This window comes from Carassius auratus, linkage group LG28B (genome assembly GCF_003368295.1).
Source record: "Carassius auratus strain Wakin linkage group LG28B, ASM336829v1, whole genome shotgun sequence".
Classification (NCBI taxonomy): domain Eukaryota; kingdom Metazoa; phylum Chordata; class Actinopteri; order Cypriniformes; family Cyprinidae; genus Carassius; species Carassius auratus.
This window is the reverse complement of record NC_039293.1, coordinates 8175372-8247004: the sequence shown is the minus strand read 5'-3', so window position 1 is coordinate 8247004 and position 71633 is coordinate 8175372. Positions and strand designations below refer to the sequence as shown.

The following is a 71633-nucleotide window of genomic DNA, read 5'->3' as shown; positions in this document are numbered from 1 at the left end:
AGGAGCGGGTAGTTATAGCAATGTGGTCTGTGAAGCTTAACTGATGATCCATCACAACTCCTAGGTTTCTGGCTGTCCTCGAAGGAGTTATGGTTGACGAGCCCAGCTGTATAGAGAAGTTGTGACGAAGCAATGGGTTAGCTGGAATCACCAGGAGTTCTGTCTTCATAAGGTTAAGCTGAAGGTCATTCATCCAGCTAGAAATGTCACTCAGACAGGCTGAAATGCGAGCAGCTACTGTTCGGTCATCTGGTTGGAATGAGAAGTAGAGTTGGGTGTCATCAGCGTAGGAGTGATAAAAAAGCCATGCTTCTGAATGACAGATCCTAATGACGTCATGTAGATGGAGAAGAGAAGTGGTCCAAGTACTGAGCCTTGAGGAACCCCAGTAGCAAGTTGTTGTGACTTAGAAACTTCACCCCTCCAAGACACACTGAAGGATCTGTCAGAGAGGTAGGACTTAACCCACAGGAGAGCAGTTCCAGAGATGCCCATCTTTCTGAGGGTGGACAGGAGAATCTGGTGATTAACAGTGTCAAAAGCAGCAGACAGGTCCAGTAAGATGAGTACTGAGGATTTTGAAGCTGCTCTTGCTAGTCGCAGGGCTTCAGTAACCGAGAGCAGAGCAGTCTCAGTTGAGTGGCCACTTTTGAAGCCAGATTGGTTGCTGTCCAGGAGGTTGTTCTGTACAAGGAACATAGAAAGCTGGTTGAACACAGCTCGCTCAAGTGTCTTTGCAATGAATAGAAGAAGGGATACCAGTCTGGTCTGGAGATGGTGGAGCTGCTCAGCGGTTGACACGCACGGCGGAGCTCTGTTTGTTTGGTTAAAGTTGGTTAAAGTTTGTTTGTTAGTTACTATCCGTCGTTTCTGTTTGTTAATTACGTGCCAGTGTCTAGTCCACATGTTTTGTTTGTCTCGAATATAAACGTCAGCAATCGGACGCAAACAATGGATTGTAACATGTTTTACCTGGAACTCTATCTGGCGATCACCGTACTCTCTCTACTCCTGACAAACGCAGAGCCATCCAGGATAACCTACGGCAGACATCAACTACTTCAGCTGGGCCTAACAACACAGCTGCAGTGGACACCTCCAACAGACTTTCCTTTGGAATGCCTACGTCCAACTGAACAGCGACTTGTCAGGATCAAGAGAAAGCGTGGTTCGAGAGGAGGAATTAAACGCCGAGTTCGGGCAAGGGGATTTAAACCACCACTACCAACAATAGTCCTCTCTAATGTGAGATCGCTAAGGAACAAGATAGATGAACTTCATGCATCTACGCAATACCTGTATGAATACAGAGATAGTTGTCTGCTATGCTTCAGTGAGACTTGGTTAAACCGAACAGTGACCGATGACAGCCTTTCCCTGCCTGGCTTTGGCACACCGTTAAGACTTGACAGAGAACGACAAGCCACCGGGAAATCGATTGGTGGAGGACTTTGCATGTACATTAACACCAAGTGGTGTAAACATCATATAATCAGACACACCTTCAATTCCCCACACCTAGAACTCCTGTCGGTTTCCCTTAGACCCACATATCTACCACGAGAGTTTGGGCAACTATTCGTGTGTCTAGTGTATATTCCTCCAGACGCAAACTACAAAGAGGCAGCAGATGAGATTTATCGCCACATACAAGAGCTTGAGGCGGTGTCCCCAGACACCCCCAAACTTATTCTGGGTGACTTTAATGGCTGCTCCTTGTCATCAGCACTACCCCACTATCATCAATAGGTGAAGTGTGCCACGCGTGGATCAAAAACAATTGATCTATGTTATGGCAACATAAAAAATGCATACAAAGCCATCAACAAACCACCAATAGGCGGGTCAGATCACAACACTGTCTTTTTACTGCCCTCGTACCGTCAAAAATTGAAAAGGGAAAAACCAAAATCTACATCAGTGAGGGTGTGGGAGGATGACAGTATGACAGCGCTGCAGGGCTGTTTTGACTGCACGGAGTGGAGTGTCTTTGATTGTGCGGACCTCAACGACCATGCGGATGTCATCACGTCTTATATTAACTTCTGCGTGGATAATGTGATCCCGACAAAACGTGTGAAACAGTTTGCTAATTCTAAACCTTGGATTACGACTGACATTAAGAAACTGTTGGCGGATAAAGAAAGAGCATTTAAAGCAAATGACAGACGTGGGGGGAAGCTGATTCAGCGGGAAATACAGACCAAAATCAAACAGGGCAAGAGACAATATAAAGACAAAGTTGAACAACAACTCAAGGCAAACAACTCGCGTTTGGCGTGGAGGGGTATTAAAACTATTATCGGCCAAAATCAACACTCTAACACCCCGGTACATACAGTCGAGCAGGCGAATGCTCTGAATGATCACTTTGCGAGATGGGAGAGTGACGAGCCAGTCAGTCCAATCAGCCTTAGTGGAAGTGCTCCAAGCGCACCAATCACGGTAAGCTGTGAGGAAGTGGGGCGGATCTTCTCCCATATAAGGACACGGAAAGCTGCCGGCCCTGACAGGCTGGAAGGCATCATCCTAAAGAGCTGCAAAGAACAACTGAGCCCGGTGTTCAGAGGACTGTTTCAGAAATCAATTGACACGCACACAATACCAGTGATATGGAAAACAGGGGAAATAGTACCACTTCCTAAGAAACCCAAACCAGCTGGACTAAATGATTTTAGACCAGTGACACTCACTTCTGTTGCCATGAAGTGCTTAGAGCGGATCATTTTAACACGTCTTAAAATACAAACTCATGAACACATGGACACATTACAGTTTGCGTACAGAGAGAGGAGGGGAGTGGAAGATGCTGTCACAACCCTCCTGAATGGAATTTATATACATCTGGAAACACCTGCCTCTCATGTACGCATTCTGTTTGCAGACTTCTCTTCAGCTTTCAACACCATTCAGTCACACATGTTGATAGAGAAGCTGACCCAAATGGGTGTAAACCTCATTTTGGTGCAGTGGATTCAGGATTTTTTAACAGGGAGACAACAGTATGTGAGGGCGGGTTACAGTCATTCTAGAACCATCATTACAAACACGGGTGTGCCACAAGGATGTGTTTTATCACCATTGTTATTTATTTTATACACTAATGATTGTGTTAGCCACCACTCCAACTGTTCACTAATTAAGTTTGCAGATGATGCTGCACTAGTTGGTTTTCTAACAGACAGTGATCAAGACTACAGGTCTGAGGTTGACCATTTCCATGATTGGTGCAATCAAAATTCACTTATTTTAAACGTGTCTAAAACAAAAGAAATGGTGATTGACTTTAGGAAAAGGCCCCTCCATTGCAACCTATCACTATTCATGGGACAGTCATTGAGACAGTGGAGGAGTATAAGTATCAAGGCACTATTATTGATCACAAACTCACCTGGTCTTCTAACACATTGGCACGATACTCAAAAGCACAGCAAAGGCTTCATTTTTTAAGGAAATTGCGTAGTTTTAATGCAGACACCACAACTCTGACATTGTTTTATTTAACTTTTATTCAGAGTGTGGTGACTTTCGCCATCCAGTGCTGGGGGGGTGCTCTTTCTGTCCAAAACAGAAACATGCTGGACAGGGTGACTAAGATGGGCAGGAAAATCACTGGATCCGAAATAAAAAACATAACTACCCTCACCGAACAGTATACCCTCAATCTGGCCCTGAGGATACTGGATGATCAATCCCACCCACTTTTTTCAGAGTTTTCCCCCCTGCCCTCTGGACGTAGATTCAGAATGCCCCGGACTAAAACTAAACGTGCCATTTTATCTTTTGTGCCAAGGAGCATACAGTTACTGAACAAATCAAGCTCAGGCACATAGATATATTTTAAAAGTGCACCTTTTACCATTTATTATTTCCTTAATTGTATGCATTTTTAGCTACTGGACTGATGCGCTGTCATTACTGTGTTGATCTTGTTGTTGTTGATGTCAATGTTCTGTATTCTTTACGTCCTCAATGTGGTTGGATGTTTGTTGTGTCCTTTCTTTTACTATTTATCTATTGTTATTTATTGTTGTTTGTGCTTAAATGTTCAATGTGGCTCCACTGAGTGCAAGACAAATTCCCCTCGGGGCAATAAAGGTTCATTCATTCATTCAGTTTTCTAGAAGCACTGGATTTAGAGATGGTTTCTTGAGCTTTGGGCTTAACCGAGCCTGCTTGAATGCTGTGGGAAATGTTCCAGAGTGAAGAGAGGAGTTGATAATGTGAGTAAGTGAAGGTATGACTGAAGAAGAGATTGCTTGAAGGAGGTGAGTGGGGATCAGATCAAGTGGAAAAGTAGTAGGATGATTGGACAGGAGAAGTTTGGAAACGTCTATCTCTGAGAGTGGGGAGAAGGAGGAGAAAGAGTGTGTGTCGGTCATTGTGAAGTTATCCTCAGTCTGCTTTGTGGAGAATTGGTCACTGATGGATCTTGTCTTATTTGTGAAGGAAACTGCAAAGCCGGACACTGTAGTGCATCCAGAGTGTCCGAGTGTCAAAACAGCTGTTAATTTTGTTGTGGTAGTAGGATGTTTTAGCAGTGAAGAGTTTTGCAGAGAAGGAAGAGAGGAGAGACTGATACACACTGAGGTCGGTAGAGTTATGCACATACACATACACACACACACACACACATACACATATATACAGATCTGCATTCAGCCCCCCACCCCCATCCCTCGCCTTCGCCGCTTTGTTCTGCCAGTCTGGCAAGCGGGTCTGTGACCAGCGCTGTAATGGCTGTTGGACTGGATGACCCAATTTCTGTCCCCAGTTGCAAAGTCATGTGTTTATGGTGTATTGATTATGTGCTTTTGTTGCTGAGGTGTTTTTCCTGTTCTCACACTGTGCTCTCAAAAGGAGCATAGTCTGGGTGTTGTTGTTTTTTCTCCTCTCTTTCCTAATGTTATGCTGTATCTCTTTCCCCTGTACTCCTGTATTTCGTTGCCTTGTACCCACATGTGCAATGACAATAAAGTTGAATCTGAATCTTTATAGAAGTGTCAGGAAGCATTTAACAATGCAAAAATGTTGTTGGCACGAGCTATGCCCCTAAATTTTAAGCATCCTTTTAGTGTTGCAGTGGATGCCAGTGAGAGTGGGGCTGGTGCTGTGTTAATGCAGGTGAGTTTGGACGTATAGAACATCCAGTATGTTACTTCATTAAAGGTGCCTTAGAATGCATTGATACAATATTTTTAATTATTGTCTGAGATCTACATAGAAGGTATGTGGTTTTACTTCACTTCATCTACAGCGATATTATTGACTTGATTGCAAATAAATGCACAGACACTATTTAACTGAACAGAGATGACATCACTTAATGCAATGATGAACTGCCTTTAACTATCATTTTGCATTATTGAGACACTGTTTTCCAAATGAATGTTGTTCAGTGCTTTGACACAATGCATTTTGTTTAAAGCACTATATAAATAAAGGTGATTGATTGATTGATTTAGGTAATGGTATATATTTCAATGTCTCTCACAGTAATATCACTGGGTAATTGTCCACCAGCCCTGTAGTCATAAATATAGATCACAACAATTTAGTGTTCATTAATAAAATGCAACAAAGCTAAATAATAATAATAATAATAATAATAATGGGAGTTTGATTCTACAACAGTACCTACAAGACATAAGACATATCAGTGGACGCATTGTCCCACGTCTAGTCTTTTAGGGGGTGCTCTTGTTTTATTTTCTTGTTTCCTAGGGCCCAAGATGAAGGAAAAAAATTGATTCATCACAGTAGGTCTTTTGGTTTGTTTATGTGTGTGCTGGAGGATTTCCAAACTGTAAACCTCTTTCTAGGGAGGGAGGTGTTATGACCCCCTGTGCTGTCCTTGGGATTTTCTTTGTCAGTGCATGGGCAGGGATTGGACTGAGGGGCACTTAGGTAACTGGGCACACCTGGGGAATGGGTGGCTGTATACCAGCTCTCTCTTCTATATAAAGAACTGGGCCCGATTCCCCAAAACGTTCTTATCGCTAAGTAGTTCTTAACCTATTCCTTAACCTCTCTCTTAACCTTATGGCACAATTTCCGACACGTTCTTATGCTAAGTATATCTTCTGTAAGTCATACTTTCGTAAGGTTGGTCTGGACCATTCGTAAGCTCTCTCTTAGCGTTGTTTGAGCTCAAGACGCTACTGTACAGCAGTCTTTAGAAACCAGCGCAGCTCAGTACAAGTCAAACTATGGTATGTTGACAATCTTGTGGCTCAACAATGATTTTATGTAATTAAAGCGAATTGGCAATCAATTTTTTGATAATTAAAATCTGGCAAATAATTTGGCTCTAAATGGCTAAGATCTATAAATGGGTAATCATGGTTGTGTCCAGTAAGCGACCATAGCAGCGATCCAATGTGTCCTTATATTGAATCAAAGATGGAGCCGGACGCGGAGCCATTTAGTCCATGTCAATTTTCTTATTCGGCAAAACTTAAGCCCTTCTGACATTTTGCCTGACGTGGCTATATTAAAAAAAATTCGCCTCCCAAGACAGCTCATTATGGAGCTGCCGGACCTTCTCAGACCTGCGCAAACCCAGCACTACGTTTTTTTTTGTTGTTGTTTTTTTTTTTTTGCTACAGAGAGATTCATTGAGGTCGTGGGAGAGGGCTATGGCCTAATCAAGACCTCTATGTGGAGGTGCGTTCACACCGTCACCAACGCCCTTCTGCGCCATGCCGGGGATTGCATCCTGGTGCAACACTAATGGCACACTAATCCCTATCGCCAGTCCATCAATGATTGATCAGGCGTAGGCTACTCATCGCGAATGGGAGACGCAGCCATAAACGTGCAGATGGACCACAGGGGTGTGATCTCCGACCTGGTGGCAATGTCCAGCAAACTTCAGCAACTTCCTCTGACGAGCGGCTTGGTGCCCTTTTTTTACATTGCTTCCCCATTATATACTGTATCTAACTCTCTCTCTCTCTGTTCATTGTAGATAGGTTGCTTTTTATTAAAAACATAAACCAATTGCAATCAATACCGCATTAAACAGAAGTAACTGCAGCTGCTTGCCAATCAATTCTGATTGTAAAGTATCTTACCATTAATATAAAAGTGTATTATATAATTTTTATAAGTCGTTAAACCCATGTCAAGAAGCGGCACAAGTGGCACAATGGGATGGGAGGGAGGATGATTAGCGAGGGATCCCCGGTTCGTCTAACCATCACAACATATGGTATGAACATATTACTGACCATTTGATAATTAAATTTATAGTCTATATTCTACTGATAACTTAAAATATGTTAAAATAAATGTTACTGTGATAATTTGAGCAATGTTTCATTTGCATAGAACGTGTTGTCTTTCTTAACGCTGTATTGCACCTTTGCGTGAAGTGGAAAATCGATTCATGAGCAATCGATACCAAATAATTCAGCACCCTGACTTTGGACAGCGCTCTTGTAACGTCAGATGTAAGAGGCAGCGTGCTAAGAAGCTTCCTGAGGGACACTTCGGGGAACACACTTAGGAACATAAACAACTTTGGTAAGGAATATCTTTCGAGGTCATCTTAGCACGCTAAGAGTGAGCGTTATCGGGAAACCGGGCCCTGGGCTGTTGGTCTTAAAAGAAGGTCACATGCTTTAGTTTCTCTCACACTTGGGTTTTCTTTTACCCTTTTAATATTAATATTTCATTGCATTTAGACACATATTTACATTTCTTTTTCCAAAGAACATTGTTTATTTTTTATTGCTTAATTTCTTTTCCCAATAAATTATAAATTATTTAAAACCTATTTCGTTGTCTATCTCCCTCTTTATGCTGTGGTTTTGGAACGAGCTCGACCCTAACACTCTGGATTCTGTTTCCTCACCTTGATGTGTTCAGCTGTTTTCTCAAACTCTCCTTTTGTTTTTTCATTGCGTTGAAGTTTCTCCTTTAATGACTTCAATGCTGTGTTGAGCTCCTCCTAGAATTAAACGAAATAAAAATCCATAACAAAAAAGATTACAGTGAAAAAACAAAAAACGGTAAAATGATATTATCATATAATGCAGTGCAAAAGTATTTGCCCCCATCCTGATTTCTTCTGTTTTTGTGAACATCTCATACTGAATTAATTTAGAAATTAAAACCTGTCATAAAAAAGGCAACCTGAGTGAACACAAAGCACAGTTTGTAACTGACAAAGATATTTATCAAAGCAAAAAAAGTTATTCCAATACCAACTTGGCTTTTGTGAAAAAGTATTTGCCCCCGTGGTTATATATTCCTCAAATCTATAAAACTTTATTGTTAATTGGAGTTCAGCTGAACTAAACACAACCAGATCTGATCAATCAAATCAACACTTAAACATGACTTTTATAACATGTAATTGGCTAAAAGCCACTTTTCTCACCTTATATGATGAAACCACTTCATCGATGGGTCTGAATTTATGATTGTCATGTTTTTGTGAATTAATACACACGACACACACCGGCTGTTTGTCCTCCAGACAGAAGAGTTTGAGTTTCTCACTGTGTAAACTGCAGATCTCCCCAGATCCTGATGAACGAACCTCATTTCTCTCCTTCAGGAACGACTCACACAAGTTTTTTAACACAAGATTACATGGAGGATCAACTTTTGAGGATCTTCTTCTGCAGACGGGACACTCCTGAGTTTTCTTAATTCTCCAGAACTGTTGAAGACACTCTTTACAGACACTGTGACTACATGATAAAACAACAGGATTCTTGAAGATTTCCTGACATACAGGACAAGAAATATCATCTTCAGATAGAGAAGCCATTTTCACTCTTAGAGCTCCAGTGATCTACACTTTACTTTCACTTTCTGAACGACAGTTTGAAAAATAAATCCCCCTGAGAATCACAAATATCTAATATCTATTCAGAACAAAACTTCACAAAGATCCTTCTGTAAAGTGTTTCTCTTGGTTCTTCACTGATGGCTGGTTCTTTATTGTTTTTGTCAGTAGAGAAGAGAGTCAGTGTGAGAGAAGCAGAAATAACACGTCAGTCTCTTCCTGGTAAGAGCTGTGAGAGGGAGGAGCTTATGATCACATGACTGTGTTTAAACAAGTCTGACAGGAACATCAGGATTTCTTCAGGTAAAATCTTAACAAATTGTATTCAAAATGAACTTGAACTGAAATGGTAAAATAAACTGCTATAAACTCTTGGATAAAAGAACAATGAAAATACACAAATATTTACAATTACTTTTGAAGGCTCAGGAAACCTTTGCAGGTGTTTTGAGTTGATAAGATGATTGGCATGTCACCATATTCAAATTGTTCAGAATTGGTGTGTTTTTGTTAAATGTGAACCACAATCATCACAATTAAAAAGAAGAAGAAATAAATTACTGAAATAAAATAAATTATAATTACTGAAATAAATGACATTTTCAATAACATTCTAATTTATTGAGATGCACCTGTAAATATTATATACTTGATGAAAGCATATGTGGTGAGAGGAGCCAACATTTGAAGTCTGCTGCAACACAGTTCTGCATTTCAAATGGGGCTAATAAAAAGAATAGATGAAATAACAGAAAGTGTGTTTGGCTCTGTGAGACTGATGGCATGAGAACAAGTTAAAATAATGCTTAAAACTACATCAGAGCCATACAGTCTTTATGTAGCTCGTAAAGTACCAATTCCAATACTTACATAGGTAAAACATGAATAGGACAGAATAGAGCAGCTGGGTTTGATTGAAGAGGTTTCTCCATAGACACTCCACACTGTGGATGGTGCAAATCATCAAAAGAATGGAGACTTAAGAATTTATGTGGACCTTAAACACCTGAACAAAGCCATCGTTCGCGAAAAGTATGTTCTGCCGAAGTTACATCTATGCATTGAGCAGACGCTTTTACCCAAAGTGACTTACAGTGCATTCAGGCCATACTTTTTTTTTAACCAGAATGTGTGTTCCCTGGGAATGGAACCCACAACCTTTTGAGCTGCTAACACAATGCTATACCACTGAGCCACTGGATACGCTTGGATGAAATCACTTCTAAACTTGTGGCGACAACAGTCTTTTCTAGCCTGGATGATACCTGGATGATATCTCAGATCATTATTTAGTTTTGTGCAAACTTCATATAGCCAAAATTGTAAATTCTACTTCTTGTTACAAGTATGGAAGAACCATCACTTCTACCACAAAAGACTGCTTTTTTAAGTTATCTTCCTGATGTATCCAAATTCCTTAGCATATCCAAAACCTCAGAACAACTTGATGATGTAACAGAAACTATGGACTCTCTTTTCTAGCACTTTAAATACAGTTGCTCCTTTACGCTTAAGGAAGGTTAAGGAAAACAGTTTGACACCATGGTATAATGAGCATACTCGCACCCTAAAGAGAGCAGCCCGAAAAATGGAGCGCAGCTGGAGGAAAACAAAACTAGAGGTATTTTGTATTGCTTGGCGGGAAAGTAACATATCCTATAGAAAAGCATTAAAAACTGCTAGATTCGATTACTTTTCTTCTCTTTTAGAAGAAAACAAACATAACCCCAGGTATTTATTCAATACAGTGGCTAAATTAACGAAAAAATAAAGCCTCAACAAGTGTTGACATTTCCCAACACCACAGCAGTAATGACTTTATGAACTACTTTACTTCTAAAATCGATACTATTAGAGATAAAATTGTAACCATTCAGCCGTCAGCTACAGTTTCGCATCAGACAGTGCACTATAGACCCCCTGAGGAACAGTTCCACTCATTCTCTACTATAGGAGAGGAAGAATTGTATAAACTTGTTAAATCATCTAAACCAACAACATGTATGTTAGACCCTATACCATCTAAGCTCTTAAAGGAGGTGCTTCCAGAAGTCATAGATCCTCTTCTGACTATTATAAATTCCTCATTGTCATTAGGATATGTCCCCAAAACCTTCAAACTGGCTCTCGAATCTCCCTTTTCTGTCCAAGATACTAGAAAAGGTGGTATCGTCACAATTATATTCCTTCTTAGAGAAAAATGGTATATGTGAGGATTTCCAGTCAGGATTTAGACCGTATCATAGTACTGAGACTGCTCTTCTTAGAGTTACAAATGATCTGCTCTTATCATCTGATCGTGGGTGTATCTCTCTATTAGTTTTATTGGATCTTAGTGCTGCGTTTGACACAATTGACCACAGCATTCTTTTGCATAGACTTGAACACTTTGTTGGCATCAGTGGAAGTGCATTAGCATGGTTTAAATCGTACTTATAAGACCGCCATCAGTTCGTAGCAGTGAATGAAGATGTATCATATTGATCACAAGTGCAGTATGGAGTACCTCAAGGCTCAGTTCTAGGGCCGCTACTCTTCACGCTTTATATGTTACCCTTGGGAGATATCATCAGGAAACATGGTGTTAGCTTTCACTGTTATGCTGATGATACGCAGCTCTATATTTCCTCGCAGCCCGGTGAAACACACCAATTTGAAAAAACTAATGGAATGCACTGTCGATATAAAAAACTTGATGATGAGTAATTTCTTACTTCTAAATTCTGAAAAAACTGAGGTGTTAATTATAGGACCTAAAAACTCAGCTTGTAATAAACTAGAACACTGTCTAAGACTTGATGGTTGCTCTGTCAATTCTTCGTCATCAGTTAGGAACCTAGGTGTGCTACTTGATCGCAATCTTTCCTTAGAAAGCCACGTTTCTAGCATTTGTAAAACTGCATTTTTCCATCTCAAAAATATATCTAAATTACGGCCTATGCTCTCAATGTCAAATGCAGAAATGCTAATCCATGCATTTATGACCTCAAGGTTAGATTATTGTAATGCTTTATTGGGTGGTTGTTCTGCACGCTTGGTAAACAAACTACAGCTAGTCCAAAATGCAGCAGCAAGAGTTCTTACAGGAACCAGGAAGTATGACCATATTAGCCCGGTCCTGTCATCGCTGCACTGGCTCCCTATCAAACATCGTATAGATTTTAAAATATTGCTTATTACTTATAAAGCCCTGAATGGTTTAGCACCTCAGTATTTGAATGAGCTCCTTTTACATTATGTTCTCAAAACTCAGGCAATTTGATAATACCTAGAATATCAAAATCAACTGCGGGCGGCAGATCCTTTTCCTATTTGGCGCCTAAACTCTGGAATAACCTACCTAACATTGTTCGGGAGGCAGACACACTCTTTCAGTTTAAATCTAGATTAAAGACCCATCTCTTTAACCTGGCTTACTGATAACATACTAATATGCTTTTAATATCCAAATCCGTTAAAGGATTTTTAGGCTGCATTAATTAGGTAAACTGGAAACACTTCACATAACACCCGATGTACTTGCTACATCATTAGAAGAATGGCATCTACGCTAATATTAGTCTGTTTCTCTCTTGTTCCGAGGTCACCGTAGCCACCAGATCCAGTCTGTGTCCAGATCAGAGGGTCACTGCAGTCACCCGGATCCAGTACGTATCCAGACCAGATGGTGGATCAGCACCTAGAAAGGACCTCTACTGCCCTGAAAGACAGCGGAGACCAGGACAACTAGAGCCCAGATACAGATCCCCTGTAAAGACCTTGTCTCAGAGGAGCACCAGGACAAGACCACAGGAAACAGATGATTCTTCTGCACAATCTGACTTTGCTGCAGCCTGGAATTGAACTACTGGTTTCGTCTGGTCAGAGGAGAACTGACCCCAACTGAGCCTGGTTTCTTCCAAGGTTTTTTTCTCCATTCTGTCACCGATGGAGTTTCGGTTCCTTGCCGCTGTCGCCTCTGGCTGTATTTAGGATTGGGTATTTTCTATTTAGGGTTGGGCATTTGGTCATTAGCCGTTTAGGATTTAGGATTGGGCATTTGGTGATTTAGGATTGGGAATTTGTTATTTAGGAATGGGCATTTAATCATTTAGCCATTTAGGATTGAGGATTGGGGATTTAGGATTAGGCAAATTGAATAAATAAGTTGAAGGACAAAGGGCGTACTCTTACATCAAATTTCTTTGAGAAGGGAGTGAAAAATGTCTACATGCATAACAGTAAGCTGAATCTTTGCTAACAGAGTACTCTAACCAAGAATACTTGCTGTACCACTGCGGGTTGAATGCCCTTCTTTTCTTACCTTGTGTGGTCTTGCACAGCAACAGGTTGAGTTGGATCTGCTGCCCTTGATTGGGAGATGTCTGGAAAGAACAAAAGTAATTCAGCAAATCATACAAACATGTGTTTTCTATATATATTTTAACCAGGATAAAACATACAGTACACACCATGAGGTCCAGGGGTTGGGTTTGTAGCTGCACGTGGACAAGATGATGATGATGGACCTAAATTTAAATGTAAAATACATTTTTGCTGTATTAACTAAAACAAGTGCAATTCAATCAGATATAGCTGAAATGTCATACCCTTATAAGGATCTGAAGTGTCTCCAGCTCCCTTGTCTGAATCTGAAATAGCATTTAGAATGATTTCACATGATTTCACTTAGATGCCTAAACATTTTTATTTTGTGTAGGCTAAATAAAAATGCTGTTAATATTTTTTCCCCAAATACATAGCCTATTAAATCAATGATATCATAACATTTAATTCTAGATTTTACATACCCAGGTCATCAGGTGAAGTTGCTAGCTCAGTCGCTTCACCCTGCCTGTCATCATCCTAATCTGACTCGCTAACATTATCTGAACCAGTGCTGGTACTGCTAACGTCAGCTGCTCTGATCAGTTCACTGTCTTCATCAGGTTTGCCTTTCTTTCTAATGAAGAACTGTTGGATATTCTGTTTCCTTTTCATACTGCAACGAAGTCCAATTCCCGTCAGAACAGTCCAACCAACCCCTAGGCTACATAAACACCAATTAAATACTTTTTTTCCCCCATTTACATTATTAGTAATTATTACTTACATTATTATTAGAAATTGAAATGAAACAAATATGAAATGGCACAATGCACAAGAAAGAATGTATTATTTACAATTAATTACACAAAATTAAAGCTTAATCAAAGGCTACATCTGACCTGTGGGCCAAACTATTACTATTTATAAAGTTTAAACGATATAGACTACTCTTTCATGTCATTACTGCATTGGTCGAATTCAGTGCCTGTCACTTTAAGGCCCTGACGGCCGTGAGGTTTGCTTGATTCTCAAGGTTAATAAGCTAAATTGTTGTTGAGCATTGTGCATAAGGATATGTGGATGAAATGAATTATGTTTTCCATGTCATTTGTTAAAATAAATGCTCTAAAGCCTAACAACTCGAACAAAATCTGTCTTGGATTACAGGAGATACTGTAAGTGTCTTGTAATGATAATTTCTATGATTTTGGCGAACACAAATAACTATCTCCAGATGTAAATGGTTGCATATCCTATTACTCAAATTCAACTAAACCCACCAGTAGGCTAGACCTTAATTTCACAGCATAGGTATGTTAGCAACACAGGGCTTGAAAACATTGACTTTATAGCCTATAGAACAAACAAAAACGAAACCCTGCGTGGAATTTATCTGGGAATATAGCCTAAGCCTAATTTACTGAGGGTAGGGGCGAGCTATGGCGTGTTTAATTTGGTTAAAATATAATGTATTCTACGTTTTTTTGCACAAAATTGCGTCTGCTAATCTGCTAATGATAAATCTTTAAATGCTTTTTACAAAAGTAGCCTACAGTTAACAGTTAATGACGTAGCAAATGTCGACTGAGTAGGCGGAATAGGCAGGTAACTTACAGAAGATAAATTAACCTACATGATGTGATTCAACAGACGTGATACTGGGCTGTGTGTGCGAGTAGATATCAAGGCAGATGTTATAGGTAAATATATATCTTTGCGTGCTAGCACAAGTAGTAGTGCTGTAAACTTGGTAAGCTTATATCAAACACTTGCTACTGACATTTCTGAGTTCTGGTATCTGTGACTGTCCAAGCTCCCGCGCTCATTTAAAGGCAGCAAGTTCGTCAACAAAGGTTACGCCTTTGACCACGTTAATGGCCAATCGTAGAGTAGGATTTTGGGGTGGCACCTGGGGTGGCCAATCGAATCTCAGGGGTGGCGTGGGCCAAATACTGGAGGCTGGGTTTGAAATGGCTGGTGCGCAGAGGCACCTTATGAACAGCAGAGGGAGATCCCAGTGCTAAGGAGCACACTGTAACGAAACCAAATGTAGTGAGTGAGCGGCTTGAGTGAGGACTGTGTGATAACTTCAACTTAATGACAGCTTTGTAACATTTGTGTCAACACAAAGTCACCAGTGAAAGGAGTGATATCGGTCTGATGAAGAGAAAGCAGCAGACAGTGCAGCAGATAAGATACTAACATTAACTACTAGTTATATAAGCTGATATTGCTGGCATGCTTTAGTAGGGTATTATTATATTGGCACATGCTGTTTGGTTTTTTTAAACTGCGGTTCCCTCTGCTGTTCATAAGGTGCCTCTGCGCACCAGCCATTTCAAACCCAGCCTCCAGTATTTGGGCCACGCCTCCTAATTTGCATACAATCCTCAATCCTAAATGGCTAAATGATTAAATGCCCATTCCTAAATAACAAATTCCCAATCCTAAATCCTAAATGGCTAAATGACCAAATGCCCAACCCTAAATACAAAATGCCCTATCCTAAATACCAAATTAATTATCGACTTGATTTCAAATTTAGATTTTTAGTTTTGGTTTAAGACTTTTAGTTTCAGACTTTTAGTTTATAATCTGACCCAATAAACCCTCCATAGACTTGACCAGCGGTTTCTGGCAGACCATGAAGCAAGAGGTTCACAACTTTCATAAACCCCTTCAAAAGTCATAAATTTTTGTCACTTGCCATTCGGCATAACTAGTGCTCCAGAGACTTTTCAGAAACACATGATTGAGCTGATTCACAGCGTCGAGGGAGTATGCTGCTACATGAACAACATCTTGGTACACGGTCATACAAGTGAAGAACAGGACCATAGACTTGGATGAAGTTTCTGCATTTTTGGTCAGAAGGAACTGGGTTTTGTGGGACATCGTTTTAGTCAAATTGAGAGGTAACTAGTCTATTTAATACTATTTGATTTATGCTGGGAACTGGGAAACAGTGCTTTAACATGAGCAACATGACACTGCCTCTAGGTTAATTTTGTCATGTGACAACACTATAAAGCCCCTTTTCTCATCAAAAAGTGTTTCCAAGAGATTTTTGTGACATTTGAAGCATCAATATAGAATTTTAGGATTGTCCCCAACTAAGGATTTTCACAGTCGAATCTGAATTTAAGAATCTTGCTGACATTTAACTGAAAGTCGAATCATTTGTTTGGGGCAGGGGCAAAATACATTAACAAGAGTAAAGTCAGACACTCGACTAACATAATTACTAATGTTAACACACAGGGAAAATGTGTAATTAACACCTTTCAGATATAAACAAGGTATATAATGTTTTGTGTTTTGATTAATAGATAGCTAACACTTAACCATGACAAAACTATAACAATTAACACATTTTTCTTATAATAGTGCTCTCAGGGTATTAGCAGTTAATGTTCTGCATTTCTGTTTTGAGCAGCTCATGCTGAAGATGACCAGCAGTGAGTGACGCATTTGATTTTTTGATTTGAGTTTTTAATCAATGGTATTCAACTCATAATTTCATATAGAATACTATTCGTTATTTATACAACATAACATTAATATTAAGTCTTAAAGGCTATTTTCTAAAAGGGCCCGGATGCACATAAAGAGCGGGGCTCTGAATGCGAACTCCTTTTGTGGAAGCGTTCTTCACGAAACAATGTGCAGAAACATGGCTGCTAAACTCAAACCGCATACTGGGGATTTTGAAGCTGCTCTTGCTAGTCGCAGGGCTTCAGTAACCGAGAGCAGAGCAGTCTCAGTTGAGTGGCCACTTTTGAAGCCAGATTGGTTGCTGTCCAGGAGGTTGTTCTTTTCAAGGAACATAGAAAGCTGGTTGAACACAGCTCGCTCAAGTGTCTTTGCAATGAATGGAAGAAGGCATACTGGTCTGTAGTTTTCTAGAAGTGCTGGATTTACCGATGGTTTAAGCAGTGGGCTTACCCGAGCCTGCTTAAATCTTCTAAAATCTCTGAATTTGCTAACCTTACACCATGCAATAGCATGGCGAAGCACCACACCATCTCAACAGAAGAGACCGCGGGACCTGCAGTCTGTTCCACAGCACTTGCCGTTGACAACTCTCTAGTTTGATAAGCTTTTAACATGTTTAGATGACAAACACTGGTTTTTCGTTTTCGATCAGGTGTGCACAACATGTAATCAGTTTCACTCATTCTTTTCCACAACATAAGGACCAAAGAAATGAGCAGAAAAAGATGATCCTGGGACTGGTAACAACACAAGCACTTCATCACCTGGTTGAAATGATCACGCTACCGCTTGCTGATCGTATTTACTCTTCATGTCTTTCTGAGCATTAGCAAGCGAAAAGCTAGTTGCATTCATGACCTCTAGACTGGACTATTGTAATGCACTTCTAGTCCTTACCAGGTCAAGAAAATATGATCATATTACCCCAATTTTACAGTCTCTGCACTGGCTACCTGTTAAGTTCTGTATCAGTTACAAATTATCATTACTTACCTATAAGGCCCTAAATGGTTTAGCTCCAGCGTACCTAACTAGCCTTCTACCACGCTACAACCCATCACGCACCCTAAGGTCACAAAACGCAGGACTTTTGGTCGTTCCTAGGATAGCAAAGTCCACTAAAGGAGGTAGAGCTTTCTCACATTTGGCTCCCAAACTCTGGAATAGCCTTCCTGATAATGTTCGGGGTTCAGAAACCTCTTCAATCACAGACAGTTTTTTCTTTTCTTTTTTTACCTTCGGCTCACTGGTGAAGGATGCTGCTTGGACTTTCCCAAACGTGGAGTCAACCAGTGGGATGTCCACATTTATCCCCATAGTGGTGATGAGTGGAGCAATGTTTGACAAGAACTCGTGTTACACCTCGTCATCTCTGAGCACATCTGGACCTGGCAGATCCTTGTAATGTGTTTTACCTTTAGATCATTTAACTTCACAACTAGGACTTTAATAACCATTTTTATACGCAACAATACTATAATATATACACTATACTACACTATTTACTGTAGTTTATTTTATCTATCTGAATATCCTTAGATTACAGTGTTGTGTATGATGCCATGCTTGAGCCGAATACTTACCTGATCAGCCTGCTCTCTTTCTCATTTACTGTGTTGTATTGATCCTGAATATGAAATGACAGTTTGCTTTAATGTGAAGAGTGTCTTTGAGGACATTTATTTCATAATGTAGGTACAGGGAACAAAATCAGCACTTACATACCACTGGCCCATGAACCATAAAGATAACTGGACCATGCATGGATTATAATAAACTTACAGTAAAGAACAGCCATCAGAGACCGTTTCTGAGGTTTCCATGAAAGCTAGGTGTATGTTCAGCTCAACACAGGGATGTTAAACGAAAAGAAAGAAATAACTTAGTCGTATCATGCTGTACACACACAGCTGTGCCAGCTGCTCTGAGGTTGATGTTAACACACACACTCCCTGATGAATCTTTGAAACCGTTGGAGATTTAAACAAGTAACTGTAATTTAATTACACATTAATTTAGTAACTTTAACAGATTATAGTTACAATTATTTTGGTTAACACTTTATTTTAAGGTGGCCTTATTACGTTACATGCATTTACGAATGTGAATTGTGAGTGACCTTAACCATATAGTATAGATACATGTGGTTCATTAATATTACTCAGTACTTCTCAAGAAGTGCATTAAACATGATATTACATCAGGGTTTCCCAAACTGGGTTTGTGAAGGAACTGCAATCAAAATAAAAAGAGATGATTTATTTGTTTATTTGTAATGTGACCATAACCAACATCAGAGAACCGATGAACATGCAGATGTGATGCAGTATTATTAAATTATGATAAAATCTCAGGGTACTTCAAATCAGCACATATTAGATGAGAGAAACGTGTGTGAGTTTGTGCCTTTTATTGTGTTTGAAAGAAAAGCCTGGTAAAGACACAGAAACACAGAGTTCATCAGTAGTTGAGTCAGTACTGAAACACTTCTTCAGCCTGAACTGATTTAGTAGTGAATCTCCACACAACACCAGACTTTCTGAGCGAATGTGAACACAGGTTATTTTACACAGATCCAACAGATTCTCAATCATTCACTGCCACTGTGTGAAGATCATGTGATCCATGAAACGGTAACTGTAGTCTGATAAATCACAAGTGTTTGATGTTTGTAGTCTGATCATCAGATCACACTTGTGTTTCATGTGTTTCACACAGTGTCAGTAAATGTGCTGATCCTTCTGTCAGAGGTTCCTCTCTAACATCCTCCAGTGTGTCCCACGAATATATGAGTGTGAACATCTCCCTCACACACACACACACACACACACATAAATACTGTACAGAGAGTCAGGGCTATATCTACAGCGAAGCCAGCGTGCAGACACCAGAGTCAGGACACAAGCACAGAGCAGCCAGGATGAGGTGTGTGTGAGTGTGTGTGTGTGTGTGTGTGTGTGTGTGAGGAGGGTGTGCTCTGCTGTTCAACCAGTGTGTGGTCTGCAGCGCTCGAGTCCGACACACGTCACTGTGGAGAAACACACACTCAGTCAGTTCATATCACAACTACTTTAACACAAATCAAGAACTGCACACACTTCATGTGTCTGTGTATAGAGTATTAGACAGTAGGAGAGAAAGGAGACAGCTGTTCATTGATCGGTCGGTGTTCAGTGAAGCACATGTGAGGAGTTAGGGATGAATTAGTGATTGGCTGTGTCTGAGAGAGATACTTGTGTGTGTGTGTGTGTGTGTGTGTGTGTGTGTGAAAGCTGAGACGGAGAGTATGTTTGTGCAGATCTGGTGTGTGCTGCTGCACCTGTCTGAAGGCCAGGCGTCTGAAGATCTTGCGCAGCTGGAAAGCGCTGGGTTTGTCTGTGTCTGTGAGCTGAAGGATCCTGGCGTCTGCGACGGCCGCTCTCAGACTGAGCATCTGCAGCATCTGAGCACCGAGAGCACGGCCGGCCGAGGGACGAGACGACACGCTGATGTAGGACGCGTCCTTCTGCTGCGCCTGGTAGCTCACTACACACACACACACGGACGCACACAGAGACACACACACACACAGAGACACACACACACACACACACACACACACACACACACACAGACGCTTTGTCAAGAGCCTTTCCTTCTGTTTCCAGCGCCCATATATCACACCCTTTCACTTCAGTCAGTAAATACATAAACACAAACAAGCTGTGGAGTTTACTGTCATTCTACATACAGTTACGTAAAAATAATAAAAAATATATATACAATTAAATATTGTAAAAAAAAAGTATTAAATTAGATGTAAATCATTTTAAATTTAATCAATTTGGGGGGAAAAAATATTTTCCGACATTTATACATTTAAAAATAAATCTTTTTTTAGATTTGACTTATTTTAACTTCTTGCTTCTGTAATCAGTCATATTATAGTAGAAAGAAATTATTGAACATCAATTAGAAATACTTTTCAAAATTCAAAAGAAAATAAATCTGTAAAATCAACAGATTTACGATTATGCAATCAATCCTCTTTTATAGTTTAGAGAAAGTAAAGATATATATATATATATTGGGAAAACTTTACAAGCACTCATCACCGATCATGTGACCCGGAGGAGAGCTCTGATTGGCCAGTGTGAGTGTGTGGGTGTGGCTCACCGGCGGCGCTGAGGATGGTGTCTGTGGTGCTGCTGAGCTCCAGGAGGATTGTGGGATACTTCGGGTGGAGCAGGAAGAGCTTGCGGAGCACCGGCTCTGCCACCTGTGGGACACAAACACAGCCAATGAGACGCTGCTCTGAGCACTTGTGTCAGTCATGTGATCTGCAGAGGGGCGTTGCCTTGGAGACGTTCTGCGGCTGCGCCAGCGGATCTCCCGCCCAGAAGAGGAACACCGATTGGCCGGACACCGTCAGGACTGACGAATCCTCCACCGCCAGACGAGGACACACAAACTCCGCCTCCCACAGGCTCCGCCCCCGCGCGCCATCCACAATCTTCACCTGCGGGTCATGATGAATGAGATGATGAGATGATGAGATGCCACACCTGCCCAACCGCATAATGAGATGTAACATGCCACGCCCACCCAACCGCATGACATCATGAGATGCTACATCCACCCAATCACATGAGATGCTAATAAGATACCACGCCCACTGAAACGCATAATGAGATAATAATGAGATGCCGCACCCACCCAAACTGCATAATGAGATAATAATGAGATACCATACCCACCCAAACCGCAAAATAAGATAATAATGAGATGCCGCACCCACCCAACCACATAATGAGATAATAATGAGATGCACACCTTCCTCACACCATTGGCCGACTGATGAATGAGCAGATCAGGAACGCCATCGTCATTAAAGTGGCCCGCTGCGGGACGACTGCAAACACACAAACACAAACTGAGTTTTCAATTCGTTACCTGCTCATGGGATTATTCTTGTTAAATAAATCAATAAATAAAAATAAAAAACTAAAACCATTAAAATAAAAATATGTTTAAAATATAAAATCACTCTTATGTCAGTATTTAAAATATTACTAAAAACATGCAAAGGGATTACTATAATTTTTTAGCAATTAAAATATAATGAAAACAAAATAAAAAAAAATTAACAGCAAAAAAGTAAAAAATATACATAAAAATGCACAACAAAATTACTAAAGTTTCAACTAAAACTAAAATGGAAAGTGGAAAAGATACAAATAAAAACTGAATCAAATAAAAAAACTGGACAAAAAATTGCTAAAGCTATAATATTTATAAAAATATAAAAATAAGCAAATACATACAAAGAATTAAAATCTTTAACTAAAATTTTAATGTAATTAGAAAGGATAAAAAGTAATTCCAGTTTGAGCACCTGCAAGTGTGGAGGTGCTGCTGTGCTGGAGTGTGTGTGTGTGTGTGTGTGTGAGTACACACGTGCGCAAGGAGGCGAGGCCGAGGCTCCAGACGGGCCGAGTGTCGCTGGCTCTCAGCACAGACAGACGTCTGCTGGAGTTACTCAGCACAATCCAGTCACTGCGACTGCAGTTCAGCGCTGACACTCCGTCCAGATTCCTGAGACGCTGACACGAGCCCACCACCAGAGAGAGCAGGAAGTCCACCTGCTCAGAGACACTGACACACAGAGAGTCAGACACACACACACTTCAGTTCACTGCAGTGAATGAACAGGATCATATCGATCACAAGTGCAGTATGGAGTACCTCAAGGCTCAGTACTAGGACCCTTACTTTTCACGCTTTACATGTTAACCTTGGGAGATATCATCAGGAAACAATGTGTTAGCTTTCACTGTTTTCACTGATGATACTCAGCTCTATATTTCAAATTTGCTGAAAAACTACATTTTAATTTTGCACTTAAATATTATAATTATTTAAGTTATGATAGAATTTAAAAGGTATAATTTAAGCTAGGGGGAAAATGTTTATTAAAGCAAAAAGAAAAAAAAAAAAACATGACTACTGATCATATTTACAAGTTGAACGCACATTGAAATTTGACATTCAAAATTTTCCTTAAGCCCATAGATTCCTAATAGAGCCTAAGCCTAATAGATATGCAGCTTCTGTATCAATGGTAACTTTGTTTAAATCAATACAGCATTATTGTTTTATGTAATGTAAAGTTATAGATATTTTAAATATTATTGTACAATTATCAAAGAATATATAATGATTCAGTTTATGTCACCTTCACAAATTGAATAACAAAAATACGATGCACATTCTTAAGTTATCATATTGTAGATGTAGAGTTAAAAAAAGCTGAATTTTATGTAGGAAAGTTAAATTGCCATCATGTTCCAACCAAAGTGACTTGAATGCACCTGACAACGTAATTATGATTTGTCAACTCATAAGTACGAATGTCCCAGGAGGACTTAAACACAGCATATCTGTGAAAAAGTTACTTCAACAAAACGGCATCATGTATGAATAGTTTAATATCTAGTGGGTTCAACTGGACAGGCTACAAACAGGGTTTCTGTAGGATTATTAGGCTTCAATTTTAGTCTTTTTAAGATTTTTTTTTAAGACCTGCACAAATAAAATGAATACCATATGAGCGTGTATTGTTTATTGTTTATTGTTAATTTGGATCCCCATTAGCTTCCACAAAGTGGTTGCTAATCTTCCTGGGGTCCACAGAGTTGCACAATACAAAAAAATCATTCAAACAAATAAAATAATAACAAAAATACAATTGCTAATCCAGTCACATCACAAAACTATACCCATACATATTAATAGTAGCAGCACAAGCAGAAGTACGTCTATACCTTTAACAACATGTTTACACAATTTCTTTTAAACACATGTGTTGAATTACTTTTACGTATATTTATAGGAACAACATTCCAAGCAGCAGAGCCACGATAAAATACAGTCTTTTTCAGCAAATTTGATTGTGGACATGGTAAAAACAGTTGAGACTTACTCACTTGACGTGTTTTATGATCGTGTCTAAAACCAACATATACAAGCTTTTCAAAGAAAAAACATGGTGTGTGATACTTGATTACCTTATAAAAATATACCAACACTCGTAAATGTAATTTGTCCTTCACTAAAAGCCATGATAATTTTCTATGCATATCAGCAACACTGGCCTGAAATTGATAATGGAGCACCAACCTAGCTGCTCTATTCTGAACAATCTGAAGTTTTTTTAAGTGCTTTTCTGATGCACTTGACCATATTATAGGGCAGTACTCAAGATGCGATAAAACTATTGACTGCACCACATCTTTTAAAACCAAAGACGAAATAAATGCAGAACATTTCCTGGCTACTGCTATACCTTTACCCATGCTGCTTACTATATGATCTATATGTTTGGACCAGGACAATGTATTGTCAAGTATCACGCCCAACAAAGTAACATCTGTTACTTGTTCCACTGGCGTCCCATCAATAAATAAATTCAAATCTGCAGCCCTAGAAATATTGTATTTTTGGCTAAAAATTATGCATTTAGTTTTTTCTATATTTAAAATTAATTTGTTAATTTGAACCCATTTAGAAATTGTTAAAAGCTCATCACTCAAATTTTTCTTTAGTTCAGCTGAAGAATGTGCTGCAGAAAACATTGTAGAGTCATCTGCATACATAACTATATTAGCATTATTAACAACATATGGTAAATCATTTATAAAAATAGAAAACAATAAAGGACCTAAGCAACTTCCTTGTGGAACACCACAATAAGTATTTTTAGCATCTGAAAAAGATCCATTATAAAACACTCTCTGTTTTCTATTAGAAAGATAGCTTCCCATCCAATTAAGGGCTGTCAATGAAAAACCATAACATTTTAGTTTAGCCATAAGAATATCATGGTCAATGACATCAAAGGCTGCTGTAAAATCAATTAAAACAGCACCAACCAGTTTCTTATTATCTAGACATGCTAACCATTCATCTGTCATATGTATAAGAGCAGTACTTGTGGAGTGTCCTGGTCGATAGGCATGTTGAGCATTGGCAAGTAATCCATTTGTACTAAAATATTGTAAAATTTGCTTGAAGGTAATCTTCTCTAAAAGCTTACTCAAAATTGGAAGTATGCTAATTGGTCTGCAATTAGAACCTAAAAAGTCTGTTTTTCCCTTTTTAAGTAATGGAATAATTTTAGATTCTTTCCAAAGATTTGGATATTTGCCACCAATCAAACACCTATTATAAATATGACAGATCGGTTGAGAAAGCTGTCTAGCTACCATTTTTAGCAATTTTCCATCTAACTGATCAGCTCCACAAGGTTTATCATCTGGAATTGAAAGCAACATCTCTTCTACAGTAGTTTGATCAACAGACCTAAAATTAAAACTGCATAATTTATTTTTCATTATTTTAGAAATAGGACTACAGGCTGATTGAACATCATTGCCATACATGCTAGATCTTAAATTGTTCACCTTATCGTTAAAAAAGGTGTTAAAATAATTAGCTATCTCTAATGGTTTAGTAATAAACTGACCTTCATTTTCCACACACCCTTGATAATTATTTGTCTTCCTACACATTATTTCATTCAGTGTTTTCCATATTTTCTTGGAATCACCAGCTGCAGACCTAATTTTTTGCTTATAATATTCCCTTTTTTTAATATGATTTAATTTAGAAACCCTATTTCTTAACTTACAATAGAATTTTTTATTGTAGTCACTTCCTAATTTCTGTACTACCTCCTTTGCCTTGTCTCTTTGCAGCATTAAGCACTTCAGCTCATCATCGAGCCAAGGAGCATTTTTAGTTTTTACTGATCTTTTTCTAAGTGGGGCATATTTATCAATTATCTTATTTATTATATCCATAAAAATATTTAAGGCTTTATTAACATCTTTTTCTTGACACACTTCAGTCCACTGCACACTCTGAACTTCATTAATAAACAGATCTTGATTGAATCTTTTATATGACCTAGATAATAAAATCCTGGCTCCTGATTTGGGAATTTTTGTCTTTTTAGTTAATGCGATCAAATTGTGATCACTACAGCCAACTGCCACTGATACTGCCTTTGAACACAATTCCTGGACATTGGTAAATATAAGGTCAATGCAGCTAGAAGTACTAACCTTGTTTGCCTTCATAACAATTCTTGTTGGTTGGATAATCATTTGTGTGAGATTACAAGTATCAGCCATAGATTTTAACTTTTTTGTTAATGAGCAGTTTTTAGCCATCCAATCAATATTAAAATCACCCAATAAAAATATGGCCTTATTTTCATCTGTGACCCTGTTCATACTTTCACATATTCTATCCAAATACTGCACATTAGCACTAGGAGGCCGATAACAACAACCAGCTAAAATTGGTTTACAGTGTGGAACAGAAATCTCTACCCATATGTCTTCAATATAACTGTTCATTAAGTCTTCCCTTAACAACACACCAAAATGTTCTCTAATATAAAAGGCTACTCCACCACCATATTTATCCCGGTCTTTCCTATACAATTTAAAACCATTAATCATAAGCTCAGAATTACTCATAGCCATATCTAAATGTGTTTCTGACAATGCTAAAACTTGAATATTATCTTCAGTGCATATTCTCATCACCTCATGAATTTTGTTCTTGAGGCTACATATATTTAAATGTGCAATAATTAATCCTTTCTTTGACAATTTTGTTAAAAGAGATGCCATAAACTTGTCTTGCTTCCTAACAAAACAGCAAACAAAAATGTAAGATAATAATTACACAATCATTCTAAAAATGCATTGCAATTATGTTTGAGTATTTCCAGTTCTGGACAAGATGACTAACTTGTCATATTTCAGGAAGGCTCTTTCACCTCTGTCCCGGGCAGCTCTTAATTTTGGAAGGAGTTCCCTCCTTCTCAACTGAAGAGCCTCAGAAAAGTCTTCATTTATAAAAATGTTTGTGCCTTTTAACCTCTTGGCTGATGACATGATAGTCTGTTTATCTTTCAAACGTAGAAGTTTAACAACAACTTTTCTGGGCTTACCCCCTTCTTGATACTGTCCGATCCTGTGAGCTCGCTCGATTTCCATTTCGGAGTCATCTAGCCCCAATTTACTTGAAAGGATATCACGAACTTTCACCTCTGATTTCATCCAGCTTTCATCTTTTTCATCAGAGATCCCATCCACAATGATGTTTGTCCTCTTCATCTGATTTTCCACATAATCCAGTTTGACAAAGAATCCGTCTAGTTCCTCCTTTGACTTGACAATATCCTTTTCAAACTGCTTTATTTTTATTTCAACATCCTTATAACCAGTCATCAATCCATCCACTTTATGTTGTGTGAATTCCAAACTAGTTTTTATATCTTGAACATCTCTGATCACTCCATCCAATCTTTTGTTTGTTCCATCTACTACCAACTGAACAAAGCTCTTGAAGTTGTCTTGTTGTTGATGAAGCATCTCTCTGTAAAATTCTCTCTGTTGATCCATTAATTGAGAAAGTACACTCATTGTAACGACTGAATCATCCTCAGAAGGTGCAGTCTTAGATTGTTTGGGAGGCATGATTTCTTACCACGATGTATCCGGAAATAGAGCAGGGAGAGGTTCAAGTGATGTGTTTGTTGAAGGCCCAAGCCTACCGGGCCTACTCCAAAGTTGAAAGTCACACTAACTTGTCTGAGAACTCAATAATGCCCACAATTAATATCAATAAAAATAGATCATACTTCAGTTGATCTTCAAACACTGCAAAATTAAGAATATTATTAGGATTAGTTTGATTCAGATCGGATTAAGATTAGGCCTGTTGCAGCACTGTTGTGAGAGATTTTTAAGGGTGAGGCAGTGTAAGGGGAATGTTTATTGTATCATAATAAACTGTAAATTAACTTTTCACAAAAACAAAGTGATGATAAAATGATAAATGCTACATTTCAACCTTTAAAACATTGTTAAGAAAATGGATGAGTCAGAAATATTAAATGTTATATTAATTTAAACAATTATTATTAATTAATTATTATATCAATTAAATAACAAATTAGGGGTATGCAATATTTATAAAAAACATTTATATCTATTCTGGGATTTTATCGATAAGGATAATTAGATGATATTTAGAGTGTGTTATTGTGCTGGTAACATTAACGGCTGACTCCTGAATTTTTGGATATTCTTCATATTATTTGTTGTGAGTTCACAGCAATAATAGAAATTAATAATTTCCATCAAGTTTTATGGGCTTTTTTACCTTTAAGCTATTTTATTCTAAAGGTATGCATGTTTTGAGTCAAATTCTTGTATTTGTGTTGTTACTAAGCAAATTAAATCAGCACCAACAGAACTGATCTTTGTTCTGCAGAGGAAACACAGCAGCTGCATTAGAAGTGTTCTTTACATCCATCTACACACTGTTTAATGCAGATCAGAGGGACATGAAACACTTTAACCTGCAGTTACAAATGCATGAATAATTGTTTGATATTTTAAACATAAAATATTGAAAACTGAAGTTTGAAATTATAAACAAAAAAAATGAAAAGGTACCTTAAATTCAAACCACCAGTAGGCAGCATTAAGTCACTGTTAATTAGTGAGTCTGAACTGAATCATTTAAACGGTTGATTCATTCGGGAACAAAACTGTCCTGTTGCTCAGAGATGCACAACAGCGCTGGGGCTGTGGTCGAAACTATTCTTACTGGAGAACTAGAGCAAAAACAGGAAATATGGTGTCTAAAATGTAATTATCTTAATATTAACTACTTGTTTATTAAACTGTTGTAGGTGTAGGTATGTTTTGCTTTTCGCGATATACTCATAATATCAAATCGCACATCAATAAACTACAATTACTATAATACTCTTCTTATCGATCAACCAGTTCGCAATTAAAGCTCTGTGTGTTTTGTGTGATTTCCACATTGGTCTGAACTCTGATGAAATGCTATATGAAATGCTCATATAGTGTGTGTGTGTGTGTGTGTGTGTGTGTGTGTGCAGCACACCTGCTGATGTGAATGAGTGAAGACGAGTTGCTCTTCCTCAGACGCTCCCAGCTGGGCTCCTTCTGACGAACTCGAGACGCTGCCGTCTGACCCGTCGCTCTACTGTAGATGAGGGAGAGAGAGACGGCCTCCACCGTTCCTGAACACATTTCATTATTTTATTTGGAATGACTGATTAAAACAACAGCATCCAAATATTCACAAAGAGCCTATTATGTTTCACCTGACAATAAAGACAATGCAAGTTGCAACCACATTCAAAACGTAGGCTATGGATAAAGGTGACATCGTCTTCTCGACACATGCAGACTGCGTATGATTGCTGACACAGAACAATATCTGGCTGTTTGCTTAGAGGTCTTTTTACTAAGTCCGGCAATCTGCAAGCCTCTGACACATAATCTGTGCACATGTCCCAAGCTACCAAAGATAAGAATAATCAGTTTGATGCTGTAACCACACACTGCCAAAGCATTTGTTAATGACTGATACTTTAACATTTTCTCAGAAAAGCACAAGTCCATGTAAAGATCAAAACAGCAGCCCACTTCCAGAATCAGAATGTTCTTAGAAAGTTCATTGATGACTACAATGTCTGGAGTGTTTGGGTTTTCCCTGAGAACACTTCTAAGGGAGCTTATATTATTATCATTCAAGTTTACAAACCAGCTAGTTTTAACAGTTTTGTTTGTATGTATTGGACTTTGTCCAGATACTTTGCGCAGTTCTTGAGCTGTTATGTTTACGATGCGATCGTGACGTGCGATGTAAAGTCCTGTAAACGCGGGGCATCCGTTCAGTATGTGCGCTGTGGATTCCTTTATCTTATCACTGTGTAGTAAACAGAATGGTTCGTGGTGTTTTGGGAACCACAAAGAGAGGTTGTATTTGGTCGGGAGAGTTTGCAGCCGAGCTTTAATAACAAATTTAAGGATATCTTCGTTGATGGCTGATTTTTGTAACGCAGAGTGTGAGACAGTATGATCCGCGCTCTGTCGGCATGCAAGTTTCCCTTGAAGGCGCAGGTTAACCCAGTAATCATGCTTAACCTCGAGTCCAGACCATTGCAGAAAGCGGTCGGTGTATGACAGCATGTTGGTGATGACGTTCTCCTCTCTTGATACTATGAGGACGTCATCGGCAAAAGCCTGAACTGGGTTTGGAGATGTAATACCAGGCGGGACAAGGAGACATAGCTATTTCAGCCAGTGGTTCACAGCACTCCAGGGACATCCCGTCTTAATCCCAACTTCAAGTTTAACAGGTTTCGTAAATTGATGTCCGCAAATCACTTGTAGAAATGAATTGTTATATACATTCCTGACTATATGTATGTACTGTTCTGGCAGTTTTATTTCCTCAAGGGATTGAAGCATTACACTATGTGGTAAAGAGCCAAATGCGTCTCGAAAATCGAGAAATACCGCATAGAAACGGGAGGATTGATGTTTAAACTCATCGATGGCAGTCTTCAAACAGAATACGAGCTCATTCATTCCCTGCCTCTCTATGTATGCTTTCTGTTTTGTTGACAATGTTCCTGATTCCACCAGCCAGGGTAAAATTCGGCATACAACACACTTCATAAATACCTTGTATATAGTGGGGAGCAGTGATATATCTCTCCAGGTGGAGGGATCTTCTGGAATGTTATTCTTTTTGGGGATCCTATATATAATAGCTCCTTCCAAGAGTTAATGTCATTGTTGAAAATTGTTTTGTTGCCTTGAGCACTTCATAAGTCACACCGTCTGCACCACATGCTTTGTTGTTCGGGAGACTCCACAGCACGCTTGAGATCTCCTCTGCGGTGAAGTCCGAAGTAACGGGGGCATATTTCGGGTCCTCCAGGTCGAGAGCGCCGCACCATGGAGGACTGCCCATCTTTTGGTGTAACTGTGCTGGTTGGCATTTCGCAGCATAATACTCATAAACTTTATTTATATCATTTATCGCAGGAGGGGGGTCTGGGTAAGTGCTTTTGTTTAGAATTATATCTATTGCCTTACTCCTACGGTGTTCCCAAAGATAGGCTAGTTCGTTTCCGCTTACCACTCTGGGTTCTCTCATACTGTTGGAGTTTGGATGGTGTCCCGTACGAAGCGCAGCTGCTGATTTATCCATTCAGTGAGCGTCTCTGAGTCGGGCCTCGGTGAGAGTGCTTTACAGAGGGGGAATTTCAGGATTCTTACGGTGTATTTTCGCAAAGGTATTCCTAACGGTCTCCCATCTCTGTGAGTTGCTGTATAAGATCCATTTCTGTAGTATACTCCACATAAGATGGTTATAAGTTTAGTCCAGTAGCGCGGGTTAGTTCCAGTGAATTGTATTGTTTGTCTGTCATTCATTAGTTTAACATCCAGGGTTTTCCTGAACTCTCTCTCCTGTGCCTGAAAGCACATCCACTCTTGGTCAGAAAGTGGGCGATTGTACTGTTCAAAGTTTGCCCAGGTGGCATACAAATGTTTACTTTCAGGACAAACATTTGTCGGGTCATGGATTGGCAATCCGATGTTTTGGATTTTACCGCTTTTTAAAGCAGCTTTATATGTAAACTTCAAGGTTGAAACCAAGCACATTGTAAGTAGTCCTGATAATAACATAACTGGCTCTTTTCTGTGTTTTCGCCGGCAGCTACGACGGGTGTAGATGTTAAATTTTTAGTGCAGCGGAGCCGCGTGTGAACCTGCCACCACCATGACACACACACACACACACACATTTAAATACACACACTGTAACACACACACACACATACACACACACACACGGTAACTCACACACTCACCCAGTCCGAACAGCACGTAGTAGGCTCCCGCTTGCGTCTCGTGCAGCAGCGGACCAATCAGCTTCCCCTGAGCTGTAAGGTTAAAGTTCACCGGCCGGCCAATCAGAGCACCCGAGCGTCCAGAGATCAGGACCAGAGCCAGATCAGACACCTGAGCACAGACGCAGATCATCAGCAAGTGTGTGTGTGTTTACATGTGTGTGTGTGTTTGTGAGAGTGAGTGTGTGCGTGTGTGTGTGTGTGTGTAGGTGTCTGTGTGTATATGTTTATATATGTTTGAATGTGTGTGAATTTAAGGAATTTAAGGTCTCGAGGAAGAGTTGATTACTTGTCCTACGTTCTGAAGCCCTGAAGACAATAACTTCGGTTTTATCTGTATTCAAGAAAATATATTTTTTGGAGAGCCATGATTTGACATCATCAAGACATGTACTCTTTGCAGATAGAGTATCAATGGCAGACTTTGTATTCTTAGCCAAAGGCAAGTAAATTTGCATATCATCATAACAGTGAAAACAAGGAAGGTAAAGAAAGAAGAAAGAAGGACCTAAGACAGAACCCTGAGGAACCCCATAGCTTAAGTTGCCAGAGGACCAGATAACACTTCTGATTTTACAGAGAATCTCCTATTTAAAAAACAAAACATTTAAACCAATTTAAGACACCCCCCACCTCCCCCAGACCAACATAAGATGGCAAACGAGAAATGAGAATCTCATGATTGACCGTATCGAAAGCAGATGACAAGTCCAGCATAACAAGAATTACAGAATTACCAGAATCAGTAGTCATTAAAATATCATTTAATACTCTCATGGGGACAGTAACTGTGCAGTGGAGTGATTTGAACACCAATTTAAATATTTATTGTGTGTGTGTTGCGGTGGTCACCTTGTCCTCCGGCAGTGTTGCGATCAGCAGGTCTGGAAAGGCGTCTCCCTGTAGATCCGGCAGCAGAACAGCGTGAGACTCCACATCTCCTACAGCCGTCGTCCACAACGTCCATCCTGAAACACAGCAGCCGTCAGCACACACACATACACTCGTGCGTTCAGCTGAATGAGTGAACGTGTGTGTGAGAGACCTGTGGAGGCGTTGATGGTGATCATGTGGCCCGAGCTGATTAGGACGCAGGCAGACGAGTGCAGTGGATCTGAACTTCCTGTCTGGAGTCCACACTGAACAGAGATCAACGGCTCTCTGAGCGACTTCCTCCAGAGCAGCTGGCCCCCGACGCCGCTGAGAGCCCACACGCTGTACTCTAAACACACACACACACACACACACACAGATTCAAAACTCTGCTGATGAACTACTGCAGTGCAAGAAGAGGACCAATGCAGTCATTGTTACAATTACCACTGTAGTTATTTTTACAGTTAGTAATAAATATAGTTAATGTTACAGCTATCGTAATTAATTGTTACAGTTACTGTTATTGTCAGTTATAGCCATTGTTAGTTATCTTTCTAGTTATTGTTAGTTATTACTATTGCTACAGATATAGTTATTGTTTCAATTACTGTTATTTAATATTCTAGTTACTGTTACAGTTATCGTTACAGATATAGTTACAGTTACTGGTATTGTTACAGTTATTTATCAACAGCTATTGTAACAGTTATAATTCTTTCTTGTTACAGTTTCTATTATTGTTACATTTGTAGTTACCGTTACGGTTATTCAGTTATTGATACAGTTATCATTATTGATATCATTATATCCATTGTTAGTTATTTTGATTTTTTTATCATTACTGTTACAGTTATTTTCAGTTATTGATACAGTTATAGCTAGTTATTGTTAGTTATCATTTTAGTGATTGTTACAGGTTTTGTTACTTCTCATTCCAGTTCCAGTTCCTTATTTTTTGTGGCAGTTATCTTCAAAGTTATCATTATGGTTCTTGTTACTGTTATCATTATAGTTGTTACAGTTAACACTCCGGTTATTGTTACAGTTGTTGTTATAGTCTTAATTGAACGGGTTGCAGTCGTATTAATTCTTACACTGGATTGAACAGTTTTTGCATGTGCTCACCTTTGCTTTGTGCGTTCATTGGCTGGCTGTCGTTGGAGATGTTCGTAACGGCAATCAAAACGTCATCCAGTCCGTCCCCATCCACATCCCACAATGCAATGGGAGGTGAGGTCACGCCTGCGAGGAAGAGCAGATGTTGGCGCTGCAGGTGTATGTCAGGGGTTATGCGGTGGAGCGTCACTCACCGGCTGTGTCTCCAAGCTCTCTCTCCCACTGCGTCTGGAGCGGCGCCCCCTGTGGGCAGGGGATGAGAAACGCACACAGCAGCACCAGCAGAGCGGCGCAGGACAGCGGCAGCAGGAACGCTGCGGATCTCATCGCCCCTCGCACCCGCGCTGCCTTCTCCTCCGCGGCTCCGCCCTGACTCCGCCCAGCCCCTGCATCATGCCCCGCCCCCTCCCTCAGCTCCTCCTCCTCATCCAACTCCTGCTCGCCCCTCAGATCAGCCACCGCCGGGTTCAGACCGTTACGAGGATAATTCAGAACCAGATCATCGTCTTCCGTCTCATCCTCGCTGTCAGCCTGTGTCAGCGGGTCATACTCGCCCAGATCCGGGCCCTTCTTACCTACACACACACACACACACAAAGACACACACACACGACAGCATCTCATGATCACTGTGCAGGTGAAGTTACTTATTGTTCGTTATCAATACAGTTTATGTTACAGTTTACTAAAGAAGATAATGCAATTCAAAGTGCTTCACAGACTCAATCATTCGAAAGTTTAACCCTTTGATGCACAACGTGGGTCTGAAGTGACCCAACTGAATTTATTTCTTCTATGTATTTGCTAGAAATCATTCAGAATTCCAGGAATTCCTCAATCAACTTGTTTTTGATAATTTGTTCATTTCTTGTGTTATCTCAGTTATGGAGAAGTGTTTTTCTGCTGAATCTCTGAAAGAAATGCCTTTTATAATTTATTGTTAAATAGATCATTGATTTAAACTAATTTTTTATTAAATGAAAACCTTTTTTAAAATCAGACAAATATTGTAATGATCCCACCCCATAGACAATTCATTTGCTCCATCACTAGTGTTTTAGTCCTGTTTTCACCAGTTTGAGGGTGTTTTCGGGGCAGATCCTGGCTCTGCTCGGCATCTCACTAAGTAGGTGAGTCACCTCGCAGACGGACCTGTGCCCTTTCAAAAATCTTTCAAAAATTCTTCTCACGAGTTTGAGTGAGGACACGGGCGTCACCCCGCGTCGTTATTTTCCTTACTCATCAGTTTAAGGCATGAGGAGCTGTATCCCGCGCTCACGCTCCTGTTCCCGCGCGCACTGCTGCTCGACGACGGTGAGGAGCGAGTGATAAACACACAGTGATCCCGGGCCACCAATGACACACACACTCCACCACACACACACACACTTGCTTTACAGACATGAAGGAACCAAAATGATAAAGCAGTTAATATAAATGTAACTGAACAAAATTAAAGCACAAGTAGTGAACCGTTTGCACTTGTTTCTAAGTCTTGCTGCTTTAATGAACCGTACCTGCACATCATTGAGCAGCAGACAGCACACCCCGATGCTTTTCTCATCACTGCTTGGGATTTCAATCACAGACTTAAAGAGTGTGTTTCCAAAAATACACCAACACATTAACTTTCCAACATGAGGTAATAATATTTTGTTTACACCACACAGAGAGCAGCTACAAAGCCCCCCCCCTCCCCCTCCCCCACCCCCACCCCCACCTCGGCGTCTCAGACCACATCACAGTTATGCTAATGCATACAGACCGCTCATTAAAGTCACCAAACCAGTTCAGAAACAGATTAAAGTGTGGCCAGAAGGATCATCAGAGATTCTTCAGGACTTCTTCAACACAACTGACTGGGACATGTTTAAACAGGCTGCCACATGCAATAACACCACTGACCTCCAGGAGTACTCCGAGACTGTCACTGCCTACATCAACAAGTGTATTGATGATGTAATATTATGGGTGTGCGATTAATCGAAATCATCATAAAATCACGATTTGTGCATGCACGATTTCTAAATCACTTTACAGCACGATTTTCGCGGCCCCAACCTCCCGCAGTATGCTATCCGATCCAATCAGAATGCAAAGAGAGAACAGAACAGACCGGGCATATGTCTGACTCCAGATTTAAAACACTCTCTGTGATGCGGCTTTTGTCCGAGCCGATGTTAACGGATCAGAGCGTTCAAAGAAATCACGATAGGTTTTTTTGTCCATATTGCACAGCCCTATGTAGCAGTCACAAAAACCATCACTGTCCAGGCCAACCAGAAGCCGTGGATGTGTTTCTGTTTTCTGTGCGCACAGAGAGCAGTGTTTCAGACAATGTGCGTACACAGAACTGATTCCTCTTTCACGTATCCTTGCTTCTGAATGAACACATACACACAAAATCATCTCTAAATAACGGTCTCTGCAAGTTTTCTCATAAACACAGTCGGTTATGTCTTGAGTACTGCCAAAGTCACGTGATTTCAGTTACGTCACAACTGCTTCAAAACTGATCTCTGACCAGTTTCATAATTTTAATAAGATATTTGTGCAATGTTTTAGCCTAAATTTTTGTTACATTTGTATTTATACACTCAGAAGGCTTAACCAGCTTGTGGTGTTTCAAATTACTGAGTGGTTTTATATAATCAATTCAAAGCATTGATAAGATTCAATCACTAATGTTTTAGTCTGTTTTCACCAGTTTGAGGGTGTTTTCGGGGCAGATCCTGGCTCTGCTCGGCATCTCACTAAGTAGGTGAGTCACCTCGCAGACGGACCTGTGCCCTTTCAAAAATTCTTCTCGCGAGTTTGAGTGAGGACACGGGCGTCACCCCGCGTCGTTATTTTCCTTACTCATCAGTTTAAGGCATGAGGTGGTGTTCCCGCGCTCACGCTCCTGTTCCCGCGCGCACTGCTGCTCGACGACGGTGAGGAGCGAGTGATAAACACACAGTGATCCCGGGCCACCAATGACACACACACTCCACCACACACACACACTTGCTTTACAGACATGAAGGAACCAAAATGATACAGCAGTTAATATAAATTTAACTGAACAAAATTAAAGCACAAGTAGTGAACCGTTTGCACTTGTTTCTAAGACTTGCTGCTTTAATGAACTGTACCTGCACATCATTGAGCAGCAGACAGCACACCCCGATGCTTTTCTCATCACTGCTGGGAATTTCAACCACAGACTTAAAGGGGGGGTGAAATGCTCGTTTTCACTCAATATCCTGTTAATCTTGAGTACCTATAGAGTAGTACTGCACCCTTCATAACTCCAAAAAGTCTTTAGTTTTATTATATTTATAAGAGAAAGATAGTCTGTACCGATTTTTCCCGGAAAAACACGAGCGGCTGGAGGCGTGACGTGTGGGCGGAGCTAAAGAATCACGAGCGTGAGTAAGTTTTTGTGTTGAGAGCGTTTGGAAACTGTGACATTATCGTGAGGAAAAAACCATCATCCAAAACAAACCAAGGCTTACAGTCAGATTCAGCGTAAATTTATGATCCAGAATCAGATCCCGAGGCTGAAACTGAACGAGAGCAGCAGCAGCAACGACTCGCTCCGAGCGGGGCTCGAACCCGGGTCTCCGGCATGGGAGGGGACGCACTAACAAGGAGGCAGAGATATTTGAAGCAGTTTTACTCACCGCCTGCGGTTCCAACACACGATCGTGACCCTTTTTCATTGGGATTGCATCATCCTTAAGAAATAAACGATGTGCAAATCCGTTGTCAAACTGGGCCTTGTTTGTAAAACAAGCATCTTCGAAATGCAGGAAACAAACACAAACACTTGCACAACTCCGTTGATGCTCTGTAAAAATAAACTCCATCCACTGGTCCCTTAATGCTGTTTCTCTTTTGGTAATCTGTGCAGGGTTGTCTTGCCCTGGCAACCAAAAACACACTTCTTTTGTGACATTTGGCGACGCTCTGGCTCTGATCAGTGAAGTCTGTTGTGCTCTCTCTGCTCTGCTATACGGGAGCGCGTGCTCTTCCGGCAGACGTGCCTCAGGACACATATAAGGAAATTCTGCTCCATCTAACGTCACACAGAGCCATACTCGAAAAACACTTTCCCAAACTTGTGACAAACCGGAAGGAGTATTTTTGGAACAAAACGTTCCCAAAACTTCAAACGTACAGCTTAATTTTTGAAACTTTGTCCATGTTTAGCATGGGAATCCAACTCTTTAAACAGTGTCAAAAACTCAGTATGCATGAAATAGCATTTCACCCCCCCCCTTTAAATGTTCACGCAGACTTAAAGAATCAACAACTCATTCACAAACTGGTCCAGCTGGGGCTCAACACTTCGCTGTGCAACTGGCTGTTGGACTTTCTGACTGGAAGACCTCAGGCAGTACGGGTCGGCAGCAACACATCCAGCACCATCACACTGAACACTGGGGCTGAACACTGGGGTATCGCATCATACGTTTATTGAATCGTTACATCCAGATATGCTTCTAGTATTTGCTGATCATGATGATTTGTCCACAGTGGAGTTCAGGCTGTCTTTTTTTGTTCTGATTAGTTACATTTATTCTGGGCTACCAAACCTGAAGAATGCTGCCGAGGGCTACCAGTGATTAGACATTGTGTGAGCTCTGCCCAGACAGCAAGCAGTTTCAGCCCGGGTCTGGCCAGATGTGGGCCGGATCAGGGCCAACACTATGTTGCTGTCTAGGTGTACACGTTACATTTACTGTTACAGTAACAGTTGTTGTTATCATTTCAGTTACTGTTACAGTCATCAATATAATTATCGTTACTTATTTGTTTGTTGCAGTTATCTTCAAAGTCAGCATTACAATTACCTTTTTTTAAATGTTTGTAAATAAATAACTCAATAAAAACACCCCCTCAACCGAAAACACGTGGTCACGTGACTCCTCCGTTGACCATATGGTACTGTATTGTTTCTCCATTCATTGATGTATCATGGTATTCTCGCGCTGTTTAACGCACAGAACAGCAGCATTGATTGATGATTATTCGCTGCTGAATATAACGCGGCATTATTATATGTCGTGATGTGCATCAGAAGATGATGTTGTATAATCGAGTGGCTGTTGTATATGCAGCGCGCATCTGGACGTCTGGCTCTCGTGCAGACGCGTTCATCTATCAACGCTCGAGTTAATATCCGATGATCAGGATCAATCGCTCTGATCGTGCATAATGTAAACGCGTTGCAGCGATATAACGGGACGAAGCCGCGTCTGATCATCGCATCAGTGACGTCACGGAGCAGAACACAGCAGCGCCGCGTGCGAGCTGCTATCAATCGATTACTTGATTGTTTATTCTCTATTAGTGAGTGACTCACCTGGTAATTTCAGAGCACGGGACAGAGACACAGCCATTCCGCGCGATGTTATCAGCGACGCGCCTTCTGTTGCTGCTGCCGCTACAGCGCTGGAGAGATGCATCATGGGAAGTGTAGTCTTCTCCGATGACGCCAGAGTGAATCAAATACTGTGAACTTTTGATGTGATATTTCGATAGGTAAAATCACAAAACACCCTTGCTTTCATCTACACTACCCGTCAAACGCTTTTGAAAAGTAAGATTTGTGATATTTAAATAAGTCTTTCTGCTCTTCTGCATTTATTTTATCCAAAGTACATTATTATTATGTTGAAAAACAAGTCATTTGTTTAATCAGCAGGATGAGTAGTCTCTTACTGGCCTGTTTAGACAATCTGGCCTTTAAACACAAAACTACCCCTGCAAATTAACATTAACATACATAAAAAATTATGCATCGAAATAACGCATTTGCTCCATCACTAGTGTTTTAGTCTGTTTTCACCAGTTTGAGGGTGTTTTCGGGGCAGATCCTGGCTCTGCTCGGCATCTCACTAAGTAGGTGAGTCACCTCGCAGACGGACCTGTGCCCTTTCAAAAATTCTTCTCGCGAGTTTGAGCGAGGACACGGGCGTCACCCCGCGTCGTTATTTTCCTTACTCATCAGTTTAAGGCATGAGGTGTTATTTCCCGCGCTCACGCTCCTGTTCCCGCGCGCACTGCTGCTCGACGACGGTGAGGAGCGAGTGATAAACACACAGTGATCCCGGGCCACCAATGACACACAAACACACACCCTGTCTCACACACACACACACACAAGTGAACTTCATAGTGTACAGAGCGAGAAAAGGAGTAGTTTGTGGCTCGAGCGCTGTGTTTGGCGTGCGCCGTGACGTCACCGCGTCTCGGTTTTTTGTGGAGGCGGAGCTTTGCGTCTGTATTTGGGTGGGTGACGTGACATGGCAGTTTTGCTGTCTTCAGTGTCAAACATGTATGAATACAAAATATATTTGCCAAAAACCTTCTCAATATTGTGCAGAACATTATGCTTTATGTGAAAATTTTCAACATTAAAACAGTTCATAACTAATTTTTTTCAGAATTTTCAACCAAACATAACAAAACTCATATGGTGAGAACTTGAATAAAAAAATAAAAAAATAAAAAATGCAAAATTTCTCAAAAAAATACAGAAAAATAATACAGATGTCTATTTGTGAGCCTACTCTTTTCAAAGTCCAAGCGTAATGTTTTGAGTCAGTTCTTATCAAAAAGATTTTGTCACACAAATCAAATTCATATGGTGTGACACTATTTTGGGATATTTGAACGGGCAACTGTTTTGACACCCTTGGGAAGGAGAGGACCTTCTTCAGCAATGTTGTACAGAACTAGCAGTGTATTTCTACTGTTCAACCTGAGGTGAGTCATCATTTTTATTTTTACAATAAATCAGATCTTGTTGGCACTCTGACAAAAGTCCCACTTCAAGATGTCTTTTGGTGTGACACATTTTTTTATAAAAATGCAAAAGAAATGTTATTATTTTGTCATAATTATATGTAAATCTATGCTGCTTTGTTATAGCTAGCATGTTGTGCTGAGTGCAGTAAACATCATATGTTGTGACATGTCTGCCTGTCACGCCATATGATCTGAATTGTAATTCCCTGCATATATAACAATAAATAACAAAGTCCAATGTATGTTTTGTATATTATGTATATTTGAGGAGTTGCTGAGGAAAAGAAAAGAAAAGTAAACAACAACTGTCTGTTTCCGGGCAGATTTCTTGAAGCCTGGCAATACATGATAGCTAAAATACATGATAGCTAAAATATCATCACTGTAGGCAGTGCAACTAAGAGGAACGCAGTTAGGAAATGAAGAGAATAAACAATGTTGAACAGCTGTTAAAACGTTCACACCATTCTGTTAACAGATATCAAGAAAAGAAACAGAAAGGGGAGATGCCTAGATTTAGGATCCAGACTCTGCCACCGTCAAGAAGAGAGAAGCTGAGGGAGACATGGAGAAATTCTCAAACAAAATATAGAGGCAAAAGAAGAAATTTAAATGCATTACTCAACATGACTCCCCCAGATATGAAGGAGACATCCAGGTAGACCCAGGTGAAGTCCCAGGTCCTACGTCACCAGCACCAGCCCACACACTGAAAAGATAAAGAAGCTGAATAAATCATTAAGGAGACTGAAGGATCAGAACAAAAGGCTCCAGAGAAAAGTCAGCAAAGAAAAGGAGAGGGCTGAGAAATATAGGAAACAAAGTGTGAGGCAAAACGTAACAAAACTAACAGTCAGAGAAAAATCCAACTTGCCAGCCAGGAAAAAGTAAAAAAATGAGAAAAAGGCTCAGGTGGAATCCTTCCTGCTGTTAGATGAAAATAGCACTGTGCTTCCTGGGAAGAAGGACACAGTAGGCAGGAAAGAGAAAAGACAAAGACGAGTGCTGACTTCCTCACTAAAGGACCTTCATAAGACCTACATGCAAAAATGTGACGGGCCAGCAACCCAGTACCGGAATCGATCAAACTGCTTCCTCATGAGCAGCATTCCCTATGCATGGGGATTCAAGAGGGTCACCTGGAACTTTTCAGAGCGTTCCCATGGGAAGGGAGTGCTGAAGCGTAAGGCAGACAAGTATGTCCTCGGAGGCAGTGACCTACAAACACCAAGGGATCTGTATGAGTAGCAGATCTCCACCGTGGATGAAATGCTGCCTCCGTCAGTGCGTCCAGTGACTGGAATCAGCAGTACACACCAAGTTCTGTCTTTTGCTCCAGGAAAGATCTTAGCTGTTTCTGCCAGTATCCAGGGATGTGCACCTGTCACAAGCTGCACCAACCTGAGTTTGACCATGTTTTCCCTGATGAGGTGCCAGGTGACAAGACAAGTGATGAGTAAGTATTATGAGTTTCCATTCAATTATTTACATTTTACAATAATAAATACATACATGATTTTCTTCCTTTGACTGTGAAGCGGTGGCCCATCTGCTGAAGTGTCCTCTGTCCAACCTAGCTGGCCCACTGCAGATTCCCGAGCCCAGTGAGTATAACATATTGAGCTAACTTTAGGACATGCTGGTGATAACATTTCACTGCAAACAAACATTTCCCTGACAAATAAACCTCTTTCTTTGACTTAAGTGATGGTGATGCCTTCTTCTCCATCCAGCTTGCCCACTAGAGAGCCCCAAGCCCAGTCAGTATAAACCCTACATATTTGTAAACTGGGCAAACGCAATTTGATGGAGTGGAAGCTAGTTATTGCAATCCCTGCAGACAGTCGTGTCACTAACATCTAAATCTGTCCTTCTGAAGCTCTTCTACTCAGGTGCTGTATGCATCAAGTGAAGAGGCCCAAGCTGAGATTCAGACACCATTTCCTGAAGGATACACGCAAGGACAGTTTGTCTTAATTAAGTATGAGGGAAAACCATATGTGGGACAAATTGTTGCCGTAAGTATGGAGGGACTGCAGGTGAACTGCATGAAACAACGTGGAGACAAAAATGGTTTTGTCTGGCCAAATAGGCGAGACTGCATTTATTATCAAGATCAGGAAGTTGTTTGTGGCTTATCACAACCTCAGCAAGGCAGTCGGTTTGCTACTCTCTCCAAGTTTGACTGGCTTATGTACAATGGAGTCTAGATGAACTGATTTATTTGTGGATCCACTCAGCTACGCTGTATGTTCACGGTTCATATGATATAAAAAAATTGGTTGTTTTACTTATATTAATACATATTGCAGACCAGTTTGGAATTGAAATGAAATTTGATAAACAAATATATGTTCATATGGTTCATACAATATTAAAAAAATGTTTGTTTTATTGTTAAATATCAAATAAATCAATAAAATTTGAATATTGCCTTGCAGCATTTAAGAGTGGTTAAATATTTCCTGCCATATGAGTGATCAGTACTCACCAATAAGCAGGATAATACATGGTTTGCATTGACACATGGCGACATTATCAAATTGTGAAAATAACATACCTTTATTAATGATAAAACCTGAAAATGTTCATGGAATACATAGAAAATAGTATCAGAATAATTGAATTGATAATTGAAAATTTTGAAACAACATATGTTTCTATAAAGATGAGAGTTAGTAGAACAAAAGTCAACCATTTTTATGCCTGTTATTTGAAATTTTTGAAAAAACACTTTTTTTATGGTACATATGTCACTGACCCATTTACAAATTATTAATTATTCATTATATTATCTTCTCAAGTTTATAGAAACGATATGATTTTTTGTTTAATGGAAGATGTACGTAATCCTGTTGTTCTGAATGAAATTGTCATTTTGAGCAAGTGTTATATTGATAAATGTAAGTGTAATCCACATCACTGTTTAGCTGTTGCACATTCAGATATGTTTTCAAGAAAATAAAGTAAAACCTGAGGAAAATACTGCAGAACATGTTCACACAGGACACTATTAACATGAAACCATTCAGAAAGATTGGGCACAAATGGGTTAACTAGAATGTTACCAAAACATTTAGCTTAAACCTTTGATTTCTACTGTCTGGACAAAAATATCTTGAATTTCTCTGATTATCTTGTTTTTCATGTTCCAAAGTAGGTTTGGAATGGCATGGATATTTCCATTTTTGGGTGAACTTTCCTTTTAAGAACTTTATTATTTGTAAATAATACACAACTAATCTATAAAAGATACGGATATTCATATGTAATCTGTCTCTTACTGAATTAACATTTTACATTCTTAATTTTTTATCATTTAGATGATGAAAAAGAGTGTTTTGTAAAGATGCACTGAGCGTCAGGAGCTCAGTAAAGTAAGAGATGTAGAGACCTGTGTTTGTACAGTAGAGTCTCGTTATTCCAGATTAGATTCGAGTTCGGTGTAAACTGTGCCAAACATTCAAACCTGCTTGTTTTGGGTTAGATTTCTTTCGTCATTGATATAATGTTTTGCTTTTGTCACATTCATTGACATAATGAATATAAAAAGAAAACTTAAGTTTTATAGGTACTTCGGAAATAGTTCAAATGTTTGTTAATGTTGTTTATATATATATATATATATATATATATATATATATATATATATATATATATATATATATATATATGTCGTGAATAAATAAGATCTCGCGTTTTCTCGTGTTCCGCGTGTATTTTGACCCTTTCCGCTTTCCGTCACGCACCGCTTTGATCCGCCCATAAGTATGTAGCGCATGCGCGCTGTGTTCCACTCAGAGAATCCAATCCACACACAAGCGCAGATATGGCGGATCTATCTCTGGATGAAGTGATTCGTCAACGCAGTTTTAACGCCAGAGGAGTCAGTAAGAGGTACATCTGTTCAGACACTCGGAACGGCATTCGTTTAAACCGCTGAGGCGTTTTATTCAGTCGTTTTAAACACGGTCGAGTAGCTCTTGGTGCTAAGCTCGATGTCCCGTCTTCTCTCGCCGCTGATTGGTTAAAACGGCTGTTTGATCCGCGCGCAGCGCTTACGCTCGTCTTCTCATTGGCTGTTGCGCGTGTGTTATGGCGTCCTGTGCGTTTCTTTTCGCGGCTGCTTTCACAAACAAACCTCGTACATTAATTTAATTTCTACACAAACTAGAGCTGTTTATCAACACGCGAGTTCCCTCAGTGATCGATCTGTCGACCGGAATATTCCCTTTTATTGAGGCCATGTGTTGGAAAAACATAAAATATTTATTTATTCAGAAAGTTAGTATGTATGCAAATTGTATAATATCAAAAGTCACTACCGAAACACAGTAAATATCATTTAATTAGAAGAGTTATATCGCCCTTATAAGATTTTGCTTGTAGATCGTAAACCACACACTTTCATAACATTTTAGATGTGTTGGTAACTCCTACAGGCCCATGTATGGCCGAGGGGCGGGGTCAGTGGGCGGGTCCTTCGACGCCCGTCAGATGATTGGCAGCGGTGACGTCAGGCAGCGGCTGGGAGTGGGCGGAGCTGCAGCAGGTAAGTGTCCTGAGGTTAGCTCTAGCTCTGGTTTACTCTGGTGTTGTTCATCGCTCTATCTGTGCAGTGTTTCAGGTGAAGGATGCGCGAGAGAAGCTGGGACAGAAGGATGCTCGGCTCCGGATCCAGGGTCGAGGGGGAGGAGCCGGAGCCGTACAGGACGCGCGGCAGCTGATAAACTCACGCAAGCAGCAGCAGGCTCTGCCTCCGAGCACCATGGGAGTCTCTCACATCAACAACACAACCCTGAGTGCTAGAGTGGGCGTGGCCCTGCAGCCAGGGGGCGGGGTCACAACAGTAGTGGATGCGCGCGATAGGTTGAGCTTAAAGAGGAACGTCCCGACGGCGTCCAATCAGAGCGCAGCATTTATGAAGATCACCAAAACCATCCAGGTGAGCAGATGAGTGACAGTTATAGCAAGACTCTGACTCTGAACCCCAGTGACTGAGTGTGTGTGTGTGTGTGTGTGTGTGTGTGTGTGTGTGTGTGTGTGCGCAGCAGAGGCCTGTGGGAATGACCAGTGGTTTCCGCATCAGTGGAGCCGCTCCGGTGAGACTCGAGTCCTCCTGAACGCTCAGCAGTGCTTCAGATGATCATGATGAGTGTGTATCGTGAAACATCCCATCGTTTCTGTCTGTAGGTCATGTCTGCTGCTCCTGAGGAGGAGGATGGAGCTGTGATTCCCAACAAACAGATGAAGATCAGTACAGCCAGCAACCTGCAGACACGGGTGAGAGACACACACACACACACACACACACACACACGCACACACTCATCTGAATAGTGAACATATGTACATCCAGCAGAAGCCCAAAGAGATCCATTCAGTTTTCTGGAAGTGGTCAGCTGCTCCTCTGACAACATTTCTGAGAGAGAGATATATATAGTTAGCTTGACTACGTCAGACTTCCTACTTCCGCTCAATTTCATTTTGCTTCTGTACTCAGTCTGATACAGCGTCAGAGCTTTCTGTTTGCCACCGGTCTGGAAACAGCCGGGCCAATCCACGAGCAGAGGGCAGGCTGAGAGCCGTGACGTAGATGCTTAGCGCAGAGTTTTACATTGTAGGTTAGAGAAATCGAAAACCGAAACGACCGCGGAAATGGGAAACGAGACACGGGATGCAATTCGCTCTGTTATGGAGAATATTCAACTCTTTTCAAACTGAAGCCAGAACAAGAAGAGTGTTTAACAACAGGTTTACAGTGGAAGTTCAATCATAGATTTGAGTTCGATGCATGATGTCTGTGCTTCGATGCGGCTGTTCAGGCGCATAACATACGTCTAACTAAACGTATCTGATTGGCTCACGGGTAACCAATGATTTTAAACTTCAGACAAGCGCCCGCTAGCGAGAGAGAAAACACTTCTCTATTGTGCCATTCCAGACTCTGTCTACGAAGCAGAGTGAAGTAGCAGAGTCTGGTATCACCAGGCTAATATATAGTAGGTAGACACCCAGAATGGGTGATACTGCAGGCCCTGGCGTGTTAAAATCATTTGACACTAACACCAGGACGGGCTGCAAAATGAAAGGAAGAAGTAAAACAGCAATAACATTATAACATCCTTAAAAGCCATTAAAAATAGGAAAGTCTTAGGCTACAGTCTACTCATCATAACATATATATATATATATATTAAATCTTCCGGTTCCATATATATAAAAATAATCCTATACAGAACTGACGTTTACTTCTGGCTTCTCAAACGTGTTTGCAAGTTATACTTCACTAAAAAGCATGTCAGTTTTGTCCCAGTTTAGTCTGTAGTTTCTCATCCCGCACACGAGGAGCTGATCTGAACGTCTCTTCACGGTCTCTGGTGCACTCACACAGATTCAGTGAGCAGGAAGGGACTCTTATTTTGTGCAGTCGGCCGTTCACTTCCTGTTCTCTGTGCCTCAGATGTGTAACACTTCCAGCGCTGATCCTGCGCACAGATTAAGAAATACTTCCTCACGAACGAGATGATAGTGAATGATTACACTGTCGTCTGTGCACGCAGACGCACTTCTGGAAAAATCAGCCGAAAAAAGACCAAGAACCGATCGCGTATAATGTACCTGTTTTATGGCCGGTCAACCGGTGCATCCCTAATAACATTATTATACCAGCCGTTATTATTTCTAAATGTAATGAAATACAACTCTCACAAATGTAATTTATTGTTTAGCTAATCTATGCTATCTGTTAACTATGTTCCAGTGTATGTTTGTTTTCCCTTGCATCTGAAAATCACTTCGTGCTCAATCTGCCTCCCATGATGCTCCGCTGTGGACGCTCTACAAATGTTTGATATAAAGGTTGCTGTCACGCTTATACAGGAATCTAATTATAATGCTAGTTTTATGCTAACATGCTATCAAGGTCTTAGCTCATTAGGCTGTTTAACATGCACGGTCACATTTGAGCAGTTCAGCTTATAAACTCCTTGAGATTTTAAAGTCAGTTTGATAGTGAAATTCAATTTAAATCTAGAATGAAAAAGGTTTTAATTGCTTAGATTATTTCTATGAATTAATGTTTTCATCATATCATTTTTTACGAGCTGTATTTGTTTTCTGAAACCAAGCACTCACTTTTTTTCTTTGTTAAATCTATTATTAACTCTCATATCTCCTAAAACCTTTTTTATTTATTCATCAGTTTTTAGTGTTAAGCAAGGTGCCACTGTCCGGGAGTCAAAAGATGATCACTTCAGAAATGGAAAATAGATTACTGTCTAGAGCAATAGAATCAATAGAGTTAATATAGTTCTTTCTCATTTACCAGTCAAATCTACAACTGAGACGAGATGATCATAAAAGCAGTAATGTTATTACCATATTACTGTATTATAGTATATTGTGACTTGTTAACACTATCCCATCATGCATCTGACATCCGCTGGTGTTCAGAGCTGTTCAGATTAATCTGCAGTGAGTCCGTGTCATGGACGGAGGACAGAGCAAGGACATGTATTTCTAGTCTATATTTACATCTCGTTATGCCCCTAGTTAAGGACATTTAGGATATAAATGATTTGTAAATATTAGGGATCGGTTGACCGGCCATAAATCAGTTTTTGCTTTATTGTAAATGATTACAGCAAAATACAATACAATAAAAATAGCATCAGCAGAAAATATTTCAAATATTAATAATAGTAATTATATACAATCAAGAATATCAAATAAAACAGTTGAATACAATCAATTACCCCTTTCGTATGGTGTGTATGGTGTATAAATATTTAGCAGCTAGTGTCATTGCCGTCTCATTCTCTCCAAGTATATAGAGTAGTTTCTCTGAGTCATTTAGAGACAAGAATGAAGGATTCAACGCTTCAAACTGTGGGAAGAATGTTTCTCTTGTAGTGCTGTATTTGGGACAGACCAGAAGGAAGTGTTTACCGATCTCTATTTCCAAATCATGATCACTGAGTCGATATTTGGAAAGGATTTGTCTTTCTTTTAATTGCTTGAGTGATAAGTAGTTTGCCAGTTTTGTGTTTCTGTTTAGGGCCGAATAACACTGGAGTTTGGTTTGGAGCTCAAATTCATTTTTTAAATTTTCATCATAATTATACTTCAGATTTGTGTCAGTTAGTTTCTGAATGTTGGGGTTGTGATTAGGGATGTGCAACAGTGATCGAGTACTCGACCGCGACAGCGATGATCGATCACATAAACGATGATCAGAATTATTATTTAGCTTTCCACTTGATGCCTCAAAAGAGAAGACATAATCATGGCCTCAAAGTCACATAGTGATGGCTGGCTTCCCTTTGAGAAGAACGATGAAAATACAGTTCAGGGTAAGCTGTGCAGCGCCAAGCTTTTCACACTAAAATGTGTAGATAAAATATCTGGCGATAACAGAGCAGCAACTCAGACGAGCATTGAATCACTTGCCGTAAGACCTAAATGCAACGCAGGCAGAACCGAGAAGACGACAAAGCTATTCGCTGAAATGGTGGTGAAAGATTTGCTGCGTTAGTTTCAGGGACAGAGAAGGTTTACTTTACAGAGAAGGTGGTGCCTGGCTGTTCCTGCAACATCTGTTCCAATTAATCGATTAATGGTTTTTGAAACCTATCGATGATCGAAATGAGAAATTTCCCAAAATGCCCATCCCTAGTTGTGATTGGAGTCAGACTCAGTCTGTGTTTCCTTCATCAGTTGAAGCACGCGTGTGTTTAGAGGATGAGACACTGTGGCGAGGAGGGCTTTCTATTGAACAGATTGAGGGTCAGATGATGTCAGGTGATGATAGAACTGAACAGCTCTTTTTTTCTAACCCCTGATGCAGAGATCTGGATGCCCAGGTAAGTGTAGCTGCTGCTGTGCTCCTCACTCCACGACCCTGCTGGAAGAACTCTGTTCTCAGATTCCCAATCTTGACCGTTCTTATACATGGATTCTATAATATCCAATGTTCTTCCACCGATGCCAATTTGTAATAATTTGTACAGTAAACCATCATGCCAAATAGAATCGAAAGCTTTTTTAAAATCAATGAAACATGTAAATATTTTTCTTTGTTTGTCCTTTAGATTGTTGTTAATTAGAGTGTGGAGAGAATAGATGTGGTCAGATGTACGTTGTTTTGGTAAAAAGCCAATTTGTGATTTATTTAGGATGTTGTGTCTTGTGAGGAATGTCACTATGCGGCTGTTTATTATATTACAGAAGAGCTTAGCTAGATTACTGCCCACACAGATGCCCCGGTAATTACTGGGATCCAGTTTATCTCCGTTCTTATATATGGGTGTGATCAGTCCTTCAGACCAGGCCTCAGGGAAGTCACCAGACCAGCGGTTCCCAAACTTTTTTTCCTGCGCACCCCCTTCTATGTCCCAACCCGGGTTGGTGCACCCCCAATCCCAACATAAAAAAAAAAACGCAACAAAGCTGTATTTTATCGCCATATAAAGAATCATGTTTAATAGTGCGCAAATAACCAGAACACGCATGACAATAAAAACATCAACAAAGTTTCAATATAATGCAACAAAGCTACGCACAAGCTTCCACTTTTAAGAGGACGAGTGAGAGAGACAGGCTCAGTAACAGAAAGCGGTTATTTGCAGCCGGGTAAAAGAAACATTGCAGCAATATGCTAGGCCTATTAAATGACCATGGAGCTAGCAGCAGCATCATCTCAACCTGCGGCCCGTCACCAATTCAAATGCGGCCCAGCATGCTGAACACAATGATTATTTTTTTTTTTTTACAATTATTATTATTATTATTGTTTTTACATTAATTTAAAAATGTACTTAAGAAATATAAGCTATAGCCTAATATTTTTTGTTAAATTATTTTGTGTATCACTATTTTCAGACATGAGCTGACCTACTCGCATAACATTTGCCCACTTTGGCAGAATTCAATTCAAATAGCCATCAACAGCCATTAGTTCGTTAAAATTGAGCATCAGAATGGACAATTTTGTTTTTTAAGGGAGAAAAAAAAAAAGGAATGTGAAAAATGCCAGCGAATGAACACATAGAAAAAATAATAGTTGCATTATCAGTAGTGAAGGAGAGTGCTGGATTTTCGGTTTGCCCCGCATTTTATTTAAAGTTCAGGCAAATGGAAAATGCAGAAAATGTGGGTTCACAAATGTACATTCAAATTTAATAATATGAGGTTCTCTCAAGAGATGTTTTGGGACATTTCTTCAATTAAGGATGATTGCTATGTAATATATGGTGTATATAGCTGCAGAGAGACCATTATGGACCGCTAAGTAGGCGTGACGTTAACATCGTCATTTGGAAGAGTGTGTGCGGAGGCTCTGAGAGGACGAACGCGTACCTCCGATTTTTTTTATGACCGCCTGGACAGGTGCGCGTGGTCAGTAGGCTTCAAAAGCACAATTGCACATGTGGAGGCAGTGTGAAGAAGCCCATTGCTACTCGAACCTGTGCAATCTGCTTGCACTTGGACCATAGTGTGGCCCAGTGGAAAAAAAGGTTATGGAAATTAGTACGACAGTACATTGAATTCAATTGCAATGAAGTTACAGACGATCCACACTCTCGTCTCTGTTGTCTCCAAATCCTTACTCTCTCTTGGCCCCTCTCCTCATGACTAACAACTTTATCATAAGATATCCAACTTGACAGTTTTCCTGATTTCAGACAGTTAAGCATATTTATAATACTATATATTATGGAATGAATGAAACGAGTTGGCACGCATATTAGCCTGCAGTACATAAAAGAGTCGAAAACTAATAAATTATAGTTTTTTTATTTAAAATAAAAGCTATTACAAAGGAAATGTTTACTGTTCATGTTTTTATTGTATGGAAAATTCTACTTCAAAAAAACAGACCGCCATTACATTTTTCCTCTCGTGCACCCCCTGGGGGTGCGCGCACCACACTTTGGGAATCCCTGCACCAGACCATAAGATCAGATTGAATAATTTAGCCAGAGCTTGAGTTATGGAAGGACTGCTGAGTTTGAGCATCTCATTACTGATGTTGTCCAGTCCACATGCCTTCTTTAATTTGAGCTGTTTAATGTGCTCTGATATTTCTGATGTTGTTATAATCATGTCCAGTGGATTTTGGTAATTTTTGATGGTTTACTTTAGATGGTCTAGTTTTCTCTGTGTTTTAGTTTGGGGCTGGTTGAGGTCTGGTTCTAGTGTTTGGTAAAGAGTTTTAAAGTAAGAGCTCCAGACTGTGCCGCTCTGGAGGAATGTGTCTGATTTGGGGCTTTCACATTTTTTAAAGAGATTCCAGAAATTGTTTTGGTCTATTGATTGATCGATTTCATCAATTTTAGCTTCATAATATTGATCTCTTTTGTTACAAATGAGTTTTTTATAATTTTTTAAGCAGCTGGAGTAGGCGAGGCGTAGCGTCTGATTGGCCGGATCGTCGAAGGTCTTTTCTGAGACATTTGCATTCATTATCAAACCACATATTCTTTTTAATTTTTGGTTTGTTTATTCTATGTTTGTTTGGTTGTTTAATGTTAGATATAGTGGCCAAAGTTTGAAATATGTAATTAAGTTTGGATGTTGCTGAGTTTATTCCATTAGTATCTGGAGTGAAATCTGAGGACAAAAAGTCATCCAGTATTTTTAGTATTACAGAGCTTTATGCCATTTATGACTTTTACAAAGCTTTAACATCTGCTTCCCATTTATGTTGATGACATTGTCACAACTGGTTCTCGGAGTAATGACTGGTGTTGACTGAGATACAATGTCCCCAAAAATGTGAGCATTATCTGTGGTGTTTACATAATCAATTTCTCTCCCAGTCTTGCGTTTAGGTCACCACATACAAGAACACTTCCTTTGGCCTGAAAGTGCAGGACGTCTCTTTGCAGCTGGAGAAAGCTCTTCTTGGTAGGACGGAGAATCATGAGGAGGAAGATAGAGATTACTCTGTGGCAGGACAGACTGGATTAGCCTCGCTAGTGTTCGGGCAGCACATTTTCTGTGCTTTCATGTGTGGAAACAAGAGTTTCTCGTTGATGTATTTTCCGTTGGAGTCGATGAGAAGAAGGGCTTCTGCTGGGCTGGAGTTGTGAGGAGCTGATGAAGACTGAGGCTCGTCCACTGCAGATGATTGCTGACCGTCCAGACCGGTCAAGTGTTTAGCATCGGATCCTTTGGGAGATAAATCATGAAGCAGTTGTTCCTTCATGTTGTTTATAAGTTCATCTTTCTTTCGAAGTTCAGATTTCAAGACAGACAGTTCTTCCTGCATTTCTGTTTTAAAAACAAAAGTTCCTTTGACATGAGCAGATATTCAGTCTCTTGTTTTAAATTCATCATGTCCTTTGTAAGCTGCTCCAAGTCACTGTTGTCTTTCAAATTGGACATGATTAATTCTCTTAGATCCACCATATCGATTTCCAGAAGTGAACATTTCTCCTTCATTTTTGACATGGGAGATTGAGTTAAGGCTGTTGCAGTTGTCTTCTTCTGTGTGTCTTTTACGGGAGAAGAGTTTGTGTTCATATCTATATGGTCTTGTACGAGACTTGTATTAAGACATGTCTGCTGTTTAATTTGTAAAAAGTCAGCTGAAAATGCTCGGAGGGCAGGCTCTGAGCCTTGGATCATGACAGTGCCGTTGTGGTATAAGTTAAGAGATAAAATTCTTGATTCCTCATTTCCTTCAGCATCTTCGAATACCAGGATCTGTCTGCCTTTGCAGATGCCTCTCTTTGTGGTGAAGGTGAAGTGTTGGCAGAAAGCAGTATGCCATGAGGAGCTGTTCTCGGTGTAGAAGAGCAGGTTGGTCATTGAACTGCGGTCAGAGTCAGCAAACAGTGTTTCAGGACTGTGCTTGATCTGTTTCTGTCTGTGGAGCTGTCTAGAATGCTCTGAGCTCTTCTGAGGGACACAAAGGGGCGGGGCCTGTGCTGCAGCGGCCATTGCTGATTCTAGAATGTAAACAGATAAACTGTCTCTTTGTTTGTTTTTGAGAGTTTTTCTGTGAACTATATACAAATATTGATCAAAATGTTCACTATATTAAAATACTGATCCAAATATGTGCACAAACAGTGCAAGAAGACCAGAATGACCATCCTCATTGACATTGCCAGAGAAAAAAACATTCAAAATATTCTTCCTGATGTAAATATTACTGATCGTTTCAAAAAAAGTGTCTCTTGGTTATTTGTTGCTGCTTGATGTGTGCTCTTCTCCTCTGTTTCTGTGAGGTTTAGTCTGTGATTATCTTCAGACAGCTCTCGGTCTGGAAGTGTCTCAGTTTGAGAGATCTTCTCTCTGTGGCAGTGCTGTGGCCCTTTGAGTTGCTCTCATCTGATTGTCTCTCTCTCTCTCTCTCCTTCTCTCTCTCTCTCTCTCTCTCTGTAGGCGGGGCCCATCTCTCTCTCGACTCCCATCACTAAGGTGGTGAAGAACGACTCTTACACTCCTCCTTCAGTCTCAGTGCCACCCGCTCGCCCCCCCACACAGAGCCTACAGCCTGTCTGCAGAACCACCGTCAGCACACACCAGACCAGCAGAGACACCAGCGGCCCCACACACACACCTGCACAGGTACACACACACACCCCTGCACAGGTACACACACACACACACACACACACCTGCACAGGTACACACACACACACACCCCTGCACAGGTACACACACACACACACCCCTGCACAGGTACACACACTCACACACCTGCACAGGTACACACACACACACACACACACCACCTGCACAGGTACACACACACACACACACACACACCTGCACAGGTACACACACACACACACCTGCACAGGTACACACACACACACACACACACACCTGCACAGGTACACACACACACACACACACCTGCACAGGTACACACACCTGCACAGGTACACACACACACACCTGCACAGGTACACACACACACGCACAGGTACACACACACACCTGCACAGGTACACACACACACCTGCACATGTACACACACACACACCTGCACAGGTACACACACACACACACACACGCACCTGCACAGGTACACACACACGCACCTGCACAGGTACACACACACACACACACGCACCTGCACAGGTACACACACACACACACGCACCTGCACAGGTACACACACACACACACGCACCCTGCACAGGTACACACACACACACACGCACCTGCACAGGTACACACACACACACACGCACCTGCACAGGTACACACACACACACACGCACCTGCACAGGTACACACACACACACACACGCACCTGCACAGGTACACAAACACACACACACACACCTGCACAGGTACACACACACACACACACACACACACACACACACCTGCACAGGTACACACACACACACCTGCACAGGTACACACACCTGCACAGGTACACACACACACACCTGCACAGGTACACACACACACACACACACACACGCACCTGCACAGGTACACACACACACACACACACACACCTGCACAGGTACACACACACACACACCTGCACAGGTACACACACACACGCACAGGTACACACACACACACACACACACCTGCACAGGTACACACACACACCTGCACAGGTACACACACACACACCTGCACAGGTACACACACACACACACACACGCACCTGCACAGGTACACACACCTGCACAGGTACACACACACACGCACAGGTACACACACACACACACACCTGCACAGGTACACACACACACACCTGCACAGGTACACACACACACACCTGCACAGGTACACACACACACACACACACACACGCACCTGCACAGGTACACACACACACACACACGCACCTGCACAGGTACACACACACACACACCTGCACAGGTACACACACACACCTGCACAGGTACACACCACACACACACCTGCACAGGTACACACACACACGCACAGGTACACACACACACACACACCTGCACAGGTACACACACACACACCTGCACAGGTACACACACACACACACACACGCACCTGCACAGGTACACACACACACACACACACGCACCTGCACAGGTACACCACACACACACACGCACCTGCACAGGTACACACACACACACACGGCACCTGCACAGGTACACACACACACACACACACACACACACGCACCTGCACAGGTACACACACACCACACACAACACACACCTGCACAGGTACACACACACACACCTGCACAGGTACACACACACACACACCTGCACAGGTACACACACACACACACACACACACCTGCACAGGTACACACACACACACACACACACACACACACACACACACACACACACCTGCACAGGTACACACACACAATACAACACAATGAGTCATTATCAGGACTATAAACGTGTCTTTAGCTCCTCTCACTCCACACCAATCAGACCTGTACAGCTAACCTCTCTGTGTGTGTGTGTGTGTGTGTGTGTGTCAGCCTGTCTCCAGTCCTCTGGAGGGCACAAAGATCACGGTCAACAACCTTCACCCTCGAGTGACGGAGGAGGATATAGTGGTGAGTTCAGGCCTGCGGCTCGTCACACACTCGCTCGTCTCACTGAGTGTGTGTGTGTGTGTTTAATCTGTGTGTGTGTGCAGGAGCTGTTCTGTGTGTGCGGGGCGCTGAAGCGGGCTCGGCTGGTGAAGGCTGGCGTGGCTGAGGTGGTGTTTGTGCGTAAGGAGGATGCAGTCAGCGCTTACAGGAAGTACAACAACCGCTGTCTGGACGGTGAGACACACACACTCACCTTCTTCAGTACAACACTGAAGTAAATGTGCCTGTATCAGCTACACTGATCTGTGTGTGTGTGTGTGTGTGTGTGTGTTCCAGGTCAGCCGATGAAGTGTAACCTGCACATGCAGGGCAGCGTGATCACGTCAGAGCAGCCCATCCTCCTGTGAGTCGCCCCTCCATCGGTGTGATGATGAGGATGAGGATGAAGAAGGTGACTCTCTCTCTCTCTCTCTGTGTGTGTCAGGAGGCTGAGCGACTCGCCCGGCGCAGTGGCTCCAGCGCAGAAGGACTCGTCTCGCTCGGGCTCCAAGATGTCTCCAGGGCCGGAGGTGGATCCTCAGACCATCCTGAAGGCTCTGTTCAAGTCGTCCGGTCAGAGCGGCTCCAGCGGAGCAGAGACCAGAGACCCTCACTCCACCGCCTTCCGCATCAAGATCTGACGCCTGTTTCCACGAGCGTCCACACTGCTTCACTTTTAACGCCTCTCTCTTTTCTTCAGTAAAGATCCTTTATAATCAGCCGTGTGTCTCTCGTTATTCCTCGCTTTCCTTCTGTTGACGTTCACATTTACACTAGCATTCACAGCTGATGCATTAAACTGATGAAAAGTAACAATTTCTTACTGTGGTTTTGAGAAATAAATGCAGTTTTGGTGAGCAGAAGAAACTCAAAAACAACAAATTAGATGCTCATGAGGTCTAAATAAATAGATTTCCAGTGACTTTTTGCCATCTTAATAAAACGACAAGACTTGCAATAAAACACTAGTAGTTTTGTTTGTTGATTTATTTGAATTTAAGTTCTTAACAGCCACATAGAAAATTAATTAAGAATCAGAATCAGAATGAGCTTTTATTGCCAGATATGTTTACACATACGAGGAATTTGTTTTCATGACAGAAGCTCCGCAGTGCAACAGAATGACAGCGACAGAACATAAAACACAATAAGGAATAAAAAAATAAATAAAATACAGATAGGTGGGTAAGGAATGACAAAATACAAAATGACAATGTATGGTAGGTGTATTACAATGAGCAGTTATGTATGTACATGTATATTATGTGCAAAAAATTTAAGTGAACGCTAAGTATGTGTGTTAGATAAATAAGTGTGTGTATATAAATATAAATAGTGTAGTGTGTTCATAAGATGGATTGCCTGAGGGAAGAAACTGGTCCTGTGTCTGGTCGTTCTGGTGCTCAGTGCTCTGTAGCGTCGACCAGATGGCAACAGTTCAAAGAGGGAGTGTGCTGGATGTGAGGGGTCCAGAGTGATTATAACAGCCCTTTTGAAAGTGAATGTGAAGTGACATTCAGCCAAGTATGGTGACCCATACTCCAAATTCGTGCTCTGCATTTAACCCATCCGAAGTGCACACACACACTGTGAACACACACCCGGAGCAGTGTTCATCATTTATGCTGCGGCGCCCGGGGAGCAGTTGGGGGTTCGATGCCTTGCTCAAGGGCATCTCAGTCGTGGTATTGAAGGTGGAGGAACTGTACATGCACTCCCCCCACCCACAATTCCTGCCGGCCCGGGACTCGAACTCACAACCCTTCGATTGGGAGTCCAACCCTCTAACCATTAGGCCACGACTTCCCACAACTGCTCACTCTGGATGAGTACAGTATAGATGGGAGAGTTGAACCGATGATTCGCTCAGCAGTCCGGACTACTCTCTGTAGTCTTCTGATGTCAGATTTAGAAGCTGAGCTGAACCAGACAGTTACTGAAGTGCAGAGGATGGATTCAATGATGGTGGAGTAGAACTGTTTCAGCAGCTCCTGTGGCAGGTTTAACTTCCTCAGCTGGCGGAGAAAGTACAACCTCTGCTGGGCCTTTTTTACGATGGAGTCAATGTGAATGTCCCACTTCAGGTCCTGAGAGATGGTGGTTCCCAGGAACCTGAATGACTCCACTGCAGTCACAGTGCTGTTCATGATGGTGAGTGGGGGGAGTGCAGGGGGGGGTTTCTCCTGAAGTCCACGATCATCTCCACTGTTTTGAGCGTGTTAAGCTCCAGGTTGTTGAGACTGCACCAGACAGCCAGCTCTTTTACCTCCTGTCTGTAAGCAGACTCGTCACCGTCCTGAATGAGGCCGATGAGTGTGGTGTCATCTGCAAACTTCAGGAGCTTGACAGAGGGGTCCTTAGATGTGCAATCGTTGGTGAACAGGGAGAAGAGCAGTGGGGAGAGAACGCAGCCCTGGGGAGCTCCGGTGCTGATTGTACCGGTGCTGGATGTGTATTTTCCCAGCCTCACTAGCTGCTGCCTGTCTGTCAGGAAGCTGTTGATCCACTGACAGACGGAGGTGGGCACGGAGAGCTGATTTAGTTTGGGCAGGAGGAGGTTTGGGATGATCGTGTTGAAGGCCGAGCTGAAGTCCACAAACAGGATCCTCACATAAGTCCCCGGTCTGTCTAGGTGTTGCAGAACATAATGCAGTCCAATGTTTACTGCATCGTCCACAGACCTGTTTGCTCTGTAGGCAAACTGAAGAGGATCCAGCAAGGGCCCAGTGATGTCCTTCAGGTGGACCAGCACCAGTTTCTCAAATGACTTCATGACTACAGACGTTAGAGCCACAGGCCTGTAGTCATTTAGTCCTGTAATTTTGGGTTTCTTAGGGATGGGGATGATGGTGGAGCGTTTGAAGCATGAAGGGACTTCGCACAGCTCCAGCGATCTGTTGAAGATCTGTGTGAAGATGGGGGCCAGCTGGTCAGCACAGGATTTCAGACAGGCTGGTGTAACACAATCTGGGCCTGGTGCTTTTTTCCTTTTCTGCTTCCGGAAGACCTGGCGCACCGCATCCTCGCTGATCTGAATTGCAGGTGTGGGGGAGAGGGGGGATGCAGGAGGTGTGAATGGTGAGAGTGCTTGATTGGAGAGGTGTTCAGGATGGGTTGCAGGAGCTGTTAATGGTGTGAACGGTAGTTTGGAGAGGCATTCAGGGCTGGTTGCAGGAGTTGTGAAGGGTGTGAATGGTTGTGTGGAGAGGCGTTCAGGGCAGGTGATGGGTGGTCTTTCAAACCTGCAGTAAAACTCATTCAGATCGTCTGCCAGTCGCTGATTCTCCACATTGCTGGGGGGTGGTGTCTTGTAATTGGTGATCTTCTTTAGACTTTCCACACTGATGCGGAGTCGTTGGAAGTGAACTGAGTCCTTATTTTTTCAGAATAGTCCTTGATTCAGAATAAGAGTCAAGAATCGAGAATCAAGATAAATCTTGTGTTTCTCTCACTGTACTTTGTTCCTGAACTCCATCTGGATAAAACACTGCCACATGCAAAGCATGTAGCATCATGATGGAGTCATCAAGCAATCCCAGGGTAAGTTTTTCTTTTTAATAATTATCTATAACAGGCAATGTCAGTCCTGGAGTGCCGATGTCCTGCAAAGTTTAGCTCTAACATTAACCCTAATCTAGTCTTGTGCAGCCAGAACTTCAGACTTCATGGCAGTTTTCATTGGCCAAGCCCCGCCCATGAGGCTGCTTGACTGACATGTCAAACAACCAATCACAGTTTGATTCATTCATCATCTTATTTTCAGTCGATGCTGATAAGCCCATGTCATTACAGCTGTAAACATGATGTCTTTCTTTTTTTGTGAGGGGTTTGGCACCACAGTATCTTTGTTTCCAGGTTGAAAACTTGCAAAAGAACCAATTATCTGGACACAACTAAGATTCATTGAACTCTCATTTGTGTTGGATACTCACCAGTCATTGCTAAAAAAAAATACGTTTCTTATGTGTCGACACAATCTTTTTCTGTTTAACTTTAGAGCATAAATTCTATATCGATACTTCAAATGTCACAAATATCTGTTTGTAAACACTTTTTGATGAGAAAAGGGTCTTTAACATGTTGTCAAATGACAAAATTAACCAAAAGGCAGCGTCTGTGTTTGTGTTGCTCATGTTAATGCACTGTTTCCAAGTTCAAAGGCGCATGAATCAAAAATTATTAAATTGACAAGTTACCTCTTAATTTGACAACAATGTCCCATAAAACCCATATTTCCTTCTGACCAAAATGCATATACTTCAGGTCATGTACTTCACATGTAAGACTGTAAACCAAGATGTTGTCCATGTTGCAGCATACTCCCTTGATGCTCCGAAGCTGCTCAATCATGAGTTTCTGAAATATCTTTGGAGCACTAGTTATGCCGAATGGCAAGCAACAAAAGCACTGCCTCTTGAAGGGGATTATGAAAGTCGTCAACATCTTGCTGGTTTCGTCAAACACTATCTACCAGAAACCTCTGGCAGCATCAAGGCTAGAAACGACTGTTGTCCTAACCAGTTTAGAAGTGATGTCAAAGTCAAAGTCACCTTTATTTATATAGCGCTTTAAACAAAATACATTGTGTCAAAGCACTGAACAACATTCATTAGGAAAACAGTGTCTCAATAATGCAAAATGATAGTTAAAGGCAGTTCATCATTGAATTCAGTTATGCAGTGCCGCTGCTAGCGATTTTGGTGCCCTAAGCATAATGCCTTTATGATGCCCCCGACCCCGAGAAAAAAAGAAAAAAAAACGTTCGCCCACGCCAACAACCGGAATGGACCATCCGGCACGGGGTGGGGTGGGGTGGGGGTGCACTTTCTAGACTAGACTAGAGCAATTATTAAATATCAGTGGTGGACGAAGTACACAAATCAAGTACTTGAGTAAAAGTACAGATACGTAAGGTAAAATATTACTCCAGCAAAGGTTAAAGTACTCCTTTTTCAATTTTACTCAAAAAGTACTGAAAGATAGATGTTTGCAATTTTATATAGGCTGCTTAATTTAATTTTATATTAACACATATTTTTTTTTTTATAATCCTACTGCTCAAAATACCCAGGATTTTTTCCATAATAAGATATCTTTTTGTATATATATATATATATATATATATATATATATATATATATATATATATATATATATATATACAGTATTGTTCAAAATAATAGCAGTACAATGTGACTAACCAGAATAATCAAGGTTTTTAGTATATTTTTTATTGCTACGTGGCAAACAAGTTACCAGTAGGTTCAGTAGATTCTCAGAAAACAAACAAGACCCAGCATTCATGATATGCACGCTCTTAAGGCTGTGCAATTGGGCAATTAGTTGAAAGGGGTGTGTTCAAAAAAATAGCAGTGTCTACCTTTGACTGTACAAACTCAAAACTATTTTGTACAAACATTTTTTTTTTCTGGGATTTAGCAATCCTGTGAATCACTAAACTAATATTTAGTTGTATGACCACAGTTTTTTAAAACTGCTTGACATCTGTGTGGCATGGAGTCAACCAACTTGTGGCACCTCTCAGCTGTTATTCCACTCCATGATTCTTTAACAACATTCCACAATTCATTCACATTTCTTGGTTTTGCTTCAGAAACAGCATTTTTGATATCACCCCACAAGTTCTCAATTGGATTAAGGTCTGGAGATTGGGCTGGCCACTCCATAACATTAATTTTGTTGGTTTGGAACCAAGACTTTGCCCGTTTACTAGTGTGTTTTGGGTCATTGTCTTGTTGAAACAACCATTTCAAGGGCATGTCCTCTTCAGCATAGGGCAACATGACCTCTTCAAGTATTTTAACATATGCAAACTGATCCATGATCCCTGGTATGCGATAAATAGGCCCAACACCATAGTAGGAGAAACATGCCCATATCATGATGCTTGCACCTCCATGCTTCACTGTCTTCACTGTGTACTGTGGCTTGAATTCAGAGTTTGGGGGTCGTCTCACAAACTGCCTGTGGCCCTTGGACCCAAAAAGAACAATTTTACTCTCATCAGTCCACAAAATGTTCCTCCATTTCTCTTTAGGCCAGTTGATGTGTTCTTTGGCAAATTGTAACCTCTTCTGCACATGCCTTTTTTTTAACAGAGGGACTTTGCGGGGGATTCTTGAAAATAGATTAGCTTCACACAGACGTCTTCTAACTGTCACAGTATTTACAGGTAACTCCAGACTGTCTTTGATCATCCTGGAGGTGATCATTGGCTGAGCCTTTGCCATTCTGGTTATTCTTCTATCCATTTTGATGGTTGTCTTCCGTTTTCTTCCACGTCTCTCTGGTTTTGCTCTCCATTTTAAGGCATTGGAGATCATTTTAGCTGAACAGCCTATCATTTTTTGCACCTCTTTATAGGTTTTCCCCTCTCTAATCAACTTTTTAATCAAAGTACGCTGTTCTTCTGAACAATGTCTTGAACGACCCATTTTCCTCAGCTTTCAAATGCATGTTCAACAAGTGTTGGCTTCATCCTTAAATAGGGGCCACCTGATTCACACCTGTTTCTTCACAAAATTGATGACCTCAGTGATTGAATGCCACACTGCTATTTTTTTGAACACACCCCTTTCAACTAATTCAACTAATTGCCCAATTGCACAGCCTTAAGAGCGTGCATATCATGAATGCTGGGTCTCATTTGTTTTCTGAGAATCTACTGAACCTACTGGTAACTTGTTTGCCACGTAGCAATAAAAAAATATACGAAAAACCTTGATTATTCTGGTTAGTCACATTGTACTGCTATTATTTTGAACAATACTGTATATATATATATATATATAGGTGGTTGAATAAAAATATTTGGACATTATTTATAAAAATTACCTCAAGTTAGCACCAGCAAGCTTGTTAGCTAGACAGTTAGCAACAGCTAGCAATATTAACTTATTTCAGTACGGTTAAACATTCATGTCTGTCTACTCGTCTAGTTAATCCAAACAATATAACGTTACTGTTGATAATCAATATAAAAACATACGTCACATAGGACATGGTAGCATTTTAATAAAACTGTTAATATTACGGCAGCGGGGAATTTGAACATGCACAAGTAATTTTATTTAATCTGTGTTAGTTTAATAGTGTTTTTTTTTTTTTTACCTAAAACACAGAGACACTGACTGATGTGTCTGCATCTGCACTCGAGCATTTCAGTGGGCTTAAACAGATCACTCTTTACAGCGGATTTAGTTCCCAAACAACTGACAATTTTGACCTAAATATGATTTTTAGTTACAATAATTAGACCTAAATATTGACATTAATAACTTACTTTTAGCAACATCAGAGGCACGCGCACTCACAAGATCTCCCGGTTCTTACTTCTGGAGACTCGCACTAAACGGTTCATTTGAATCAGTGAGTGGTCGACTCCAGAACAACTGCAATCGGATCATTCTAATTCCTAAACGAATCATTTGGTGCGATTTGCGATCCGATTTAAAAGTTTATTTTGAAAAGACTCAGTTCATGATGAATCAGTCACCGCTTCTGCGTGTCGGAGCATGTGAGATGGGGGGAAGTCGTGGCCTAATGGTTAGAGGGTTGGACTCCCAATCGAAGGGTTGTGGGTTCTAGTCTCGGGCCGGACGGAATTGTGGGTGGGGGGAGTGCATGTACAGTTCTCTCTCCACCTTCAATACCACGACTTAGGTGCCCTTGAGCAAGGCATTGAACCCCCAACTGCTCCCCGGGCGCCGCAGCATAAATGATGAACACTGCTCCGGGTGTGTGTTCACAGTGTGTGTGTGTGTGTTCACTGCTCTGTGTGTGTGTGCATTTCGGATGGGTTAAATGCAGAGCACAAATTCTGAGTATGGGTCACCATACTTGGCTGAATGTCACTTAACTCACTTTCACTTTTTCATATATTATAGGGAGTAACAATATGTTTTATGAAATGTAGTGAAGTTAAAAGTACAATCTTATGCTTTGGAATTCAGTGAAGTAAAATTAAAAGTTACTCAAAATATAACTACTCCAGTAAAGAACAGATAGGCTACTTGAAAAATGTACTTAAGTACAGTAACGAAGTAAACTCCATTACTGTCCACCACTGTTAAATATCTTTCTTGTTCCCCCTTTTTTTGTTACATATACATGGCTAAAATGTGGCTAATATTTCTATAGGCTAATGAAATAATACCGGAATAAAAAAAAAAAAAATCATTAGGCTATTTTTGGTGCCCCCTCAGCACTTGGTGCCCTATGCACAGTGCGTGATGCGTGTGGTGGGAGCGGCGGCGCTACAGTGATGTCATCTCTGTTCAGTTTAAATAGTGTCTGTGCATTTATTTGCAATCAAGTCAACGATATTGCTGTAGATGAAGTGACCCCAACTTAGCAAGACAGAGGTGACAGGGGCAAGGAACCGAAACTCCATCGGTGACAGAATGGAGAAAAAAACCTTGGGAGAAACCAGGCTCAGTTGGGGGGCCAGTTCTCCTCTGACCAGACGAAAACCAGTAGTTCAATTCCAGGCTGCAGCAAAGTCAGATTGTGCAGAAGAATCATCTGTTTCCTGTGGTCTTGTCCTGGTGCTCCTCTGAGACAAGGTCTTTACAGGGGATCTGTATCTGGGGCTCTAGTTGTCCTGGTCTCCGCTGTCTTTCAGGGCAGTAGAGGTCCTTTCTAGGTGCTGATCCACCATCTGGTCTGGATACGTACTGGATCCGGGTGACTGCAGTGACCCTCTGATCTGGACACAGACTGGATCTGGTGGCTACGGTGACCTCGGAACAAGAGAGAAACAGACAAATATTAGCGTAGATGCCATTCTTCTAATGATGTAGAAAGTACGGTGTTATGTGAAGTGTTCCCGGTTCCGGTTTACCTAATTAATGCAGCTTAAAAATCCTTTAACGGATTTGGATATTAAAAGCATATTAGTATGTTATGTGTATGCCAGGTTAAAGAGATGGGTCTTTAATCTAGATTTAAACTGCAAGAGTGTGTCTGCCTCCCGAACAATGTTAGGTAGGTTATTCCAGAGTTTAGGCGCCAAATAGGAAAAGGATCTGCCGCCCGCAGTTGATTTTGATATTCTAGGTATTATCAAATTGCCTGAGTTTTGAGAACGTAGCGGACGTAGAGGAGTATAATGTAAAAGGAGCTCATTCAAATACTGAGGTGCTAAACCATTCAGGGCTTTATAAGTAATAAGCAATATTTTAAAATCTATACGATGTTTGATAGGGAGCCAGTGCAGTGTGGACAGGACCGGGCTAATATGGTCATACTTCCTGGTTCTAGTAAGAACTCTTGCTGCTGCATTTTGGACTAGCTGTAGTTTGTTTACCAAGCGTGCAGAACAACCACCCAATAAAGCATTACAATAGTCTAACCTTGAAGTCATAAATGCATGGATTAACATTTCTGCATTTGACATTGAGAGCATAGGCCGTAATTTAGATATATTTTTGAGATGGAAAAATGCAGTTTTACAAATGCTAGAAACCTGGCTTTCTAAGGAAAGATTGCGATCAAGTAGCACACCTAGGTTCCTAACTGATGAAGAAGAATTGACAGAGCAACCATCAAGTCTTAGACAGTGTTCTAGTTTATTATAAGCAGAGTTTTTAGGCCCTATGATTAACACCTCTGTTTTTTCTGAATTTAGCAGTAAGAAATTACTCATCATCAAGTTTTTTATATCGACTATGCATTCCATTAGTTTTTCAAATTGGTGTGTTTCACCGGGCCGCGAAGAAATATAGAGCTGAGTACGTGTTTAAACACAGTCATGTGATCATAAGCTCCTCCCTCTCACAGCTTTTACCAGGAAGAGACTGACGTGTTATTTCTGCTTCTCTCACACTGACTCTCTTCTCTACTGACAAAAACAATAAAGAACCAGCCATCAGTGAAGAACCAAGAGAAACACTTTACAGAAGGATCTTTGTGAAGTTTGGTTCTGTATAGATATTCAATATTTGTGATTCTCGAGGGGATTTGTTTTTCAAACTGTCGTTCAGAAAGTGAAAGTAAAGTTTAGATCACTGGAGCTCTAAGAGTGAAAATGGCTTCTCTATCTGAAGATGATATTTCGTGTCCTGTATGTCAAGAAATCTTCAAGAATCCTGTTGTTTTATCATGTAGTCACAGTGTCTGTAAAGAGTGTCTTCAACAGTTCTGGAGAATTAAGAAAACTCAGGAGTGTCCCGTCTGCAGAAGAAGATCCTCAAAAGTTGATCCTCCATGTAATCTTGTGTTAAAAAACTTGTGTGAGTCGTTCCTGAAGGAGAGAAATGAGGTTCGTTCATCAGGATCTGAGGAGATCTGTAGTTTACACAGTGAGAAACTCAAACTCTTCTGTCTGGAGGACAAACAGCCGGTGTGTGTCGTGTGTGTTAACTCTCAGAAACACGACAATCACACATTCAGACCCATCGATAAAGTGGTTTCATCATATAAGGTGAGAAAAGTGGCTTTCTCAGCTTCATGTTGTTATAAAAGTCCTGTTTAAAAGTTGATTTGATCAGATCTGGTTGTGTTTAGTTCAGCCGAACGCCGTTATAAATTAAGTTTTATAGAGTTTAGGAATTATTAACTATGGGGGAAATACTTTTTCACACGTGCCCAGTCGGTATTGGAGAACTTTTTTTGCTTCGATAAATAACTTTGTGTTCACTCAGGTTGCCTTTGTTTTATGGCAGATTTTAATTTCTGAATTAATCTTATATGAGATAGTATGATAAATCAGGATGGGGGCAAATACTTTTGCACTGCATTGTATGATCATGTCACTGTATGGCTGTATCTCCTTTTTTCACTGTAATCTGGGGTTTTATGGAGTTTTATTTCATTTAATTCTAGGAGGAGCTCAATACAGCACTGAAATCATTACAGGAGAAACTTCAACGCAATGAGAAAACAAAAGGAGAGTTTGAGAAAACAGCTGAACACATCAAGGTGAGGAAACAGAATCCAGAGTGTTAGGGTCGAGCTCGTTCCAAAACCACAACATAAAGAGGGAGACAGACAACGAAATAGGGTTTAAATTAATTTATAATTTATTGGAAAAAGAAATTAAGCAATAAAAAATAAACAATGTTTTTGGAAAAAGAAAAACAACAAGAAGATATTTTAAATATATGTCTAAATGCAACGAAATATCAATATTAAAAGGGAAAATAACACACAAGCTGTCTTAGAAAAGCCTGTGCCCAACTCTCACTGGCATACACTGCAACTCTAAAAGTATGCTTCAAATATAGGGGCCAAAAGCACAGCTGGTGCCAACAACATTTTTACATTGTTAAATGCTTCCTGAAACTTCTCTGACCACACAAATCAGAATCAGAATCAGAAAGAGCTTTATTGCCAAGTATATTTGCGCATACAAGGAATTTGTTTTAGTGATATAAGCCTCCAGTACACAGAGACACCAACACACAGACACACAAAAAAAGTAGGCAAATAAATCATATAAACAAATGGCACTTTGGTACTAAGAAGATCAGATAGTGGCACCACAACAGTAGCAAAGTTTCTACTAAATCCTCTACAGTACTCTGCCAAACCCAAAAATCTGTGAAGTTCATGTTGTTTTCAAACACAGGGAACTCACAGATAGCTCAATCTTTGCTTCTACAGGCCTAACCTGCCCACCACCCATCACCTTACCAAGATATGTACCCCTGGCTCCCCCAAACTCACATTTATCCAGGTTTATAGTAAGGTTAGCAGCGGCGAAATATGAAAACATCAGTCAGGGTATTACTAGATAAAACCATATCATCAATGTAGGCCTCACATCCATGCATCCCATATAAAACACTGTTAACAAGACGTTGACATGTACCTGGAGCATTTCGTACTCCAAATGGCATAACTTTATACTGTAAGAAATTGTCAGGTGTCACAAAAGCAGATAACTCTTTAGCTGGATTGGTTAAAGCACATTGCAGCAGTGGTGAAAGTCATACATAGTAAAAGTACAGTATCTAACCAGAAAATGATTTTGGTAAAATATATATATATGCAAAATATGTTCATAAACAGCTTGGGTAGCAAGATTTTGTTCAGTTTTAGCTCTTTTTATCCATTTCTTATTTTTGGGTCAGAATAAGAATCACTTTGTCTGTACTTAGTGTCTTTCATTCCAACATAAGAAAACATTTCTGCTATCAGCATCTGAAAAAGCATTTAGGTGTATTTACAGTTTATATATCTCAGAGAGGACATAGATTACAGTTACAGATGGATAAATAAAGGTTTGTTTTTAAAATAAAACATTAAATACTGATATTTGAAATAATTTATAACATGAACAAAATAGTAGAAATGTGGAAGTTAAGCCGCCAGTAAGTGCCAACAAGTGACTGTTAATGAGTGAGTAATGGAGATTCATTCATTCGGAGCATTTGGTGAAATACTGGATCATTTATTCAACTGAATCTTTATTAAAGCTGATTAGTAATGAATATACTTTGGGAAATGAATTAGAGTAAAAGTATACATTTTAATTAGGAAATGTTGTGGAGTAAAAGTAAAAGTTGGCTGAAATATAAAAACTCAAGTAAAGTACAGATACTTAAGTACTATAACAAAGTATTATTATTACTTTGTTACAATACACCACTGTCTGCCAGTATCCTTTCAGGAGAACCAATTTGAGCTGAGCCAACTCTATCAAGGCAATCATTACACCGTGGTAAAGTATAACAGTCAGGCTTTCTATCCGCATTAAGCTTTCTATAGTCGGAGCAAAAACAATACGTCCCATCTGGCTCATTAACCAGCAGACAGAGGAGATCCATGCACTCAAACTGGGCTCAGCAAGATCGTGAGTCAAAAGATATTTGACTTCCTTACCTAGTATTCCCCTCTTCCTGGGATTAACATGATATGTACGCAGTTTAATAGATGGTGCTGTACCAACATCAATATCATGATGAATCACAGAGGTACGAGTTGGAGCATCAGGGAACAAGGAAGGGAAAGAGTTAATTAACTCAGTAATATCTACATCGAGTAATATCTACTCTCTCCTGGGCAGTCAGATGAGAAAGATGTACTTTGCCTTTTGGCTAAAACCTCTGTGTCCTGTAGACATCCTTCCTCAGCCTCCTCACTGGTAGAACCAGGAGACTCCAGGTTTAGATATACAGTGCATGAAGTCCAATCAGACATAGAAGAACCAGCAGTACTAGTAGCAGTGGAGATTACACCAACAGACACAGACACACATTGTAACTTCTTCAGTGTGGATGCTACTCTTTCAAAATGAGCAAAATATTGATGAAAATCTTTCTCTGAGAAGGGTGGCAATATCAGAATAATATATTTTAAGGGTTCAGAGGTCCAGGAGTCTCACTGCGCCTCCATTTCTGATTTCTGAAGAGCAGGGGATTGTAACAAGAGTCATTTTCATTACAGCTGTAGATCACTATATACAGTTCTGATCTGATATATTTAATATAATGGTCTCCAGTTGATTATTTGTGTAAATGAGGATCATCAATCTTCTTCTGGATCTGTTATATGTCTGTCTATGAGTTTCTCTCAGATCTGAATGATGTGATTGTGTTGATGTGTGTTGATGGAGACGATTGAAGTGAATGTGGTTTGATTTCAGTCTCAAGCTGAGCACACAGAGCGTCAGATTAAACAGCAGTTTGAGAAGCTTCATCAGTTTCTCAGAGATGAAGAAGAAGCTACAATCACTGCACTGAGAGAGGAAGAGGAGCAGAAGAAGCAGATGATGAAGGAGAAGCTGGAGGAGATGAACAGACACATCTCAGCTCTTTCACACACAATCAAAGACACGGAGGAGAAGATGAGAGCCAGTGACGCCTGCTTTCTGAAGGTCTGATTTCACAGCATACACTGATTGACTGATGTATGATTGATTGATTGATTGATGATTGAGTTGTTGATTGATTGATGATTGATTGAGTTGTTGATTGATTGATTGATTGATTGATTGATGTATGGTTGATTGATTGATTGATTGAGTTGTTGATTTATTGATTTATTGATTGATTGATGTATGGTTGATTGATTGATAGATTGATCAATGTTGTGTTTGTTCTGCAGGAGTTTCCGGTCTCGATGGAAAGGTGAGTGATCTTCTCTCTCTCTGCTTCTGATCCAGAGTCACTTCAGTTCTGATCCTGAATGTTCTTCCAGATTCCAGATCTCATCACAGCCGGATCCACAGACTCCTTCTGGAGCTTTGATTCATGTGCCACGTTACTTGGGGAACCTGTCCTTCAGAGTCTGGAAGAAGATGCAGGACATCGTCCAGATCAGTGAGTCTGACTGCAGAAGATCTGAGCTTCATACACACACACTGGAAATGATGCAATATTGACAGATTTCAGCATTATCTGTGAAGAACCTGATCATCTACTGCACCAAAATCAGCAGCTCACTTTTCCCATATGATTACTACTGTTTATATTTTATTAATAATTCTTTATTTAATTATTCATTAATATTTTGAATTAGGTTTATATATACAGAGAATAAGAGAGCGAGAATAACAATATTCTCCAAGAATCAGCTAAAAACGCATCTCTTCCAAAAAGAAAAAAAATAACCAATACATATTTTCTACATTTAATACATTTTACATTACATTACATTTAATCATTTAGCAGACGCTTTTATCCAAAGCGACTTACAAATGAGAACAATAGAAGCAGTCAGATCAACAGGAGAACAACAACAGTATACAAGTGCCATGACAAGTCTCAGTTAGTCTAGTATAGAACGCATAGCCAGGATTTTTTTTTTTTTTTTTTTTTTTTTTTAATTAAATGAACAAAGACAAGAAAATGAAAAGTACTGGTGTTAGTAGGTTAAGTGCAGGTGAAAAAGATGAGTCTTCAGACGTTTCTTGAAAATTAGTAAAGACTCAGCTGTACGAATTGGGATTGGGAGGTCATTCCACCAGCTGGGCACAGTCCAGGAAAAGGTCCGTGAGAGTGATTTTGAATTTCTTTGGGATGGCACCACAAGGCGTTGTTCACTTGCAGAGCGCAAACTTCTGGAGGGCACATAGGATTTAACCAGTGAGTTTAGGTAAGTTGGTGCCGTGCCAGTGGTCGTCTTGTAGGCAAGCATCAGTACCTTGAATTTGATGCGAGCGGCTACTGGTAGCCAGTGTAACCTGATGAGGAGAGGAGTAACATGAGCTTTTTTTGGCTCATTGAAGACAACCCTCGCTGCTGCATTCTGGATCAATACAATCACACCGACGTGATTATAACGTTCAGCGTGTCATTATCATTATCATTAGCTGCATCAATTAAAATCTGTGTTCATCCGCTGGTTGTACAATGAAACAATGAAAGTGTTATGATTAGTAGCCTCACTAATGTTTTTATTCACAGTAACTTTCAATGTTAAATTCACATTAAATATAAACTCGGTCACATTATACCTCACGCTCCTGCTACACTTATACATCTGTTCACAATACTCTTGATTTTTATGAAGTTTCTTCGAGGATTGCCTGATGCACACAAGAATGTTTCAGCATAACTTTCTTCAATCTTGGGACTCTGTACGTCCGGTTTGATGATAATAATTCAAACTCATTACGCAGGACATGGTTATGAACAGAAACTATATTATTAGACAGTCTTAACAAATTCTTATAATAAGCTGAATCATAAAACTTCTCAAGGGGCTGAACGACAATCCTTGAGCACATTTATAATTGATTAAACAACTTTGTTTCTCTCTTTTAAAACCTCTGTATCTTCACTGCGAGTCAAAGAAATGTTTTCTGTGAGAAAAGTTTTGGGCTGTTTAAACTTGCACGGCATGTAAGTAACCGGTATATATCACTATAAATTAAATTTGTTATAAAATATATATTGCAAATGAGATAA

The 71633-nt window shown here is 40.6% G+C and overlaps 5 protein-coding genes and 3 non-coding genes across 10 annotated transcripts in view; 3 read left to right on the top strand and 5 right to left on the bottom strand.

Moving 5' to 3' along the window:
* Nucleotides 1-9042, bottom strand: part of LOC113067415 (tripartite motif-containing protein 35-like) — a 16630-nt gene extending 7588 nt beyond the window's left edge. The window contains exons 1-2 of the mRNA XM_026239814.1: nt 8387-9042; nt 7859-7954 (exon numbers count right to left, since the gene is read on the bottom strand). Coding sequence (XP_026095599.1) covers nt 7859-7954; nt 8387-8782 — 492 coding nt within the window. The 5' untranslated portion in view covers nt 8783-9042. The remainder of the gene's footprint in view (nt 1-7858; nt 7955-8386) is intronic.
* Nucleotides 9043-18855: 9813 nt separating this feature from the next.
* Nucleotides 18856-39405, bottom strand: LOC113067377 (protein FAM234B-like). The gene is made up of 13 exons (XM_026239755.1): nt 38749-39405; nt 33593-33973; nt 33408-33524; nt 32452-32628; nt 32259-32374; nt 31368-31518; nt 28580-28718; nt 22040-22237; nt 21416-21494; nt 20940-21101; nt 20759-20861; nt 19923-20128; nt 18856-19631 (listed from the first exon to the last, which is right to left on the bottom strand). The coding sequence occupies exons 1-13, from the start codon at nt 38852-38854 to the stop codon at nt 19629-19631; spliced, it is 1938 nt and encodes a 645-aa protein (XP_026095540.1). The 5' UTR covers nt 38855-39405; the 3' UTR covers nt 18856-19628.
* Nucleotides 34490-34654, bottom strand: LOC113067904 (U12 minor spliceosomal RNA). Its single transcript, XR_003279459.1, has one exon. It is a non-coding gene; the product is annotated as a U12 minor spliceosomal RNA (small nuclear RNA).
* LOC113067902 (U12 minor spliceosomal RNA) lies at nt 36121-36274 on the bottom strand. Its single transcript, XR_003279457.1, has one exon. It is a non-coding gene; the product is annotated as a U12 minor spliceosomal RNA (small nuclear RNA).
* On the bottom strand, nt 39253-39406 carry LOC113067901 (U12 minor spliceosomal RNA). The gene has a single exon (XR_003279456.1). It is a non-coding gene; the product is annotated as a U12 minor spliceosomal RNA (small nuclear RNA).
* A 554-nt stretch (nt 39407-39960) lies between these two features.
* On the top strand, nt 39961-43266 carry LOC113067464 (uncharacterized). Its single transcript, XM_026239887.1, has 5 exons — nt 39961-40154; nt 40675-41652; nt 41735-41800; nt 41902-41956; nt 42076-43266. The coding sequence occupies exons 2-5, from the start codon at nt 41466-41468 to the stop codon at nt 42404-42406; spliced, it is 639 nt and encodes a 212-aa protein (XP_026095672.1). The 5' UTR covers nt 39961-40154; nt 40675-41465; the 3' UTR covers nt 42407-43266.
* Nucleotides 43267-43950: 684 nt separating this feature from the next.
* On the top strand, nt 43951-56477 carry LOC113067421 (polymerase delta-interacting protein 3-like). Of its 3 annotated transcripts, none has more exons than XM_026239826.1 (10): nt 43951-44093; nt 44639-44748; nt 44816-45141; nt 45251-45298; nt 45390-45479; nt 53592-53777; nt 55663-55740; nt 55824-55953; nt 56056-56122; nt 56204-56477. In XM_026239826.1, the coding sequence occupies exons 1-10, from the start codon at nt 44026-44028 to the stop codon at nt 56397-56399; spliced, it is 1299 nt and encodes a 432-aa protein (XP_026095611.1). In that variant the 5' UTR covers nt 43951-44025; the 3' UTR covers nt 56400-56477. The 3 variants fall into 3 exon arrangements, with proteins under 3 accessions (XP_026095611.1, XP_026095610.1, XP_026095612.1); XM_026239825.1 differs by having other exon boundaries at nt 45248-45298; XM_026239827.1 differs by lacking the exon at nt 45251-45298.
* A 9079-nt stretch (nt 56478-65556) lies between these two features.
* Nucleotides 65557-71633, top strand: part of LOC113067417 (zinc-binding protein A33-like) — an 8236-nt gene continuing 2159 nt past the window's right edge. The window contains exons 1-5 of the mRNA XM_026239818.1: nt 65557-66202; nt 66604-66699; nt 69368-69598; nt 69829-69851; nt 69922-70043. Coding sequence (XP_026095603.1) covers nt 65807-66202; nt 66604-66699; nt 69368-69598; nt 69829-69851; nt 69922-70043 — 868 coding nt within the window. The 5' untranslated portion in view covers nt 65557-65806. The remainder of the gene's footprint in view (nt 66203-66603; nt 66700-69367; nt 69599-69828; nt 69852-69921; nt 70044-71633) is intronic.

What these genes read in the sequence shown, in the direction of transcription:
- LOC113067377 (XM_026239755.1), bottom strand. Translation starts at nt 38,854, where the DNA reads ATGATGCATCTCTCCAGCGCTGTAGCGGCAGCAGCAACAGAAGGCGCG. An exon ending in CCGTGCTCTGAAATTACCAG is followed by an intron (nt 33,974 to 38,748) that starts GTGAGTCACTCA and finishes GTGTGTGTGTAG; the next exon opens with GTAAGAAGGGCCCGGATCTG. An exon ending in CGGCCAATGGTGTGAGGAAG is followed by an intron (nt 21,102 to 21,415) that starts GTGTGCATCTCA and finishes CATGACCCGCAG; the next exon opens with GTGAAGATTGTGGATGGCGC.
- LOC113067464 (XM_026239887.1), top strand. Translation starts at nt 41,466, where the DNA reads ATGCTGCCTCCGTCAGTGCGTCCAGTGACTGGAATCAGCAGTACACAC. An exon ending in GGTGACAAGACAAGTGATGA is followed by an intron (nt 41,653 to 41,734) that starts GTAAGTATTATG and finishes TTGACTGTGAAG; the next exon opens with CGGTGGCCCATCTGCTGAAG. An exon ending in ACTAGAGAGCCCCAAGCCCA is followed by an intron (nt 41,957 to 42,075) that starts GTCAGTATAAAC and finishes GTCCTTCTGAAG; the next exon opens with CTCTTCTACTCAGGTGCTGT.
- LOC113067421 (XM_026239825.1), top strand. Translation starts at nt 44,026, where the DNA reads ATGGCGGATCTATCTCTGGATGAAGTGATTCGTCAACGCAGTTTTAAC. An exon ending in GCCAGAGGAGTCAGTAAGAG is followed by an intron (nt 44,094 to 44,638) that starts GTACATCTGTTC and finishes TAACTCCTACAG; the next exon opens with GCCCATGTATGGCCGAGGGG. An exon ending in TCAGAGCAGCCCATCCTCCT is followed by an intron (nt 56,123 to 56,203) that starts GTGAGTCGCCCC and finishes TGTGTGTGTCAG; the next exon opens with GAGGCTGAGCGACTCGCCCG.